Source organism: Lactuca virosa, chromosome 1 (genome assembly GCF_052849685.1).
Source record: "Lactuca virosa cultivar CGN04683 chromosome 1, Lactuca_virosa_CGN04683_v6, whole genome shotgun sequence".
NCBI classification, from domain to species: Eukaryota; Viridiplantae; Streptophyta; class Magnoliopsida; order Asterales; family Asteraceae; genus Lactuca; species Lactuca virosa.
Window position 1 is genome coordinate 157,155,216 of NC_136426.1, and position 72,089 is coordinate 157,227,304.

The following is a 72,089-nucleotide window of genomic DNA, read 5'->3' on the forward strand; positions in this document are numbered from 1 at the left end:
AAATAACATAAAAATCCATCAACTTATATTTTTATACTATCTAATATAGTTCATACCTTCTAAACTTTACTTTTACTTTTATAATATCCAATATATATTATAAGTTTTTGTATAACATTAATATAATGTACTTTTCTTATGTCCGATAATACTTTTTTGATAAAATAAGAAATAAGTTAGTTTGAATGAACTATTAATAAACAATATTGAACTAATAAACTTTGTATTACACTATTTATATTACACCAAAACATCCAAGGTTTCATATATGAACTTTAAAATATTAAACATTGAAATTAAGAATGAAGTCATACAAAATATATCATTATACATAAATGTCATCAAGAGTTTTAAAATAAGTAGATTAGTAAATATGATATTTAATTTTAATTACATATTTTGAAAGGCGTACGTTTGACTTTATGTTCGTGCGTCGAGAATCCTATTCCTTAATTTGTACCTACAAAATTAAGGTGAATAGGAATATAAAATAGATATTACTAAGCATTAATATAAATAATTAAAAAGGGTATGTGGATCTCCTACCACCGGTTAAAGACAACATACCTCTCTAGTGGTATCAATTTCTATGTGAAGTTGAAGTAGTCATTCTATGTACACCTTGTTTTCTAATTGCATAAACAAATATGAATAACCAAACATAAAAATGTTATATTTATGTAAGAAAAATATTTTAGTTAACTAACAAATTAAATAATATAAGTTTAAGAGTTAGGAGTTTCAAAACATTAATATTTGTATTAATCAATCAATTAAGTAACACATGTTGAAATTTTTTACAATCTTTATTAAAAATCATTTGAAATATTAGATTTTAAATGAATTTTGGTTGAAGTGTGTTTTGACCTCTTTTATTATATATATATATATATATATATATATATATATATATATATATATATATATATATAGAGAGAGAGAGAGAGAAAGAGAGAGAGAGAGAGATGGAAAGTATAACATATGTATGAATTTTAATTAATTATCTTTTTGAAACAGTACAATTACAAAACAAAAAAAATATTTAAAATATTTAATTAAATATTTTCGACATCACCCTATATAACATATGATCAATATATTAACGATTAAAGCACAATATACAACGACTGTATTACAATAATCCAAAAACGAAGAAAATATAAAAACGAATTAGTACAAAATTACTTTCATAATGGATTTATGAGTATCAAATAATAGATCACATACTATTTTATTTAAAATCATATCATCTCAATGGCCGCTACCCTTGAAAATAAAAATAAACTCAATTTAGATACACATACTTTATGTGATATTATTTCAATAAAATATATCTATAGGTTGTGTGAATTTGGAATTACGATGTAGGTTTTATATTTAACATTTTATTTATACCTTTATTATTTTTAATTAATTTTAAAACTATCTTTTAATACATGTTTTATATTCAATATTATATTTAAATTTTTAATATTTTTAATGTATTTTAAACTATCTATTTTGAGAAAAAAAATTATTATTATAAAGAGTAAAGTTTAATCAACTTTTTTTGTTAGTTTTACATTTTTATTTAGATCTTATATTTAAACTTTTTAACTATTTAAAAAAATCTCTTAAAAAAACTATTTAGAAAAAAATAGGTTTTGAATATATTATAAAAATTATGTTTTAAATTTAACATCATATGTGGATTAACAAACTAATATATTATAGTGAGAATAAAGAATTAATATTGAAATTACAATAATATTGAATTTAATGTATTAATTTAAAAAGAAGTTGAAAAGTTGAGGGTTTCAAATAAATGTGGTTGAAGAAAAAATGTCTCTATTATAAATATACTAAGCGAATTCTCGGGCGTTGCGCAGAAGTATCTATATAGCTGAAATCTTTACAAATATATGTTTTTTTTAAATATAACAATAATGTTGTTATTAAATTTGATATAATAATTCATATACTAAGTTGATATAATATTTTGATTATTCTGAATTATATGATAATATATACATCTATTAAAATTGCATAATTTCAATCTTTTAAACGACCCCTACCCGAGGGTTACTCATGAATAAAATAAAATATAATATATGGTTTAATATTATTTATAGTTGTTGTTATTGTTAATTAATTTTTTAAAATTTATTTGCTTAACATTTTAATTTCTATCATTGTAATTATTTAAACATAAAACAACTTTTTTTTTATTTTAAAGGTAACAATATAATCATTTATATAGAATTATTTTTAATTAATGTTATTGTAAGTTATTTTAAGCTACTTATTTGAAAACTTTAACGATTATAAAAATATCTTTATGAAATATTTTAGTTAAAATGATATTACAATTTAGTTTTTGCATTTAACACTATATTTTATCACTTTTAACTATTCACAAAATATTCTTTCGGTTTTTTTAGGCGGAACTGAAATTTATATTGAAGTTGACCATGTAATCTTATATTTAAATTAACAATTTCTTCTAATAATTAATGTTATTAACCAACTTATTATCTGTATTAGAAAGACACTACAATTTACCACTTTTAACTATTTACAAAATATTTTTTCGGTTGTTTAAGTTGAACTAAAATTTATATTTAAGTTGATCCTGTAAGGTGATATTTAAATTAACAATTTAAGTATTTTATACAAATTGTTCAAAAGTTGTGGCTTTAAAATGATAATGGTTTACATACAACAACATATTAGGCCTAATAAATTAAGTATAATATGTTCAAAGTTAAAAACATAACTTTATAAGTAAAAGAAAATATATTGTTTTAATATTGAAAGTTAGTTTATATATGATTACACTTTAGGTTTGTTATTTATTTAACCTTATTAACCAACTTATAATCTTTATTAGAAAGACAATACAATTTATTACTTTTAACTATTTATAAAATATTCTTTGGGTTGTTTAAGTTGAACTAAAATTTATATTTAAGTTCATCCTGTAAGTTGATATTTAAATTAAAATTTTAATATTTTATACAAATTGTTCAAAAATTGTACCTTTAAAATGATAATGGTTTACATACAACAACATATTAGACCTAATAAATCAAGTATAATATGTTAAAAGTCAAAAACATAACTTTATAAGTAGAAGAAAATGTATATTCTTTTAATATTGAAAGTTAGTTTATATATGATTACACTTTAGGTTTTCTTTTTATTTAACCTTATTAACCAACTTATAATCATTATTAGAAGAAACTGAAAAGTCATGGGAGTTTCAAATGAATGTGGTGAAAGAAAAATGAATGGGAGTTTCAAATGAATGTGGTGAAAGAAAAATGAATGGGAGTTTCAAATGAATGTGGTGAAAGGAAAAAATGCTTCCTTTATAAGTATACTAGGCGAATACCCATGCGTTGCGCAGAATATTAGTATATAGTTGAAATATTTATAAATATATATGTTTTTGTTAATCATAACAATGAGGTTGTTGTTAACTTTGATATAATAATTCTTATACTAAGTTGTTATTAAACATTGATTATTTTGAATGATATTACAATGTATACATCTATTAAAACTATATAATATCTATCGTCTCAATGAGTTCTACTCGCGGGTTACTCATAAAAAAAATTAATTAAAATATATGGTTTAATGTTATTTATAATTGTTGTCATTGTTAATTAATTTTAATTTTTTTTTTGCTTAAAATTTTAATTTCTATCATTGTAGTTATCTGAAAACATCAAACATTGTTTTTCTTTTTAAAGGTAGCAATATAAATTTTTACATAATGTTACTTTTGACTATTGTTGTTGTAATTTATTTTTAAACTACTTATTTAGAAACTATTAATGATTATAAAAATAGTTATGGACTTTTTATAGTTATTTTGGGATTACAATTTAGGTTTTGCATTTAACCCTTTAACGTTATATTTAAATTAATAATTGAAATATTTTATACTATTCAAAGTTGTGACTTTAAAATAAAAATAATTCAGATTCAACAACATATCTAAACTAATAAGTTGAGTATAATATGTTAAAAGTTAAAGACATAATTTTATAAGTAGAAGTAAAAGATGTTAGTTTAATATTCAAATTTAGTTAATTTAGGATTAAAATTTAGTTTTTGCACTTATTTAAGATTATTAACCAATTTATAATCATTATTAGAAGGAAATTGAAAAGTCATGGAAGTTTCAAATTAATGTTGTGCTTTGAAATATGCCTCTTTTAAAATTATTGTTCATTAAAATTATTATTCAAATATTATTATCCATTTAAAATTATTGTTCACTAATTTTAAACCACTTATTATTAATAATAAGTTAAAGAAGACTTTTAAGAAACACTTAATATTATTATTCAAATATGAAACATATACTAAATAATAAAGTGATAAAATTGACAATTTGCATTTCAAAAGAGATTTGCATTGATAATATGACATATCCATGATTTTTATAATTTGATTTTATTATTTATAACTATTGTTCGTTAATTTTAAAATCACTTATTATTATTAATAAGTGAAAGAAAACTTTTAAAAAGCACTTATTATTATACTTAAAATGTTAAACATATATTAAAATATAAATTGATAAGATAGACAATTTACAATCTAAAAGAGACTTGCATGGATAATATGGATAATATGACATAACCATGTTTTTTAATTAATTATGTCTTTGAAGCAACACAAACATACAAACATATATATAATATTTAATTAAATATTATCTATATCACATTCCATAACATATGATCGATAACATTAATCTAATCTAATTTAAATTAAAATTTCAACCACAACATACAATGATTGTCTTAAAAGAATACTTAAACCAAGAAAAATAAAAAAAATAAAAAAGAATTAGTATATAACAAACTTACAAATCAAAAACTTTAACATAATAACATGGCTTGAAAAATGGTCAAAAGCCCTTAAACCAACACAAAAACCTTTAGACTTGTTTTCTTTGTGAATTTTGTATGTGATTAGTATTTGTGTGTCTACTCAAAGAGATTGGTCTATTATAGTAGACTATCCATTAATTGATTATTAAAGATATTATATAAGTTATAAAAAATTTGAATGGTTAATAATTATTAAGAGAATTTTGAGTGATATTCATTCAAATAAGATGTTTCAAATGAATATGGTTTGAATAAAATGCATCATGAGAGTTTCAAATGAATGTGGTGAAAGGAAAAATGCTTCCTTTATAAGTATATATAAAGACTAGGCGTAACCTCGCGCGTTGCGTAAGAATGCATTTAAGTGGTTAAAATAATTATGGGAAAAAATAGAAATATGTTGAAATTTACGTTTTAGTCATGTTTCGGGCATTAACCGAATTATCAAATAACATAAAAATTCATCAACTTATATTTTGATACTATCTAATATAGTCCATACCTTATAAACTTTACTTTTACTTTTATAATATCCAATATATATTATAAGTTTTTGTATAATATTAATATAATCTACTTTTCTTATGTCCGATAATATTTTTTGGATAAAATAAGAAATAAGTTGTTTTGAATGAGCTATTAATAAACAATATTAAACTAATAAACTTTGTATTACACTATTTATATTACACCAAAACATCCAACGTTTCATATATGAACTTTAAAATATTAAACATTGAAATTAAGAATGAAGTCATACAAAATATATCATTATACATAAATGTCATCAAGAGTTTTAAAATAAGTTGATTAGTAAATATGATATTTAATTTTAATTACATATTTTGCAAGGCGTACTTTTGACATTATGTTGGTGCACCGAGAATCCTCTTCCTTAATTTGTACCTAAAAAATTAAGGTCAATAGGAATATAAAATAGATATTAGTAAGCATTAGTGTATATATATATATATATATATATATATATATATATATATAGCACATTGGAGTTAGGAATAGTAATTTTTTGGTATTATGATTTTTGCCACAATTTTTTGTTATTTTGACATTTTTGGCCCTTTTAATCAAAACTTTTATACTTTGGTAAAAAAAAAACTCTAGATTTTGCCGCAATTTTTTAGCCACTTTGACACTTTTAGTCCTTATACACAAAAAAAAAACTTTAGATTTTGCCACAATTTTTAGTCACTTTGACACTTTTAGTCCTTATTGTAAAAAAACTTTTGGCCCTTGCAATCAAAACTGTTATATTTTGGTAAAAAAAGCACAAAAAAACTTTTGATTTTGCCACAATTTTTTAGCCACTTTGACACTTTTAGTCTTTATTGTAAAAAATTATACATTTTGGCACGAAATACACAAAAAACATTTAGGTTTTCGCCACAATTCTTTATCCACTTTGAAACTCTTGGTCCTTACAGTCAAAACTTTTACATTTTGGCATAAAAAACACAAAAAAACATCCCGGCGCGAAGCCTGGGCTTTCTTCCTAGTTAATAAAAATAATTAAAAATGGTATGTGGATCTCCTACCACCGGTTAAAGACAACATACCTCTCTAGTGGTATCGATTCCTATGTGATATTGAAGTAGTCATTCTATGTACACCTTGTTTTCTAATTACATAAACAAATATGAGTAACCAAACATAAAAATGCTATCTTTATGTAGGAAAAATATTTTAGTTAACTAACAAATTAAATAATATAAGTTTAAGAGTTAAGAGTTTCAAAACATTAATATTTTTATTAATCAATCAATTAAGTAACACATGTTGAAATTTTTACAATCATTATTAAAAAACATTTGAAATATTAGATTTTAAATGAATTTTGGTTGAAGTGTTTTGACCTCTTTTATTATATATATATATATATATATATATATATATATATATATATATATATATATATATATATATATATAGAGAGAGAGAGAGAGAGAGAAAGAGAGAGAGAGAGAGATGGAAAGTATAACATATGTATGAATTTTAATTAATTATCTTTTTGAAACAGTACAATTACAAAACAAAAAAAAATATTTAAAATATTTAATTAAATATTTTCGACATCACCCTATATAACATATGATCAATATATTAACGATTAAAGCACAATATACAACGACTGTATTACAATAATCCAAAAACGAAGAAAATATAAAAACGAATTAGTATAACAAACTTACAAATTAAAAGCTCTAATATAATAGCATATCTCCAAAAGTGGTCATAAGACCTCAATCTAACACAAAAACCTTTAAGTTTGTTTTCTTTTTGAAATTTGTATATGATTTGTATGCATTTCTTCCCAAAAGATTGGTCTTTTTATAGTAAACTTTTCACTAAATGCTAATTAAACATAATATAAGTTATAAAACTTTTGAATGTTAAATCATAATTAAGAAAACTTTTGAGTTGCATTAGTTAAAAAAGGAGGTTTCAAATGAATGTGGTTTGAGGAAGTTAAAAAAGGGTGGTTTCAAATGCATTAGATTCAATAAAAAATGCTAGCTTTATAAGTATGTATGACTAGGCGAATGCCCACACGTTGTGCGGAAGCTTCTATTTAGCTGAAATCTTTACAAATATATGTTTTTTTAAATATAACAATAATGTTTTTAAATTTGATATAATAATTTGTATACTAAGTTGATATAATATATTGATCATTATTAATTATATGATAGTGTATACATCTATTAAAACTGTATAATCTCAATTTTTTAAATGACATTTACCAGCGGGTTACTCATGGATAAAATTAAATATAATATATGGATTAATGTTATTTATAGTTGTTATTGTTAATTAATTTTTTAAAAATTTATTTGCTTAACGTTTTAATTTCTATCATTGTAATTATAAAAAAACATCAATCAGTTTTTTTATTTTTGTTTTAAAGTTAACAATATAATCATTTATAGAGTTATTTTTAACTATTATTATTGTAAATTATTTTAAGCTACTTATTTGAAAACTTTTAATGATTATAAAAATATATTTAGGAAATATTTTAGTTAAATTGATATTACAATTTAGTTTTTGCATTTTGCACTACAATTTATCACTTTTAACTATTCACAAAGTATTATATTGAAGATGTCCCTGTAATGTTATATTTAAATTAACAATTTAAGTATTTTGTCCAAACTGTTCAAAAGTTGTAGCTTTAAACTGATAATAGTTTACATACAACAGCATATTAAATCTAATAAATTAAGTATAATATGTTAAAAGTTAAAGACATAACTTTATAAGTAGAAGTAAAAATATTATTTTAATATTGAAATGTAGTTTATTTATGATTACACTTTAGGTTTGATACTTATTTAGCCTTATTAACCAACTTATAGTAATTATTAGAAAAACACTATAATTTATCACTTTTAACTATTTACAAAATATTCTTTATGTTGTTTAAGTTGAACTAAAATTTATATTTAAGTTAATCATGTAAGGTTATATTTAAATTAACAATTTAAGTATTTTTATACAAATTGTTCAAAAGTTGTAGCTTTAAAATGATAATGGTTTACATGCAACAACATATTAGGCCTAATAAATTAAGTATAATATGTTAAAGGGTTATTTCCATAAAAGACCCTACATTTTGATTTTTTTTCTTTTTAGACCTAAAAGTTTTTTCTTTTCCGAAAAAGACCAAACTTTTACCTTTTACTTGTTACTTTAGACCCTAATAGGTAAATTAAGTATTTTTATTTCATAAAAGACCCAACATTTTGTACTTTTTTCCAGTTTAGACCTAAAATATAAAAAACGTGATTATATCCTTTAGTTTAAAAATATACATCGATTTAAACAATATAGTTATTATGCCTACATTTATTTATGATTGTAAAATTCTTTGTCCATGTATATTTATAAAAAAAAGACCCTATATTTTGTAGTTTTTTCCGTTTTAGACCTAAAATATTTTTTTTTTTCAAAATAAACTCAACTTTAAAATTGGTTATAATCTTCAAGACCAAATATATAAGGTACTTTTTTATTACGCCGAAAAAGAAAGTACACATGTATACACTAAAAAATATTATCTGATCTATTATCTTTTGAACGAATATAACCTAGAAGAATTGCAAAATTTTATTTTTGTCTAAAAGATATATCTTGGATATATATTATATCATTAAACTTGATATATTATTTATAAAAAATGTTATTATTACTGCTAATAAAAAGTTCGATGTTAATTTGATATTTTTTTGTAACATGGATAATACATGGCTAGGAAGAATCTTTTAGCATAATAACATTTTTTTTTATTTGTAGGAAATAAACATACCAGGTAATTTAACAAAACTGTATACAAAATATTTTTTTTTAGTTTGTCTATTATACTTATTTCGTGAGTTTGGACATATTTCCCTCTCTCACTTTTCTATATTATTTTTTTGGTTGAATTTTTTAATCAATTTTTTTGGAACAGTTAACAAACGAACTAACTATCATACTCCTAAACCAAAGCCATAGAATATTTTATAGCATTAGCCCGTTATTGAATAATATGGTATAACTATATCAAATACATACATAAAAATATTAATCCTAAACATTCATAATAGTTTTGTTTAGATATATCAAATTCAAGTTTTGTTTAAAATTGCAAAATCTTATTTTGTATACAGTTTATTAAATTACATGGTATATTGTTTTTTTCTATAAATAAAAAAGTTGTTATTATGCTAAAAGATTCATCTTAGCCATGTATTGTCTATGTTACCAAAAAACATCAAATTAACATCGAACTTTTTATTAGCGGTAATAATAACATTTTTTATAAACAATATATCAAGTTTAATGATATAATATATATATATATATATATATATATATATATATATATATATATATATATATCCAAGATAAAGTTTAATTATATCTTTTAGAAAAAAATAAAATTTTGTAATTCTTCTAGGTTATATTCGCTCAAAAGATAATAGATCAGATAACATTTTTTTGTGTATACATGTATACTTTCTTTTTCAGTATAGTCAAGAAGTACCTTATATATTTGGTCTTGAAGATTATAACCAATTTTAAAGTTGAGTTTATTTTGAAAAAAAAAACATTTTAGGTCTAAAATGGAAAAAAGTAACAAAATATAGGGTCTTTTTTTTATAAATATACGTGGAAAAAGAATTTTCCAATCATAAATAAATGTAGGCATAATAATTACATTGTTTAAATCGATGTCTATTTTTAAACTAAAAGGATATAATCATGTTTTTATACAATTAGTCTTGAAATAAAAAACATTTTAGGTCTAGATTGGAAAAAAGTATAAAATATAGGGTCTTTTATGAAATAAAAATACTTAATTTACTTGTTAGGGTCTAAAATATTTTTTTGTGTATACATGTATACTTTCTTTTTCAGTATAGTCAAGAAGTACCTTATATATTTGGTCTTGAAGATTATAACCAATTTTAAAGTTGAGTTTATTTTGAAAAAAAAACATTTTAGGTCTAAAATGGAAAAAAGTAACAAAATATAGGGTCTTTTTTTTATAAATATACGTGGAAAAAGAATTTTTCAATCATAAATAAATGTAGGCATAATAATTACATTGTTTAAATCGATGTCTATTTTTAAACTAAAAGGATATAATCATGTTTTTATACAATTAGTCTTGAAATAAAAAACATTTTAGGTCTAGATTGGAAAAAAGTATAAAATATAGGGTCTTTTATGAAATAAAAATACTTAATTTACTTGTTAGGGTCTAAAATATTTTTTTGTGTATACATGTATACTTTCTTTTTCAGTATAGTCAAGAAGTACCTTATATATTTGGTCTTGAAGATTATAACCAATTTTAAAGTTGAGTTTATTTTGAAAAAAAAAACATTTTAGGTCTAAAATGGAAAAAAGTAACAAAATATAGGGTCTTTTTTTTATAAATATACGTGGAAAAAGAATTTTCCAATCATAAATAAATGTAGGCATAATAATTACATTGTTTAAATCGATGTCTATTTTTAAACTAAAAGGATATAATCATGTTTTTATACAATTAGTCTTGAAATAAAAAACATTTTAGGTCTAGATTGGAAAAAAGTATAAAATATAGGGTCTTTTATGAAATAAAAATACTTAATTTACTTGTTAGGGTCTAAAATATTTTTTTGTGTATACATGTATACTTTCTTTTTCAGTATAGTCAAGAAGTACCTTATATATTTGGTCTTGAAGATTATAACCAATTTTAAAGTTGAGTTTATTTTGAAAAAAAAAACATTTTAGGTCTAAAATGGAAAAAAGTAACAAAATATAGGGTCTTTTTTTTATAAATATACGTGGAAAAAGAATTTTCCAATCATAAATAAATGTAGGCATAATAATTACATTGTTTAAATCGATGTCTATTTTTAAACTAAAAGGATATAATCATGTTTTTATACAATTAGTCTTGAAATAAAAAACATTTTAGGTCTAGATTGGAAAAAAGTATAAAATATAGGGTCTTTTATGAAATAAAAATACTTAATTTACTTGTTAGGGTCTAAAATAACAAGTCAAAGCTAAAAGTTAGGTCTTTTTCGGAAAAGAAAAAAGTTTTAGGTCTAAAAAGAAAAAAAATCAAAATATAGGGTCTTTTATGAAAATAACCCTATGTTAAAAGTTAAAAACATAACTTTATAAGTAGAAGAAAATATATTCTTTTAATATTGAAATTTAGTTTATATATGATTACACTTTAGGTTTTATATTTATTTAACCTTATTAACCAACTTATAATCATTATTAGAAAAAATTGAAAAGTAATGAGAGTTTCAAATGAATGTAATGAACGGAAAAATGATTGGGAGTTTTAAATGAATGTGATAAAAGGAAAAATGTTTCCTTTATAAATATATAATGATTTGCCGTTTCAAAAAAAAATGTAAAGTGGTTGATTAGACTGTTTTTTTTTTTCTAAAAAAATTAATACACTTGTTTCTTATTTTATTATTTAAAATGTTAATTGTGATATTAAAAAAAAAAAAACAAAAACGGTGACTCGACACACTGTACTTACCACATCCTTCCACTTACTTCCCGTTCTTGTTCTCCGACTCCTCTCCATTGCTTAACAAAATCCAAATCTTTCATCATCAACAATCTCAAATCCAACAAGCTTCTCAACTATCAGACTCCTACCATTACTAACTCCATCTTTCCTCCTTCAGTCTAATCTCCACCATTAGCAGTACAGAAATTTCCAAGTTCTTCGCGAATTACTCCCACGGTTTTTCTCAATCGTTTCAAATCGGTCAGACGATTGCATTCTGCTACCAGTGTTAGCAATGTCGTCTATCAGGCTTGTATTATCTTCATCATCGTAATTTGTAGAAAGGTTTTGCAACTTTTTGTGCTTCGTTTGTTTGAATTCTGTTTATTCTGATCTAATTGGTCCGCGTTATGTGAGTTTTATCTGGTGCGACTTTTTACTCCCAATCGCAACTTTTAATTCACGATATATTGATAAAAAGTTGTATGCAATCGAACCTCAAATTCAATATTATCACCTCAGTGTAAGAGTCATGAGCAATAGGTAGTTTTCATTTGTGAGTCATGAGCAATAGGTAGTTTTCATTTGCTTAATTTGCTCTGATTGATTCTATGTTACATATTTTCTTCCTCAACTTCATCGGGATTAGGTTAAAAAGAGGTATAAATTCCATTTTTGAACTAGTTTTTACCACATTTTTATCAACTACCTTTCAGCTTGTCTACCAAACATAGTATAATATCGTTTAAATAAAGATTATCTTTTGTTTTTTAGACCGAAGGACTCGAATCTTCTAAATACAAGTAAATGATCATTTTATCCATTATGAGACTAGAAAGTTTAATTACTTTGCATCAACAGTAGCATAACATACGATTTTATTGAATACAAAAATCTTAGCAAGTAAATGCATTTTTTTTCTTCATGATTATCCAAATTGATTTTTAGTTTTTTAACAGTTTTTTTTTTTTTTTTTTTTTGTACTTCAGAACACAAATCCCACATGCAATTGGTGCTGCATATTCTTTAAAGATGGAAAAACAAGATTCATGTGTGATGACTTATTTTGGTGATGGAGGCATCTTGCACTTTGAAAATCTTTAAGGGTTAAAATAATGGAAGAAAGAGCAACATATTTTATGATCAAATGTATTACATTTTAACTTTGTTTCAATGTATCTACCACGCATTACATCGAACTTACAAGTTACAAAATACATAAATCACATCTACAACATCCAAAATTCTCTAATTGAAACATCAAGCAAAAAATTATCAAAGTATGGAATGAAAAATAAAATCCTCACCAATCAACAAAAACATGGAACATGTTATTTCTAATTTCAAATAGCTAAAAATAATACCAAGTTCAGAATTTCGAATAATGAAACAAAAAAGATTAACAACCAACATTACTTCTAACATAACTACAACATCTTATTAAAAAGGCATCATCAGAAAGAAATAAAGACATTGATTACCTCAATTTCCTGCTGAATTCATAGCCTCAAAAACTACTGCTGCTTGCTCTTTAATCAAATCCATTCTCTGAACATAAAGCTGAAGCTCCTGCATCTTCAACTTATTCCATTTCTCCTTCAACTCCTCCCTTTTAGACCCTTCAACTAACTCCAATCCAGCTTTCATAATCTCCTCTTCCATTACAGGACTATAACTCATTCTACCATATTGAACAAACCTAGAAACATCCATGTTCTTCTCAACCTCCATGGTCAAACCTTCCTTCTCATCAACACCATTTGTTTTCTCCAAAGCAACAGCAGAGCTAGTACTAGCATTAGCATTAGCATTACCTTTAGCACCACCATTCTTTTGAGGTTGAGTCTTCTTACTCTCTGTTCCAGTGTTGGGACTGTTACTACTACCCCATATCAATTTTGATAACTCGTATCCCTTCTGTTCATGGTTCTTGGAGAAGCTTCTGTCTTTTCCATCCTTCTCTCTACTTGCGTTATTCACATACTTCTTCTTCAACCTCCTAACTTTATCCACCAACTGAGCTCTACTAACGTCAACATGCAATGACTTTTTGATGAACTCATGAAACGCACCCATATCAGCAACGGGATTCTCACCGTTTTTCTCAGTTTTGTAATCGATCATACCTTTCAGTATAACAATCTCATCATCCTCACTCCACAACCTCTGAAACAGCTGCTTCTTCGAGTCGTCATCGGTTGTCGTCGTGCTCTTCTTAGCTTTCTTAGCATCTTTCTCAATCGCCGGAGGAGGTGGTGGTCGCTTAGCCTTCGCCGGAGACGGAACTGAGCTAGCTTTCGATCCGGATTTTTTGGCTGATTTCGATTCGACGTTCGCTACGTCCTCTCGCTCCATAGGTTTCGAGGAGATAGGTTTGATGTTGGGATCAGCGACCATGGATTTTTTGGGTTGCGAATCGGAATCGGTATCAGAACCTGATTCCTCCGTTTCAGATGAAGATAGATCTGGTGGTTGTGGTTTGGTGGCGGGTTGACGAGGTGGAATTAATGGTTTCTTTGGCTCCTCTTTCTGTTTCGGTTCGGAATCTGAATCGGAGGCTTCTTCTGATCCTGAGTCGGATGTTTGTTCATCTTCTGAACCAGAGGCTTCTTCCTCCTCCTCCTCTTCTTCTTCTTCTTCGTCTGATGAAGATGGATGATTAGGTTTAAGGTCAGGTTGACGATTGTGCGCCATTATTTTGAGAGATTACTGGTTTCCAATTTAGGGTTTGTAAAGCGACAGGAGGAAGAAAAGGGGTGCCAGCTGCTCTATCGATGTGTAGTCCCTCACGCTTCTATAGTTCTATGTACGGCAAGAGGGGATACGAATTAACTTCTTATTTTGATAAAAAGAAGTTTGTTAGATGAGATACACATTCTCACCTATAGTATCATAGAAGTTTTAGGTTTTTAGGACACAAAAATATAATTTAATTTAATAAATATTTTTAAAAAAGAAAAAACATGTAACTTTTTAAAATTTGTTTTAGAAGATTTTGAAAAACTATATCTAAAAATACTACGGATTCAGGATGATAATAAACTTTTGATTTTGTTCACGTTTAGTTCTTTTTTTTACATTATATATCATCTAACTTGTTGAAGTTGTTCATATTTTATCCTTGCAATCGGCTGCCGTAGGTTATAAGGATAATTTGTATATAGTTTCAACAAGTTAGATGATATATAATGTACAACAAAAAAAGATGACCAAATGTAAACAAAATCAAAAATTCTTTTGATAACCAATATTTATGTGAGAATTTGAGAAAAAAAATTCGGCTAAGATATTTCAAAACTTACACCATGACACCACCCTTAGCCTCTGGTAGTAAACTACTAAGAGAGGGGAGGAGGGTCATTTTCTTACTTTTAGACTATGTTTATTGGTTTATTTAGTTTTGTTTAATTAGTTTTTTACTTCGAAAATAGAGAAAACTACTCGGATGGTCCATGTGGTTTCGGGTTACTTTCACGTTTGGTCTCTAACATAATTTTTTAACTCGGGACATCCAAACGATTGACATTTGTTACCCACGTGGTCCCTAACTTAACATTCCGTCCATTCCTCAGTTAGAATGCCACACGTTTCATCCATTCATTAAGACAATTCTTAGCGTCATTTAGAATGAAAAACGTCTACATGATCACAAGTTATTCGCACAGATAAGAAAACCCAAAAATCACCATCCCAACAAAAACCCTAATTGACGTTAAAACCCTACTGCGATATTGACGAACAAGCATGGCAAGTTGGAGGATACGTGCAAACATGGAAGAAACTGATGTTCATTCTAGATATGGTATGTTTTAAAACCAAGATTTTGGAATTTCTAATCTTTCAATCTTTTCACATAAAAGGTTAATGTCAATCTTCTCATTTTAAAACAGCTGGGCATCCGACTGTATTTTCCATAAGGTTACACAATGGTGGAAAACTTACTGATTTTCCAGGAAGAAAGTATATCAGGGGAAAACGACATTATGTTGACTTACTTGATATTGACACATTTTCGGTGCATGACATCGACGATATAATGGAAAAACTAGGGTATGTTGAACCCCACCTGGTGACGGAGAAGATGTATTATCATTTTCAAAGACCTTTATATGATATAATTTTGGTCTTTTTGATTTGGGTTTTGATGATGATGTTTCGCCATTTGGCTCGATATATTGGTTAACATAAGCTGATAGATGTGTACACAGAGCATGGTGAAACCAAACTGCATACATACTCAATGTGCCCCAATCCATATAAGGTGCGTATAATTGAAATTGATCAACATCCTACTTTCTCTAAACGATTGTTTTTGAATTGGCATGATACTATTGAACCCCAAGTTGAACACCAAATTGACCCCCAAGTTGAACCCCAAGTTATACTTGGGCAAGATAGTGTCACAAACCAAACCAATGAATTTGATCATGACAGTTTTACAGCTAATGTGGACATGGAAAATGTAAGTGATCATGATAGTTTTGGAGCCAATATGGACATGGAAAGTGAACATGATACCAACAATGATGATGAGTATTATCTTGTGGACAAAGATACTATGATACATGATGTAGATATTGATATGCATGATTTCCACATGAACATTAACCACAATGTTGAATGGGATGGAGGTGTAACTACAAGAAGATGAAGAACTTCAAGTGCTTGAAGATTACCTTCAACATTCTGGTCAAGGTGAAAGCATATTCCCTTCTTCTAGCAATGGTGGAAATGGAGGTCATACTTCTTCAACTCTTCCTCCTACTCCTTCTCCAGTGACTCTCCCCAAGTCATGTTTCCTTTAAGTTGAGAAATACGAAGTCACTCAAGCCCTATTGGCATGTAGACATCAAGATGGAAAGTCTGTGTGTACGCATGTTCTGAAAATGAAATCGCACATTCACAGATTGGGAATGTTGGGTGACGTTTTCCCAAGGGAGCTAGCCATTGAAATGGTTCTACTTTCGCTTCCTGAGTCATATAGTCAGTTCATTAAAGACTATTATATGAGGGACCACTACGTTACCCTAATTGATCTGACACATATGTTAATTGTTGCTGAAGCAGAAATGCTTAAGAGCAGAAATGAAACAAAAGTGTCTGAAGGATCTGTCTCCCAAATTTCCATGGACATTGACAATGGCAATGGTAGTCGAGAACAAATTTCTCTTCCCAATGGAAAGGGATCGGCCAAGGTCAAACCATTTGACCATATGGTAAAGAGAAAGGCTAGTTCTGAAATAGTTCTATGTGTTATTCTTGAAAGGTCCATATGTTTCTATTGCCAATTGAAGGGGAATTGGATGCGAAGCTGCCCAGAGTACCTAAAAGATCTTGAAGATAGTAAAGTCAAGTCATGTGACTCTATTTCAGGTACATCCACTATCTAACTCCATTATTAAGTTCCTATTCCTAGATTCTTAATACATGATGTGATAGTCACATTTTGATGTTTTTCAGGATCTAAGAGAAAGAAGGAAGCTTAAGAAGAGTAAGTTGAATATGATCGTGAGAGATGGATTTTGGAAGCTACTACTTAGGAGTTATGATAATAGATTGCTTAGGAAATATCTAGAAACATAGTTTTCATATATTTGCATTTTAAGGACAAAATTTTTCTGCTTATTATTAATAAAAGTGAAATTTTGATCTATTTACTTTATATTTCCTTGCAATGGAATTTATGAAAGTTGGTGGTTATATTTCTATTATCAGCAATGTTGAATATGGATTTGATTCTTAATTATTTCGTTTGTGGAAATGTCATAATCAACCAAGTGAATAGGAATTCTCATCACCCAAATTTCAATTGGACAGAAACTTGGAGTCATACAATTCGAATTGTGTGATGTATGAGAATCTTGATCATTAGAAGATCATGACTAATTCGTTGATCACATATTTATGTGAGTCAAGTGAAAGACTAAAGGATCTAGTACACATTGATGTGGACTATTCAGATCCGCCACAAAGGATGATAACTTTATTCATCATGATTTGCTGATGCTTTCAGTAAATATGGTTGTGTTTATAAGATTAAGCATAATTCTGAATCTTTGAAAAGTTTCAAAGAGTAGTGGAACGAATAAGAAGAATCTATTAAGCAGAAAGATAAAGGTTTCTTCAAACTGAAAGGAAAGGAGAGTACTCTAGTATTATGTTTTGTGATCATCTTAATGATTATGGAACAATGTCACAATTGATCCTCGAATAACATCTTAGTGAAATTATTTCGACTAAGAAAAGGAATCATATATTGGTGAAATGGTAACTATAAATCGTATCTTAAAGCTTATTTCGTACTAAGTAGGTTTATAACACCTCATGAAATGTGGAGTAGTAATGATTTCTTACCCTGGCACATTTAGAATTGGTAGTTGTGATGTTTTTTGGTTAAAAACAAAGGATGAACTAAGACCAATTAAATGAAGTGTTTCTTGACAAGAATCCACACTAACTTTTGAATATTTGTTTTTGCTTGTCAAGGATTGTTCCTTGAGAGAAAAACTTATATGTCAAGAAGTCAGTGGAGTCTTATTGATCTTGTTCAGGAGTCAATCAAGAATAAACCTTTTAGTTATCACTAGCTCACGACCTGAGGTTGATAACCTATTGTGTTAAGTTGACACAATCTTGTTTTTGTGCATCTTCTAGTTGAGTTGGCAATGCTTATGAGTTCTATGGTTCTCATTTGACTGCAAAAGGCAGAGCACGTTCGTCAGTGAAAGTGTATTAATCAATATGGGTGAACTGGTTAACAACTTGGAAGCATTGGTAGGCCCTTGTGCTACCAGAAGGCAAGAAATTAAGAATGAGCAAAGTTCAATCAATGAAAGGAAATCTAAAATTGATTTTGATTTTGTCCTCAACCTTATCTTATGATTGTGGGTTGGTAATGATAGATTCACATGGATGGGAACACATACACCATAAAATCTAGGTGGCAAAAGGTTTCGCTCTAATTCATGAAAATGATTATGAGGAAACACTATCGCTGGTAGATTTTAAATCTGATTAATATCATTATAGTTAGCAGTTGTGATAATTGTGTTCTCAAATTCGCATATGATTATGGCATCCCTTTTTATAGTTCGAATTGTGATAAATGGCAAGAAATAGTTTGAACGTTCAGGACTTATAGCTATAAGTTTTGAAAGGGTTTAAACACACACATATGCTATATGATAAAGGTGTATAAGCTTGAGAAGTCTGACTAAAGACTTATCGAAGCGTCACTTACCAGATATCTATACTTTAGTAAGGAAGTCAATAATGTTGATTTCTAGAAGTCCAATTGATTTCTGCGTATATGTCAAAGCTAAGGGGAGCATACTTGTTATGCAAATGGGAGCATAATGGTTGTGCTATTGGGAGCATAATTGTTATGCTAAAGTGTTGCAAGTTGGAAATACTATTCATAAGAAACAAAGTTTTCAAATTTGCAAGTTGCAAAGTTTGGAATTGTTTCACTGTGATAAGCTTAGGGGAGAGGGCACTCATACTTCATTTCAAATCTAAAAGTTTAGATTGAAGTTTTGGACATATATGAATATCGTGTTGAAATGATTCAACATAGGAAATTCAATATATGGAAATATTATAGCAAGAGGTTGATTTGATATCAGGATTTACATAAGACATTATGTATCGAATCTCATATGCTTCAGATATAAGATTGATTACATATGCTATAATATTCACTTGTTCTGATTTTTCCAAATGCCTAGGGCATTGAGAGGAAAAAGGACTAGAACTTGATGTGACTAAAGTTGTTAAACAACTGTCAAGAACATTCTGAGGTTATACCAAAGAATTGGTTACTTGTGGACAGTTGGAAGTATATTATTAATTTGGACGAACCATATTGACATAATTCTGAGTGGAGGTAACTTCTGTTCAGAATTGATGGTCATATGGGAATATGGAAATGTTTCCATAATGGGAGTTGATGATTAGAATATACTTGTGAGTTAGAAACTTTAATGAAAGGAAGGTGTTCAAGGAACATGCCTTGAATTTGAATCTTCTTTACTTTGGAATTGTTTTTGTAACAAAGTTCCAAATGGAACATTCTGTAATATCGTTGGCTCAGTCTCTGTGACTTTGAAGCTTCGACATCACAAAATGACAATGCATTTAAAGTTGGAACTCTAACACATTAAGTGGTAACGATAATTTAAAATTGTGAAATGAGAATCATTGGAATAATGTCCAATCGATCTTCTCACAAAGGAAGGACCATAGAGAAACATAGTGTGACATCCCCATCTTCACGGCCAGAAAAGACCGATTTTGTTTATGCTTTGTTTAAAAATCAGAGTAACATTTTAAATAAAAGTGTTGCGGAATTTGTTCCCAAAATAAAATTATGATAAAGACTTATCAAAGCATTTCCGTAGAAATGTATTTCATTAAAAACATCGGGATGTCATGTTCGATACAGATCAAAAGCATAAACAGTACAATATAGCCTTACTACATTTATTCATAATCTCTCATCCCAAACATCATATCTATGCTTGTGCGCCACTACCTGTAATACAAGAAACTGAGTGGGTCAGGCTTGGGAGCCTGGTGAGCACATAGGGTTTTCAACCCACAATAAATAAGTTTATTAATTTCATCAATCAACAATAACCCGATTACCCGTTCCCGTTATCCTCACATTACGTCCCTAAAACACCTATCATAAGGGACCTAGACTAAGGATCAATATCGGGATGGACACTACTGCCGAGGGATTTCCTCAGCAATAAATGTCCTAAAGGCAACCATGAGGGGGATGGAGTACACCGGTGAACACATCGTTCACAAACACCTACAGGTTGCGAGCCTGCTAGCGTTCCACTGGACTGTCTAGAAGAGTCTGTGGTCGTCATCCATACTCCGCTAGATGACAGAATCAACAACAACAACATCGAGGCCTCTCATCATTTTATCACACATCGTCTTATTACATCTACCCATGTTTTACCCCAACATTTTTTTGTAGATATAAAATACATATATACAGTTTAAATTATTTAAAACATGTATAAAAATCTTTCATCAGTATAGGCAGCAAGTATTCAGATAATATGCACACATAGCACGTAATTAATATAAAATGCTTCATATCTACGTGTAAGATGAAAGTAACTATGCACTCACCTGATTAGGTGGTGACTCGGTACTCGAACAGCACTCCGTTATCTCAAAACAATTTTTCCTTGATCAAAACCTAGTATTAATACCACTAGCGTTTAGTTTTAATGTTAACCGCGACTAATTAATAGTCTGGCTATTATTATTATTATACAAGCGTTAAATAACACTCAATATATAAATAATAATAGCCCAAATAATTATTTTAAGGACCTAATAACATTATTATAATTATTTAAAAGTTATATTAAAATTTCGTAGGCGTACCTTACTTACAGCGGGTTTTTTTTTTCTCAAAACCGGGCTTCGCTGGAGCAGCGTTTCCGAGCCGAAAGGTTCTTTTCTCGAGACTCCGGGAGCCTCGGGACTTCCTTCGGGTGCTAGGGGGTTTACCTAGACTTTAGGGGCTCAAGGGATCTTAGAGAGAGAGTTTAGAGAGAGAAAGTGGAAGAGGAAAGGTGTAAGAAATGAGAGAACCCAGCACTTCTATTTATAGTGAGTTGGGGCATGTGGTGGCCTTCTGGTGGTGCCACTTGTCCAAATTCTGGTGGTGTCACATGTCCAATTTCTGGTGGTGCCATGTGTCCAATTTCTGGTGGTGTCACATGTCCAATTTCTGGTGGTGCCATGTGTCCAATTTCTGGTGGTGCCACATGTCCAATTTCTGGTGGTGCCATGTCACCCAATATCGCGTATCGGCCTCCCGTCTTAGAAAAATCATAACTCTCGCATACGAGCTCCGTTTTTGACGTTATTTATATCCACGCGAAGGTGGGAACGTAATCTACAACTTTCGTTTAGACTCCGTTGGCTAATTTTGAATTTATTTTAAAAGTTATATTTTTAACAGGCCGGGACAGGATTGGTCCGTTAAAAATTCATAACTTCTTCATCCGACGTCCGTTTTCGTCTGTCTTTTTATTGTTACGCCACAATTAAAGAGCTCTTCGATTCTCGTTTAGGTCGTGTCGGCTAAAAACTCGTTTTATCATAAATTCACTATTCACGCTTCCCGGTATCGTGCCGGTTCCGTCGTGAAACTTCGTCGGGTCATAACTTCTTCGTTATAACTCGGATTTCGGCGTTCTTTATATCTCCGGAATCCTTGTTTTGACCACTACAACTTTATGTAAAGATATCGGGCTTATCTCATACTTTAATTTTGACGCTTATTTTTATTTTTTATTAATTATACATTTATAATTAAATAATAAGCACATAAATTCACAAAATACTCAAATATTTCATTTTTTATTACATCAAAAGAGTTACAATAGTTGATCTAGACTATTACATCGTCTAAAAATGCTTAGCCCCGAAACCCGGGCGTTACACATAGTATGCATGTTTAGAACATGGCATGACTAATGTTTAATTCAAGTGTTTAGTTGATTACTCGAAACATTATACAATAAATAAAGTCTAGTTAATATGGTGATTAAATAATAAGAGTTTTATTTGTATTCAATAGTTTTGAGACCATAGTTAATTAGGTTATTATTGTGTTTCATTTTGCATGTTTTACTTCCCGAATAATTGGATTATTCAAACATCCACAATCGATCATACTTTTTGTAAGGGTCGAATTGTTGTAATTAGTCGAAATGTATTTTGAACTCTTCGAATATTTTGTAATGTATTTTACTAGGGCGCTTTTATTCGAAACTTAAATGTCTATGCCTTAGTATATTTTTTGTACGCTTCCGGTTCCCGATAAATAGGGTTATTTACTAGAGTTAGATAAGAGTTTTTACAGACTTGTCTATTGTACTCTGTAAACATTCGAAAGCGTAATAGAGCTGAAACAAGATCATATTTACATCCGGTGTTCAATCTCGCATTCTTACTTGAATTCATACTCTGATTAATTCAATACTCGATTCTTTGATTCTTCAATTAGTATCAGAGCAGGAATCACATCTGTGATCTGATTTTCATCTATTCAAAAAGTTTTTGAATCAAACTTTTGGTTCGAAAGTTTCCGCACTTTTTGATCGTGAAAAATTTGTCTAGATCTTAGTCTGTGATTTGATTCTGCATTTGAATTGTTGAATCGAGTGTTCTTCTAGCAATTCCGATTTGATTCAACTAGTTTGTTTTCAAATTTCCAAATCTTCTTAAGAATTTTCAAAATCAACTTCCGTACAACAATGGCGAGTTTCAATCTCAATTCGATGACATCGTTTTCTCATCTGTTAGGATCATCAACCAAAATTCCAATGTTAATCCCTGAATATTATGATCAGTGGGCTGATCGTATGCAGGATTATCTGAATGGTCTTGATGAAGAATTATGGTCATGTATCACTGGAAATGTCAATGTTCCAGTGAATGTTCAACCAATTGGATCATCTTCTACAAGTTCTGATGTTGATAATCAATCTGATCGTCTGAAGAAACTGGAGAAGAGGTGTATGATGGAACTGAGAGGAGCTTTACCTCCAGTTGTGTACAACTATATAAGGAGTTGTACAACTGCAAAGGAGATCTGGAACAGTCTGAAAGATAAGTTTCAAGGAAGTGAGAAGACGAAAATCAATCCAGTCAAACAGTGCTTGGTTGAGCTGAAAGATTTCAGACAAAAAGAAGGTGAAACAATCGAAGTCTACTATGATCGACTGAATGAGTTAATCTATCGTTGTAATCGCTATGGAATTACCAGGACCTCAATGGAATTCAATCTCATCTTTATGATGGGTCTTCGAAAAGAATGGAGAAGCGTTAGTATGATGGTGAAGAATCAGCAAAGTTTTGATACGTAAACTCTCAATGATTTGTACAATCAGTTGAAAACACACGAAACTGAGGTAAATGAAATTGCTGAAGAGACGAAGCTAAATTTGGGAGGTCCATTGGCACTTGTGTCAAAGATATCTGAGAAAGATGCAGAAAATGGTGATCCTGAGGAAGAAGAAGGATTCATCATGAATTCGGATGATGAGGCAATAGCTTTTTACTCGAATAATCGTGTTAAGAAGTTTTTCAAAAAGCCGTTCAATCCGAAAACTAAGCTTGCTGAGGTAAAAGGACGTGTTGTGAGTAAAACTGCTGATGAGGAGAAAAAGAAAGTTGAGAAGAAAGATTCGAAAATGTCTGAAGGAAAGATTGAGAAAAAGCTGAAAGGTGATGCTGGAAGAGATTGTCATTATTGCAACAATGCTAATCATCTTGCGAATGATTGTATGCTTCGGAAGAAGGATGAGAGGAAGAATAAAGTCAAGGATGAGGCGTATTATGCAGAGAGGCTTGAGGAGGTTCGTGCCAAAGCCAAGAATTTGTCATTGGTTGCAAAGGGTGAACATGAGGATGAAGATGGAACTTATCAAATCTGGTCATCCGGATCAGACGATGAAGAAATGAGAAATCCAACACATGGAGTGATGTATGCGAAAATGGAGGAGGACTCAGATGATGAGAAATTCGAAGTGAAAGGACGATGCTTCGTATCCAAAACGGCAGACAAATCTCCAATGACAACAAAGGTACGTAAAATTCTCGAATCTTTTAATATTCCTACACATGCTTATGATTCTGAACTAATATCTTTTGATGAGACGGTTACTTATTTTGATTCAATTGTTGTGTCTGCTAGCAATGAGGCCAACAAATTGTCCATGGAGTTATTAGAGACCAAAAAGAGATTAGACTTGAAAATATGCAAAATTGAATGTTTGGAATTACAAATAACAAATAGTATGTGTGATAGGGATACTTTAACGAGTGAAGTCAAACTTTTGTTAGCACAAAGAAACATTTATTGTAATTCTGCTAAAAGACTTTATGGCAAATTAACTGATTTACATCATTCATGTGACATAAGTAAAGAGCAACATAGAAAATTACTACCTTTTCTATCATTCGAAAGAGCTAAGGTAGATAATATTTCGTATGATTGTGAGAAAATAATAGCTGATTTTGACAAAGTTCCTGATGATAAATATAAATATGGAATTGTCAAAATTGATGAATGTCTTGATGCGAATGAATTAGTTAACATCGTGAATGATACTTTGACTAAATCTGAACAAATTCAAATTTTGAAAAAGACTGAGAATTCAACATCTGATTCGCAATCTAATTTTGCTGATATTGAAGATAATTATGACAATATTAGTGAAATTAGTGAACTTGAAGATGTTGATTGTTCTCAGTTGTCTGTTGTTAATGTTGCATCAACATCTAAAGGGAAAGAAAAAGTTAAGGATTTGATGGTTGAAAATGAAACTGATATACCTTCAACTTCGAAAGTTTGTGATATGAACTTCGTGGATCTCAAAGACGGTCAAACTGATGATAGTGATGATGAAGATGAAGAGAAAATTTCGAAGGAAAAGAAATCTTCAAAGGAAGAAGAAACTCCTCGAATAGTGGTTGATCAAGTATATGGTGATACACAAAAGTTCGAAAAAGTAATGAATGAAAAAGATGAACACTATCTTGAAACGAATACAGTGGTTTATCCAAATTTCAAATGTACAGATGATGTCATTTTTCCAAATCAAGTTTTCGTAACTACTGGAAATGTTGAGAATATCAAACCAGAATTAAAGAAGTTAGTTGAGGAGGATAATTCAAAAACAACTGATGAAGGTTTTTTCTCAAATCAAAGCACAGTTGAAAACAACTTAACAAAGAATTCGTATGTGTTCCAACGTCAAAAACCACAAAGAAAATGGGTTGAAAAATCAAAAATTGAAAAAGAGAATTCAAAACAAGTTGAAAAGGAAAGTGAAAAAGTTGTCAAACTAAACTCTAAGGAATTTAAAGATCAAATTGACAAATTTTCGAAGGAAAACAACATTTCAAAAAGACAAGCAAGAAATAAAATATTTTGGCAAAATGTTGAGTCTCAAAAGATGTCTGAATCACAATCACCCAAAAATGTTTTCAAAGCTAAAAATTCCTCTTTTTCAACAAAACCTCAACGTTCATCACAATCAAATCATTCAAGGTCTGGAGTGAATAAACAATCAAGATTTTCGAAAGTTTCAGAAACTAACAATTCAAGAACATTTTCAAATAAATCAAATCCAAATCAAAAATTCTTTCAAAGTCAACATTTTAAATCAACAGTTGATACATCATATGCTCAATCTTTTCTAACAAATCCAAAAGTTGATTTTGTTCCTCAAAAGCCAAATTTTCCTAATCATACGAAGAAAGAAACTATGAAAACTTCACGTGAAAAAGGAATGACTTCAAGGAAGAACATTGATCATTGGCTTGAAGGTAAAGGAAAGATGTATCAGTCGAATACATTTTCAAAGGAGCAAATTCACGAAGCATATGAGAAGTATGTGAATACTTCATCAAATGGCAGTTCATCTTCTAAGGATTCGAACATTTCAGTCAAAGCTTGGAAACCAGTAATAAAAGCAAACAATGTTCATTCACAAACTCAGAATTCGAAGGGTAATGTCAGTGAACATTCGAAACCATCAAAAATTTATGTTTCGGTTCCTTTAAATGAAGATGTAAACTTAATTGATAGTCTCAAAACCAAAGTTTGTGATTGGGTTAAAAGTTCTTCATTTCATTCGAAATTGAAATCTAATTTCCAAGGACCCAAAAAGCCTTGGGTACCTAAATTTTTCCATTGATTGTAGGTACTATGTCACGAGCAATATGATAACAAGTGGTACATTGATAGTGGTTGCTCTCGTCACATGACTGGGAAAAAGGAGAATTTACGTGATTTTCGAAGCCTCAAAAATGCTGGAGTAGTGAAGTTTGGGAACAATAAAAAATGTCAAGTCAAAGGATATGGGAAGATCACGAATGGACAATTCACAGTGAATCGTGTTGCATATGTTGAAGGTCTTCAACATAACTTGATAAGTGTTTCTCAACTTGTTGTTGGCACTGGCAATCAAGTTCTTTTTAATGAAGAAGGCAGTGTTATTTCGAATGTCAACACAAAAGAAGTGTTACTGAAATCCAAAAGGAAAGGTGACATGTTCACTTTAGATATCAATCCGATAGTAGGGAAACCTGCTATATGTCTTCTTTCGAAAGCAACAGCAGACTTAAGTTGGCTATGGCATCGAAGACTTTCTCATCTCAATTTTCGAAACATCAATAAACTTGTGGTACAAGATCTGGTAAGAGGTTTACCTGTACTTAAATTTGACAATGATTCTTTATGTGCAGCTTGTGAAGTTGGCAAGCAACATAAACAAGGTCATCCAATTACGATTTATTCGAAAATCGTCGCACCTTTGGAGCTCTTACATATTGATTTGTGTGGTCCTTCAACTGTTTCAACTCTCAACAAGAAAAGGTACATTCTGGTTATTGTTGATGACTTTTCCAGATTTACGTGGGTTTATTTTCTCAGGCTTAAATCCGAAGTTGCACAAATCATGATTGACTTTATCAAAAAGATGGAAACAACATTGAAGAAGATTGTTCGAAAAATTAAGAGTGATCATGGAACTGAATTTAAGAACAATATCCTTGATTCATTTTTGGTGGACAAAGGAATTTCGCATAACTTTTCATCTCCATACACACCACAACAAAATGGTGTTGTTGAACGAAGAAATAGGTCTCTATGCGAAGTGGCAAGGACTATGTTGGCATATGCGAATCTTCCACAATACCTTTGGGCTGAAGCAGTATCCACCGCATGTTTCACTCAAAACAAATATTTCATTCATCGTCGTTTTAACATTACTCCATATGAAATTCTCAACAATCGAAAACCTAACATAAATTTTTTTCATGTTTTCGGATGCAGGTGCTTCATTATGAATCTCAAGGATAATCTTACGAAATTTCAAGCTAAAGCAGATGAAAGGATTTTCTTGGGATATTCGCATAATTCAGTCGCATATCGTGTGTTGAACAAAAGAACACGAAAAGTTGAAGAAACTTTTAATCTTACATTTGATGATTACTACATTAAACAAACTACATTGCAGTTTGAAAATAATCCTATTCTTAAAAACATACAAGATGAATCTGAATCTTCACAAACCTTAGATATTGATTATGATTTAATTTTTGGAATTTCAGATCATGTTGTTAATGCTGAAATAAATGCAAATGGTAATCATATTTCTGAACTAACGAAGCTTACTCACGATTCAACATCAACTTCTCCAGAGAAAGGCGAAAGTATGCAAAACAATCCAGTGGAGGGGGAGCACTTGGATTCGAATACTATAGTTGAGGGAGAGCATTCTTTCGAGGGGGAGAATGAAAGAATGAATGTTGATGTTGAGGGGGAGCATTTAGAAAATATTGAGAATAATAATGATTTTGATGATGCTTGTTCGATTGCAGGTTCAGAGAATGATGATATGTACGAAGATGCACCTTTGGAATTTGATCCTGCATATCCGCCAATGGAAAAGTGGACAAGAGATCATCCGAAGGATCAAGTAATTGGGAATCCACAAGAGGAAGTTTTAACAAGAGCTCAAATTCGTGCAAAGAATGAGGTATTGAATACTCATCAAGAATTTTGCATGTTCAATGTTTTCATCTCTAAAATTGAACCAAAAATAGTTAAGAATGCAATGGAACACTCAGATTGGGTTGTTGCAATGCAATCTGAATTGTCTGAATTTGAACGAAACAAGGTTTGGAGATTAATTCCTAAACCTGAAAATGTTTCGATTGTCGGGTTAAAATGGATTTTCAAAAATAAAACCGACAAAGATGGAAACATTGTTCGAAACAAAGCCAGACTTATTGTTAAAGGATATTCACAACAAGAAGGAATCGACTATGAAGAAACTTTTGCCCCTGTCGCAAGACTCGAGGTTGTTCGTATATTTCTGGCTTATGCAGCTCACAAAGATTTTGATGTTTATCAAATGGACGTGAAGTGTGCATTTTTAAATGGAGAACTTAAAGAAACAGTTTACGTGGAACAACCCCCAGGTTTTATTAACGAAGAATTTCCTGATCATGTTTATATTTTAGATAAGGCACTTTATGGCTTAAAACAAGCTCCACGAGCATGGTATGCAACTCTTACCTCATTTTTAAAACAATCTAAATTTAAACAAGGATCGGTTGACCCCACATTGTTTCGAAAGAAAGTTGGGAATCATCTAATGCTTGTTCAAATTTATGTTGATGATATTATTTTTGGCTCAACTGACCCTGCCTTGTCTAAAGAATTCGAAGATCTGAGGAAAAGCAAGTTTGAAATGAGCATGATGGGAAAAATCAATAACTTTCTTGGACTGAATATTCGTCAAAACAGAGAAGGGATTTTTATTAATCAGGAAAAATACACGAAAAATCTGCTAGAGAAGTTTGGATTGACGAATAGTACAAAGTTACGAGTTCCTATGGCAACTGGCATAAAGTTGACACCTTCGTTAGATAAACCTGCAGTTGACCTAACTCTTTACAGGAGCATGATTGGTTCATTACTTTATCTTACAACAAGTAGACCTGATATCATTTTTTATGTGTGTAATTGTGCTAGGTATCAGTCAAATCCACGAGAACCACATCTCACTGCTGTGAAGAATATATTTCGTTATCTTAATGGAACAATTTCGTTAGGATTGTGGTATCCTTCGAACACTGGGTTCTTTGTACAAGCATATTCGGATGCAGACTTGGGTGGTTGTAATCTTGATAGGAAAAGCACAAGTGGTGGATGTCAATTTCTCGATGGCAAATTGGTGAGCTGGCAGTCGAAAAAGCAAACATGTGTCTCAATCTCAACAGCTGAAGCAGAATATGTGGCTGCTGCTGCTTGCACTTCACAAATTATATGGATTCAAAGTCAATTGCGTGATTATGCAATCAATATGAAAAAGATTCCATTATATTGTGATTCTCAAAGTGCAATAAGAATCTGTCATAATCCTGTGCAGCATTCGAAGACTAAACATATAGCACTTCGTTATCATTTCATCAAAGATCACGTGGAGGACGGAAATATTGAAGTGCATTTCGTGAAAACAACTGATCAGTTAGCTGATATTTTCACGAAACCTTTAGATGAAAAATCTCTTGTGAAAATTATAGAAGGGCTTGGAATGATTGATGGAAATTCTGTTCCATGCGAAAAAGGAGAATGATGGTTGACAAGGAATGAATCAGAAGCGCTGAATAAAAGACAATGCAAAGTCATTCAGCATTCAGAGGTTACCGTTCATAGTCAACGCTTCGACCCCTTCGAATTTGTAAATTTGTCACTTATTTTAAGGGTTGATTCAGAGGTTACTGTTCATAGTCAACGCTTCGACCCCTTCGAATTCGTACATTTGTTACTTTTCAGGGGATGATAAAATTTCGTGTTTTTGCAACAAGTACAATATATTTTCATTTTCGAAAAATTAAAAATCCAAAAAGTTTTTCTTTTGTTTTGTCATTTCATTTTCGAAAATTCAAAAATCCAAAAAGATTTTCTTTTGTTTTGTTATTTCATTTTCGAAAATTCAAAAATCCAAAAAGATTTTCTTTTGTTTTGTAATTTCATTTTCGAAAATTCAAAAATCCAAAAAGATTTTATTTTGTTTTGTCATTTCATTTTCAAAAATTCAAAAATCCAAAAAGATTTTATTTTGTTTTGTCATTTCGTTTTCGAAAATTCAAAAATCCAAAAAGATTTTCGTTTGTTTTGTCATTTAATTTTCGAAAATTCAAAAATCCAAAAAGATTTTCGTTTGTTTTGTCTTTACTTTCGAAAAATTAAAACAACAAAAATATTTTGATTCTTATTTCTTTTTAGTATTTTGTTGCAGATAATCTTGACGATACAGAGTGGATTATGCTAACAGTTCTAAGGTCAGGTACATTTTTCGTATGAATCGATAAATTTTTCATCATTTGAACTAGTTAAGTTGTCCCTAGAAGCATGCTGCTGCATGTTGTCCAAAGCCTCCAATGACTCAATGTGTGTGTACGAAAGCCTTAATGAAATTTTTCATACGAAAATTTCTTCCCAATCAGGCTTATATTCACATTAGTCTCTGAGCTACCTGACTCTTCTCAAAATGAGTTAAGAGTTTACTGTTTGGTCAAAACATAACAGAGGTACTTTTCGTGTCTTATATCAATCTTTTTCACCTATAAAGTTCTTACACGATCACACACGAAGACATATGTCCGAGAGGTCTCTGATAAAACCCATCGAGACTTAGACATATCAAAAATCTGTGTTTATGATCTGACATCATGAGACCGTGATGCAAGTGAAACCCAATTTTCAATATACTTTTAAGGAAATGACGGGGAACAATGTTCCAGATTTTCACGAAACTTTTGTTTCAGTACCAAAATTCGAAACTCCAAATCATATTCATTTCGAATGAGTGGTCTTGATCAAACATTCGAAACCCATGATGTTTGTTACCCAACAAGATCCAGCACAAATTTTTTTTTCTTGAATATGATTTCAGTGTGAGTTTCATTCGAATGTCAAAGTCATTTCAAATTTATCAATGCAAACTTGTCACTGACTACACTGGTCAAACAAGTAATTTCGGTTACAATTTATCACCTTATGTTTAGGTTGACATGTAACGAAAATTTTGAACTACCCACGAAGCTTAATAAAAGAAGCCATTCGATACTTATCAACATGTATTCGATTGTAATTCACGGGAACCTACACAAGCTATTGATCATTTCTCTTAATGATTAATGAAGTAATCTTTGCCCGGGATTTCATCTGCTTTTGTGTCAATTGTTTGACATCACAATATCCCAAATTTTTATTATCTTTGTTTCTTGTCTACATTCTTTGGAACACTGCACTCACGAAATCCTTGAGGCTCTGAGTAATACCAACTCAGGCTGATGATTTCAAACTTCTGGCATATGACTTCGCTTTTCATCCCAAAAGTGAAAGAGCCTTGCTTCCATTCGAAGGGTTCTGACGGTTACAATATTCTTGGGGATAACAAGACATGCTGTTTATAAATGACGTATGGTATTCTGTCCGTTTTTCAAGGCGACGTGACAGCTACTTTTTGACGCATGGCTACTTTTACGCAGTAATTGTCCGATTTTCAAGGTGCCACGTCGGATATCATTAATTACCTATCCCGCTTCAAATTCAAACTTCAGGGTTACATATAAAAGGGGATTCAAGGGTTCATTATCAGTTTACGCGATCAAAAAGAAAAATTCCCAAATTCTCTGATCATCCAAATCTTCAAACCGTAACAATGGCGACTTCTGCTCATGTTGATTCTCATACCACTGAAGATGCCTCTTCATTACCAATAATGAAGATTCAAGCAACAAACTATCACTTGGAGGGTGATGTTTCTCAATACCCGGAAGAATTGAAGATGCTAATTGTGGCCTTGAAGAACTCTGTTTTGTCTACGGCGATGTTCAATTCATTCTCTGTTCCAATGTCCTGACTTTCTCAAGCAGGATCTACTGCTACTTACAACAAAGCTTCTGATACGATTACTTTTCATCTGGTGAATGAAAAAAAGGTCAGGTTATCCAAGAAACTCTTTTGTCAAATTCTTGAAATTCCGAATTCACCTCCATATGTTGCTTTCACATTCCCTCAAATCGTTAACATGTTTAATGAGATGGGATATCAGCCTCCATTGTCTAAGATCAGTGATTTTAAGAAATCTGGTCTTCCACGACTATGGAAATTCTTATTTGGAATCTTTCTACGATGTTTAACTGGGCGAACAGTTGGTCTTGATAAGGGAAGAATGGAGGTTTATGCAATGGTTGCTGGAATCTATTATGATCTTCAAGTTGATTATTCTACACAATTATGGAAGGAATTTCAAAAGGGTGTAGAACATACGAATGCTATTCATGGTATTTCGTGTGCAAGATAATGGAGTCTGATTTTGCAATACTTTTACAACAAGGAAGGGATTTTGGTACCCAGTGATGAAGAAAACGCCGTTTTTCAATCGTACCACCATCCGAAGGATGTCTCAGATAATGCTGAAGTTTTTCCATCAGTTGCTCGTATTCCTGATGCAATGCTTAAAAGAGTTGATCCTTCGAATTTTGTTTTGGTGGCATATTTGAAGACCATTGATTCTACAATCGAAATTGGCATACTATTTGAAAGAGATGATAAGAAATCCAAGAAGACGAAGAAGAATGAAACTGAGTCAAAATCTTTGAAATCTCCAAAGAAGAAGCCTGAACCAGTTGAAGTGTCTGTTGATGAGACTCAAGTGATTGAGCCTATTATTGAAGAAACACAAGAGCATGTAGTCATTCCTTCGAAGACTGGTATGTTTCGAAGAATCAAAATGAAGTCAACCCATAAAAGCAAGTCTCTTACACATAAAGTGGTTCGAAAACCTCAAATCACTCATCAAGGTGTGTTAATTAGAGAAGTGCCAGCACCTGTTTCTCCGGTGTCCAAGAAACGAAGGGCTGAGGATATGGCAAAACATTTGTCAAAGAAGAAGAAGAAGAAGACCCGAAAACTCGTGATTTCTACTGAGTCAACAGAAGATGATGATGAAAGAATTCCAGAAATCCCAGAGTTAACTCCTCACGCAGGAAGTTCAACTCCTGAGCAGACAGTTATCATACCACCCGGAGATTCGGTTGCCAAATCATTTTCTGAGGCGGTACGAACTTCAGGCATCCCTGCAAACGTATCTGATACGGATGCACATGTCCATATGGGTGATGGAGGTTCGAAAAATGATGATCAAGGTCAATCTACTTCTGCTCCTTTCGAAAGTATTGTTTCTTTATCACAATCCACTATTCCCATTACATCAACCACTGATTCCCCTACATTCGAACACATTATCAATCAACCATTCACTTCTATTTTTTCTTCTCAATCCACTGACACACCCAAACCGACTTCGAATGTTCAAGAAACCATTTTTATGGAGACAAAAACTGATACTGAGGGGTTTGGAGGCACGTTTGAAGAATTGGAATTTCATGAAGAAGAAGAGCAGTTTCCAGATCATATGTTGATGACCATGAAGCAATTTAAAATTTTGAATCAGAAGCTGAATTCGATAATTCAATCTCAAGCTGATCTGGGGGGTGGTTCATCTGTTTCAAGTTTGGAGGTTGATTCATTGTTGAAAATGCTCGAAGCCAGAATTGTCAGTAAAGTATCGGGGATGATTAAAGACTCTGAATCTCAAATTTTGGAGAAGGTTGATTATAATGATAAAAATAATGAACTTCAGATCAAATCTCAAAATTCAATGTTTACCAGTGATGTGAAAGAATTGAAGAATGTCACAAAGGAGCGGCATGTTCTTTTTGTTCAAGAAGTGAAGAAAGTAAGGGAGGATGTTAATTTGCAAATTCGTGAACTCCGCGAAGATATGCAAAAAGAAATTGGAAATTTTCAAAAAGATTATGCTTCTCTGAATCAGAAGGTTGATATCATTTGTGACGCAGTCACACAATTTGTTAAATTGTATGAAAATTTGAGTCCACAACTAACTCAACTTTCAACATCTGAAAGTGCAAACTTTGAGGAAGTGATTACTTTGCTCAAGGAGTTAAAAGAAATTTCTGACATGCCGGTTTCTTCTTCCCTGATTACTCCTGAATTTTTATCACAAAAGTTTATTCAATTCGAAGCCATTCTCAACAAGCAACTTGCTCCTCTCTTTCGCATATCAAGCCTTCTTCCTACAACAAATGCCCCACCTGTTTACACAGGGGTGCAAGGGAGAGAAAGAAAAACTAGTGAGTCGAAGGCTAGTGGTGAAGATGCGAAAGTTGTAGGAAAGGTTTTTTCTTCGAAGATCACAACAACAAAGCCAGTTATAGTTTCTGCTGGGATGGTTATTTCAACAGTTGTCACAACGTTACCTATTACAAGACCTATTTCGAAAGGAATTGTAATTGGTAAATCTACAGAGACTGGTGAGAGTGGTTCGAAACCAAAAGAGGCAATTGACAATCCAGTTTTGAAAGATAAAGGGAAATCGATTGTTGTGGAAAAGTCGAAAGAAGAAAAGAAGGCTGATGCAGAAGCTGAAATTGAAAAACTAAGGTTAATTCAAAGCATTATGGCTCAGCGTGCTGGTGATCCAAAGGGAATGGACAAAGGTGATCCATCCAAACACTACAATTACGAAACAATAGAGGCCAAGGTAGCATATAATCATATGTATTCGTTTGAAAAGAAACCAAAACAAAGTTATTTGGTTACGAATACTGATGCAAGCCAGCTGGATTTTCCGATAAACGAAATGATGTTCATCATGCCTCAGTTCAAAGCTGAAGGAAATTTTAAAGAAAAGGATGAAGGTACTCATATGAAAATTCGTTTTCATGCTGTTCTTGCAAAAGCCCCTGAGGAAGTGTGGTCATTGGTTAAAATCAAGAAAGTGATCAGTATGAAAAAGGATGTGGTATTCGAAAACACAGTCTAGAACATTAAGTATGTGGTTGCCAGGGCAAATGGAAATATTTGCGAATTTACGATTGCTGATTTTCCATTAATGAACTTGTATGATCTTATACAAGTTGCATTGCTTTTGAAAGATAAATCATTTTCGTTCCTTCAAAACACTGAACCGGATGAATTCAAGCTTGGGGTTGCTCACATCAAGATTTTCATCGAAAACTATTATGAGTGCTTGGCACTAACAGATGTGGAATTAGCTACTGCCAAAGGAATGGAAATAAAAGCACCAATGGCACCGACGAAGACTCAAGCAGAATTGAAAAAGTATGCTGATGGTGAAATCTGCTTGAAGCCTTTTGGAATAGTATTCGCAGGAAAAGACAAAGCTGGAAAAGCTAAACGGTTCTTATTCCAGGCATGCGAAGTGGAGAGATATTCAACGTCTCAATATACGAACTTAATTGTTCGTATGAATCATTGCAAGAAAAACAATGAAGGAGATAAGAAAGAGCTGAAGAAGATTATCTCCTGGTACACGGAGATTCGAAGAGTGTTACTGTATTCCATCACACTTCTTACAAATTAAGGATTTCGACTATGATTACAAAGGGGGAGATTGTAAGGGTCGAATTGTTGTAATTAGTCGAAATGTATTTTGAACTCTTAGAATATTTTGTAATGTATTTTACTAGGGCGCTTTTATTCGAAGCTTAAATGTCTATGCCTTAGTATATTTTTTGTACGCTTTCGGTTCCCTATAAATAGGATTATTTACTAGAGTTAGATAAGAGTTTTTACAGACTTGTCTATTGTACTCTGTAAACATTCGAAAGCGTAATAGAGCTGAAACAAGATCATATTTACATCCGGTGTTCAATCTCGCATTCTTACTTGAATTCATACTCTGATTAATTCAATACTCGATTCTTTGATTCTTCACTTTTGGAAGTAAGTAGCGAATTAAGACTGTAATGAATTGAATTGTAGATTCTTCACCTTAGGGTAGAACTTCTTCTATGACTTCTTTCTAAGTGCCTTGGACAAAATTTTGGCTCATTCCCTCTCTCTATAGTTTTCCTTGGTTGTTAGGGTTTGTTTGTGAGCCATTAGAGGAGCGATACTTGTGGCGCTTGCTATCACAGGTTTTCAAGGAGGAATTCAAGATTGTTTACAATAGCAATCTTAAAGGTATGTTTACTATCTTATTTCATGAATTTCGAAAATAGTATATGCCTTTTAGGGTTTATCTTTTGATGTTCAGTACTTGTATGTTCAATTAGAGAAAACATATATCCAAAGCAAATTAGGGTTGCATGCACACATAGGATTGTTTGTTATGCTCAAAACCTATCATATATAAACATATTTATACGTATAAGACCGTGTTTATCCATTTAAAAATATATTTATACATAAAAATATATTTTTTTACATTTAAAACACACCCAATATTATACTCCTAAATCTGTATATTTCATTTCAAACAAGATTTAAGCCCTTAATCCTTGGTTACGGCTAACCAAATTGAAAAAAAAGATTTATTCCATATTCATTCTACGATTTTATTGTTGACTTGATCTTTATGTTTTTATGATATTGATTTTCAAATGTTTTATAAATATTCATTTTTTTTACGATGATGTTATCTATTGGTCAAAGATATAGTACAAATTATGATATATTTTTATACGGTAAAAAGATATGTTTTTGTTAAGTTTCTAAAAATTTGTTGTTTACTTAATTTTCATATTTTACACAATATAAAAATAACATTTATTTATATCTGATATAGTTGGTAGACCGATATTAATAGGTTAAAAAAATTAAAAATAGCTAACATGTTGGTTTTTTTTATTTAAATCATGTTTAGACATTACAACATCTTAAAAAATAAAAAAAATGATATGATTTTTACCATTCGATTAATAAAACTGATATAAATATAAAAAATTGTTCTTAAATAACAAAAATTGTAAATATTTTTTATTCAATTAATACATAATATTAATAATGATATAAATTAGCAGATTAATAATGAGGCGTGTGTCCTTTTTAGCAAAATCGTCAAAGAAATGGAAGTGGACTTCGACATAACTGTTAGACAGAAAACAGTTTTTGAGTGTCTTCGGGCACCTCATGCTCATGATTTTCTGCTAACTATCCTTATTGATGGCCTCGGCCAGCATCTGTCTCCTGTGGAGTACCGAACTAGCCTTCGTTACCGCCTCATTATTCCTTTATTCCCAATTGACGAGATATGCCCCGTTTGCCGCAAGGCATGTTTGGACACTTTTGGGGAACATGCGGTTAATTGTAGAGAGCTCCCTGGTTTCAAAGTACCGACATGATGTGGTTAGGGATGTTCTCATTGATGCTTGTCGGTGTGCTGGTATTTCTATGAAGAAAGAAGCGCCAATGAATTTTTTGACGGACCCGCAGGATGGAAGATCCATACTCATGCCGACTGACATTTTGGTCTTTGGATGGATATGGGGAAATCACGCTTGTGTGGATCTTACTGGCGTCTCTCCTCTCGTCGGTTTGAGGAGCGGTGGTTTCACAGCAGGGCATACTGCTTTGAAAGCCGATGCATGCAAAGTGGCAAAACACGAAAATGCATGTATGAAAATCAACATGTGTTTGTACATTTTGCATTTGATACATTTGGTTTTCTCGCGCTAGAGGCGGTGGAGCTCCTCAACAGAGTCCAACGGGTCATGCATTCTAATGTTATATCTCCTAGATCTACAAATGTTGTTTTCAAAAGAAATAGTTTTGTCATCTAGAAAGGGCTAGCGGCACAACTTGTTATATGTTTGCCTTCCACCGATATGTATTGAACTATATTTGATTTCAATCAAAAAATAAATATTCTAATAAGGAATGAATCTGAAAATATATAACTTATTTAAAGAAATATATAAAAAGATTATTATATTAGAAAAGGGAAATCTGAATATGGATCACTTGACGTGAAAGAATAGAAACATGGTTGTGTGTTTAAGTTTAAGTTTGTATATTTAGAAGGGAAATTTTATATGTACTTCACCAAAATATTTTGACTATCTCTTTGTGGTGGAATAATGTCTATATATCGACAATTTATATGAATGAGCGGTACGTATAGTAACATCTATTTAAAATTACAAATTCTTTTTTTATTATAAAACCATGGTGTCTTGTCATTAGTTAGTACAATTATTAAAATCAACAAACATGCACGATAATGTTTTTTTTTTAACCGGCAAATATAATATATAAACTACTCCTAAACTAACACCTAAATCCACCTACGTCCACAACGGGACTTGAACCCTCGACTTCAAGAATGGAGGATACTACCTGATACCGCTGGGCTAGAAGCCATTTGGTGCACGATATTGTTCGACTATATTAAACCATATTTTTCATAATCATATATTTTGTTGCACTTATGTTCGACATTCACTTGTGTGTTTTTATGTAGCATCAATGCTATTAGACGTTTGGGTGTCAAAATCCTTATTTGGATCGTAAAATCCTTCTTCTATATTGTCATTAATACAATCATTAAATTCAACAACCCACAAGATATTGTTTAATTAGATTGATTCAGTTTTTTTAATGACCACATTGTCTAAATTAATTTAAAATTAATTAAGTAAAAAGAGTTATATATATATATATATATATATATATATATATATATATATATATAAAAGGGTGAAGGATAGTTTTTATTAAAAGTCTAACAGGTAGGACAAAGCTCAAAATCATAAGATTAAATTAAAGGAGAAATGAAAAAGGTACTGAAGTTTTCAAGATGTTTAAAAAAAATATTATTTTTGTTTTTTTAATATAAAAATACCATTAAAGTATATTTTTTGTACACATGATACCAACGAAGTACACATGTGTTTAAGTAAAACATTATAGTGATCGGTTATCTCAGGTAAATGAAAAAATGACTTAAAATTGTAACGAAGCTTTCACAATGTTTAAAAAGTACCATTGTCATTTTTTTAGTACAAATATCATTGAAGTATACCATTTATACACAGAATACCAACGAAAGTATATATTTAGTATAAAAAATACCATTGAAGTTTCCAAAATGTTAAAAAAATACCATTATTGTTTTCTCACAACACATTTTGTCAACTTCTTTGTTTATCAAATTATGTAAAACAAAGCCATGGAAATCATGCACCATCATATAAGCTCACAACAGTTGTGCACTCTCTTTCATTTTTTCATTCGGTCGTTCTTGTAGTAACACGAGAAATAAATCGGTAATAATCTCACTTGATGAAACTCACTTTGGTCGTCATGAAATAGCCATAATAGAACAACATGTATGTGTCACTCATGACACACCCTAATACGGGTTTTGGGCACATCCCTGGCTATAAGCCTTCATTTCGTTACAAAAAATTCCTGTCAACAAAAGAAGTTTGTTTTTAATCGAACCCAGTTGTTCCACCAATGTATATATCTCAATCAATCTACACAGAAAGGTTCTTGAAATGTCTCCTGGCCAAATCCATTAAGTTTTTGGTGGTTGTTGGCACTAAAAAGCCCATATTTAATTACGGAGTAAGACTATGAAAATGTATAATTGTTAGTTTGCGTACTTTAGTTTTAAACATACTTATAACTTATTTATTTAAGAGTAAAATCATATGATGTTTGTCTTTCGTTATAATTTGATTTTTATGAGGTTATAAAGTTGGAGAATTCTCACCATCCAATTCATCTTCAACGGTAATAGAACAAAAGATTAAGGGTAAATGGCACAAAAAACACTCTTTTTACATAGAAATTCGATTTTGACACCGTGTTTTTTTTTTGTGTCAATTTTGACACTGTGTTTTCCAATTTGTTACAATTCTAATCACTTGACCGGTTAACCAGGTTACATGCTGACGTGGCATGCTGACATGATATGCTGACGTGTCAAAATTGATTTTTTTTCCACAAAAAACACTAAGTTTTCACTTTTTTTTTGATTTTGACACTAAGTTTAATTTTTTATTTCAATTTTGACACTATGTTTTTTTGTTCCAATCAAACATCATTTATCAAATTTTGTTCAATTTTGTCTATTTTCCATTTGAAACCGTATAAATATATTTTTTTATTACATTTTAAACCGTATAAACATATTGTTTTCGTTTAAAAACCACATTTTAAAGTTGCATATTTAATATAAAATACAATTTTTATATAACTAATACATATTTATACATAAAAATATGGTTTGAGTGTAAAAAAAAATGTATTTATACAAAACTATGGTTTTTAAATGAAAAAAAAACATATTTATACGGTTTAAATGTATTAAAAAAATATTTATACGGTTTCAAATAAAAAATTGTCAACATTGAACAAAATTGGAAAAAAATGATGTTCGATTTGGAACAAAAAAACATAGTGTCAAAGTTGAAAGAAAAAATTAAACTTAGTGTCAAAATCGAAAAAAAAAAAAATGAAAACTTAGTGTTTTTTGTGAGAAAAAAATTCAATGTTGACACGTCAGCATACCATGTCAGCATGCCATGTCATCAAAACTGACACGTCAGCATGCAACTTAATTAACCGGTCAAGTGGTCAGAATTGTAACAAATTGGAAAACACAGTGTCAAAATTGACACAAAAGAAAACACGGTGTCAAAATCAAATTTCTGTGTAAAAAGAGTGTTTTTTGTGCCATTTACCCAAAGATTAACAAAAGAAAAGTTATGGTGGCATTTATTTTCTAGGTAGTTTCACACCAATTTTTTAAATAATATAAGATGTTTAAAAAATCGTGTTTAACAAGAAAAACCAAAAAATTGTTATTACAGTCGAATATTTTTTTAATGTTAAACGACTTTAGTAAAAATTAGAAAGAATGTTAACGTGATAATAACCCCAAACCACAGGGACCACCCGAGTAATTTTCTGTAATGATTTTTTTTTATGAGATAGATTTAATAAAAATAAAATAAGATACACATGAAGCGCAACAATTTATCAAATTCAAAAAGTAAAATCACAAAAAAAAAAAAAAAAAAAAGTATGTTACACAATATAAAGATAATTTTCACCCAAAATAAAATTTATCCTGACTAACATCCTAAAAAACCAGCATTACTTTGCACTTTACAACACAAAATTTATACATCATTCACCACAACATCAAAATATACAAAAAAAAAAAAAAAAAAAGAAAACAACAAAATTCTAAGTTTTGGATCCAACAAATCAAATAACAAATCTAAACCCACATATCCACCGGAAACGACGACGCTTCATTCTTCATTCCAACGTTTCCTCATCACCGGAAACCACCGTCAAAAGAGAAAACTTCACACGCAGCGATATCTTACTCTTTTCAACCACCAGCCGTCCCCCCGACACCACCCAATATCCCGGCATATCCTGCGGCCCTCTCGTCAACTCCGTCGTATCAACAAACTTCAAAAGCTTCTTTCCATGAGCCGACACCGGTGGTCCACCAGGTAACGCCGAGTTCATGTTCACCACTCTCGGATCCGGCGGTGGTCTCTGACCGGTCGAAAACCTACCAGAAATCAACGTCGAAACGATCCCGGATTTCTGAGATAAAACCGGTGACCCGTCCCACTCCGGTTGCCTCACCACCGTCGCCCCCACCACTTTTGCGAACCGGAGGCGTAAGAAGAGAACTCGTTTTAAACCTGAGTCGCTGACTTCGAACTCGGCGCCGGTGACGATGGAGAGTTCATCGTCGGATTCAACCGGAGCACTGTAAATATGTGAGAAGCTTTTCCATTGGACTTTCTCGTAGTACCTTTTGTCTTTAGGGTTTGTGGATGAGTTAGGGTTTGGTTCGGATTTGAGTTTGAAGCTTTTGGGCATGGAGGAAAGATGCTGTAAATGGATCGCTAAGCAGTCGTTTCGTTTTCCTTCTAGGTAAAGACGAAGGCCTGTTACTGGATTATCTCCGACATCCACCTGCGGATTTTATCGCCGGAAAATTTGAATCAGTATACTGTAAGCAGAGTTTCATATGCCTAGACCGGATTGGACCGGTACTAAATCGGAAATTCTTTGGACCGGATTTTTTTCGTAATTTCTGTCAAGGTTGTAAATAGCCTAACCTTTATGCTTTAGGAGCCTTACAATAAAATGATGTTTTTTAGGCATTGTTTATTAGAAGGAGACAACTTTGTATGTAATCAATTATTAATTAATTATTATATACAGATATATATGGTTTCCAGTGTTATACAATTTTTTATATAACTTATTAATTTATAAGAATTATTTATTAAAATGATCATATTTGAAAGTTTGTATATCAAGATAATTGTTTGTAACAAAATGACCACAAACTTCATGAAAAAAATATCGACAATTCGCGACATTACTTTTTAAATATTCCGTCAAAAAAATCGTGAATTTTAGCCGCAAAACTACTTAAGATCGGAATTTTTTGATTATATTCATGAGTTCAAATGTATTTTTGATTATATTCGTGAGTTCAAATGTATTTTTCAAAAGTCTTGAAATCTACTAAGAAATGTTTTTCCTAAAAATCTAAATAAAATAAGATGTAACAAAAATGGTTTAAGTGTATAGTTGGAGGGATAGGTCTTGGATTCAAATCCCAAAGACTTTTTTACATATTGAAGTTGAAGTGTATATAAAGAATTGGTGAATTTTGGCCAAAGTTTCACGAGGTTTTATGTCGGAAAAAGTAATCTTGTAAATTCGTGGACACGTTTTCAAAGGGTTAGGTGTTTTTGATAGAGGCTAAAAATATGATTATCTTGATATACTAAGTTTTAAAATATGGTTATTTTATTGAATAACTCAACTTATAATTATAAAAGTACATATATGTACTGAGGCCACTTTTTTAAGACGTGGCGACGCGTCTTGCAGATATGATGTATTTTATTTTTCTATCCTCATTGTTATTTTTATAGATGTAATTTTGTTTAATTCTTATCGTCTTTTTTGTATCTTTTCATCGTTCATAGTAATTTTGTTTAATTTTTATGGATATTCAAGTAATTTTTTGTAAGATTTTAGTAATTAATAAAAACATGCCTGATTCGTGTTAACATAGAGCTTCGGACCCAAAAATCTGAACTGCAAAGCTGCGTTGTGCTGTTTACCCTCGGGACCCACTGCAAGCTCACCAAACTCTGGTGCCCATCTTGTCGGAAGTTGAAACTCTAAAAACTGCTGAAGCTCTTCAATTGGTGGCTTATCTGCATAACACATGTAGCCATAACACATGTAGCCATTAGAAGATAGAAGCACTAAACTAAACATATGCCTTTGTACTGTGTTTGGTATGCATTGTCCTGTTGTCACACGACCGATGTCACTAAAACAAAAAATTTTAATTTTTTATCCTACCCGAAACGGTTTAGAAAGGAGGACATGACTCACTCTTGGTCTCTCGTCTGCTCAAAAGACTAAAATGCCCTTTCGCATCATGTCCCTAGCATAAAGGGTATTTTAGGCATTTGACTTTGTGTTTGTCAAGCGTTTATACATCAATTGATCGGATCAAATAAATGGAAAGATATGGATGTTTTTGCTTACAACGTATATAAAGATTGATGGCGTGAGTTAAAAATCCGTTTCCATCTATTCCACTTAATAATGATGTGATTGGAATAAACGACATTGAGATGACTTCAGGTTCGAGTTGAACCGTTTGACACCATGTGCGATGGTCGAGGTTTTTTCCATAGCTTCCCCCTTTTCTCCTCCAAAAAAGAGTTATATCCTGCAAAATCACAACCAAAAGCGACGCAGTGTAGAATCTCAGTATAATCACTATTTATTTACCAAGGTTGTGCGAGACTGGCAGTCCACGCTAATTTTTGTCTCATTAACATCGGTCCAAGTCCAATACACGTCAATACACGTCATGACAACTGTCTGGTGTAACAAACGGAGTCCAAAGGCAAATAGCGGATATTTGTTTATAGAATATGACTATTGCAAAATTTAATGAGACAATACCGAATTCTAACCTCAATTGGTGGATTCAAGTTTATCAAGCCGTAGTCGTTTCTTTCAAGCTGAAACATAAAAGAGTATTACATAAGAATATGAGATTAGAGATTTCACAAACTTTTATAATATATCTTGTTCTTTTACCATAGTGAATGTTATTAGTAGACAACTTGGATCAAACTTTGATTCTTTATCTTTCCCACTTATTTTTTTTACTCTTTTATCAATGTAGTTAAGGGTTATTCAATGTAAGTTGTCAAATGAGATAAATTTTAGAAACGGATAGTTTTGCTATAAACGGGAAGAAAGTGAAATGTATTGTGTTAATAAAAGTATAGAAAAGATGTTACAACCAGCTCCGAATCATGCGTCTCTCTAGGGTTATCATTATGTTGTCCACTAAATCTCTTTTCCGCTACACCTTTTAGCTTATTTCGCACCTCATCCAACGAGAGAGTTGATGAATGTTGTTGTTTCATATACACAACGTCTTTTCCTCCCATTTTTACACCCGAAATTACATGGGTGCCAAACCTTTCGATAAACCTACAAACATCATACAAAATTCAAACTAAAAATCAAGTTTGTGATGTTTAAAATAGATAACAAAAAATATAGTACATAACATGAAAAGACATGACATGACATAACATAACATAACATAATACTTTTTTGACATGGACAGAGATTGATGTCAACTAGACAAAAACCGGATTGTTTTGTCCTAAAAGGTGGGACTATGAATCAGTGTCTAATTGTTCTCTGTACAAAAAGACGTAAATGCCCTTGTCATGATACCAATGAAAATATCCCAAAATTTGTCATAAGAGTCATAATTTTTTGTCATAAGAGTCACAATTTTTTGCTTACTTGGCCAATGCTGCAGGTTCCCATGAGGAAGGAACTGCGTTTTTGACATGATCACGTAAAGCAATTTGGGATTTTTCAAGCTTGATATTGTAAAGTGTGATGAAGACGCCATCTAAAGCGAGAGATTTTGTATTTGCAGCATCTTTCTGCCATGATCCCGTGAATTCAAATGCAGCGTTCAGTTGGCCGGTCGGAATTCTGCCGGAAAGTGATACATCCTGGTTAAATTGCTCCGACATCTACAAGAACAAGAAAAACGATACCTTTGATATATCAAAGATTCGAACCCATAACATAAAATCATTATAAGAAGGAAAGTTTAACTATCATCGAACAAATCAGTGAATCAAGACGAAATTTTGTGGATATACCTTCTGAAAAGAGAGGGTATCTGAGCTGAATCGCATCCTTTCACCTTTATCACAATTAATCGATTTTGATACATTTTGAATCAAAATCCCACCTGGAATCAGTATATCCCTCACCTGTTCATCATCTATACCGATTAATCTCGATTCCGGCGACTTCCCTTTACAGTATTTCAACCTCAAATCCTCAGTCAGGTCATACCCTAACCCAATTGATCCGATCGCCGTCTCCGCCGCTGTCTTCAGCCGTAACGCCACCTCCTTACTACTACTACCCATCAAATTAGTTGTGTAAACCACAAATAAACCGCAAAATTAGGTGAATCCGTGGAATTTTTCCTTCGATTATGGTTTTCTTTCACCTGCTACGGTTTGAATCGGAAGTAGTCAACTCGATTTCTTGGTGTTTTGTTGACTGCGAATTTAAATAATGTTCAGGTGGAAGATGATGAAATGGGTCGTCAGATTTTACATCGTGGATGTATTTTATATGATTAATTGTCGCGTATATTGTTGGTACAAAGCGCGGAATCATTTGGGGTTTGGAGATAAAGTCAAAATAGAAATGCTGTAATTGGTTTTCAAGAGAAGTGCAAAAGGTCAAAGAAAGTTGGTTGTTTTTGATGCCGCCCGTCACCGGCGTAAAGACACTTTTTATTGGTGGTCGGAGATTCAATGTTATTCTTTTACTTTCCATTTTCCATAAAAAAGGTTAATTCTTGGTTTCTATATTCATTTTGGTTCTTATATTTTAAACAAAATATTCACCAATTATAGACTTTGAAAACACAACACAATGATAAATATGCAAATGAGAATAAAGAATACAAAGGTTAGATTTTGATTATACTAATCAAACTACATCTCCCAAACAAACTATAGAGATATTTTGATTATACTGATACTTTTGAATGCATACTTTTTGTATTAGGGCTACAAATTAATGTCTTAAGTCACAACTTACAAACGATGTGGCTCGCCACGATTCGTAAAAGCTTGAAGTGTCTCGCCACGATTCGTAAAAGCTTGAAGTGGCTCGCCACGGCTCGTAAAAGCTTGATGCTTGACATTGTCGCCAAGTCACGTCTAACGTTATTTAGAACATTGGTTACAATTACAGTGAGAGATCAATTGATAATAAACTTTGGACCTAATTTCTTCTGGACTAGGCTCATGATATAACAGAAATAAGTTGACCCATGATGACAGACGTGGTCCCAAAGTTACTAGGTCAGCATCGAAGTTTAAAGTCTAGGACTACTTCCGAAGGCTAAGCGTGATGTACACCAAAGGCGAAGCTTGGATGTACAACAAAGGAGAAGATGATGAGCTCGTTCTTCACAACTGCGCTTTAGAGTTTAACTTTGCTGCCAAGTCTTTAGACTTTGCTTTTTAACTTAATTTGAAGCTCTACTTCCTGGATCTGAATTCGTCCATGGTTTGCAGCTTCGCTCATAAACAATATTCAACAACTTTGCCAAGTGGCTTCGCCCCAAGGCTTCCATGTGTGGTCAAAACCTTGCACCATCAACTTTGCTAAGCCTTTGATTTTGAAATACAATTTCTCCAATAAATTTCTTCATGGGGATTGACCCCTGCAAATAATAGAACCCCATGCTTGGTCTCCATATTGACAATGAAGTCAAAAGAAGAATTAAATTCCAACTTAACAATAACAATCTCATAATTAAAAATGAAAAGACTACACTCACATTTTTGGAAATTTTTTCAAATAATTATTATTTTCGGAAATACTAAATTTTCAAACGTAGTAATTAGTTTTTTTCTAAAAAAAACGATTCAAGAATTTTGAGGTTTCAAAAAGCCATTATTTTCGAAGTAAGGTTATTTTTGTTTTTAAGATAACACCATATTTACAAATTAGTTCATAAAAGTTACTTGTTTTCGAAAAAGTAGATTTATCTTCGAAGTAGTGATATTTTGTGATTTTATAGTTAAATTAAGATGAAAATTAGTTTCATTGGAATGTAACAATGTGCAATTTGTACATAGCACAAATACATAAAGACACTGACTGACATTTTTTTTTATCCAAAATGGTGTGTATTTGTACGAAAAATTTGTTTTTTTTTTCGGTCGACCCAAGCTTGTTTCTTTAGAATATATTTTTGAATACCAAGGATAATAGACGTTTAAAGATTAGCTTTCCAGGTGAATTTGGTTATCATTTTTTTTCTTGATCAATTAATTAAAGTCTTTAACTTCTTGAAGAAGATCGTCTCTTTCTTTGATTGCATTGTAGACATCCTCACAAAGCATTTCGACATCTGTCTCTCGAGAATGCACAACAATCTTCATCTCTTCAGACATCATCTAGTACATTTGGGATAGATTGGGGAATGAGCTTGAACCTCACCTCCTATATTTATGTAGGATTTTTTTAGTAGACATTTTTGAGTAAGTTAAGATTTGGTGTTGGAAATGTAATCTTTAACAAATTTATAGAACTGTGGGAAATAGTGATAGGTCTAAGTTATATGGAGAGTTAGGTTGGATATATAAACTTAGTTAAAGTTATTTTGTCTTAAGTTTGACCATTTAACTCCTCCTAACTATTGTATTTTACTTATTGATTATGTAATGTTTACCTTTTTATATCTAAGTACCTTCATACATCAACAAACATACAACACATCATACCATAAGTTAAATATTGCAAATGGGGAAGTCCATTCAAGTCAAAGATTTTAACTATAAAGCATAAAACCACACTAAATTGAACAAAGACCTAGTTTTCAAAGAATTGTATAATGTACTTCATAATTCCATGAAATTAATACAATGGAGTAAAAAGTAGTGGAGGAATCATAACTAAAGTGCAGATTAAATAAGAAAAACAAAGATATTCGAAGTTGGGATGATGAACTATTAATGACGTAGATGTGATGTGAGAAGTTGTAAAAAGTGAAAAAAGGGTTAAAGAAGATAAAACCTGTTAAGCTCAAATACACGTTGTGCATAGTCATCAGGCTCGTCGTGTTTGTGACAAAGGGTCCTTCAGCTCGAGATCTATCGTTGTATGTATCACATTTTTCTTCAAGGCGCGTCGCGTAATGTCTACAATTCTTCAAACTCAAAAACTTCACCAATTTTCATAACAAGAAATCTCACATCAATGAAAACCCAAGTACATCATATAATCTTGACCATCTTTTGTAGGGTGAAATGCAATCAAAATAACTCAAAAACCCATAAAATAAGAAGTACAGAGGAATCATACATGGAGTGCAAATTAAACAACAAAAATGAAGAAATTCGAAGTTGGGATGATGAGCTCTTGATGACATAGATGTGATGTGAGAAGTGGTAAAAAGTTTTAAAAAAAGGATTAAAGAAGATAAAACCTGTTAAACTCAAGTACACATCGTGCATACCATCAGACGCATCGCATTTTACGACAAAAGGCTCTCCGGATCGAAATCGATCATTTTACACATTACGTTTTTCTTCAAGACGCGTCACATGATTCCTATTATTTTCAAACTCAATGTAACATCCGGAATTCCAGGTATTATATTTTATCATCTATTTTTGAGAAAAGAGAGGTACTCGACGAGTTGAGTCGTAGACTCGTCGAGTAGGACCGCGACTGCTGACTGGATTAATGAACGGACTCGACGAGTCGGAAAGGATGGACTCGACGAGTCCGCGCTGTGGATTGAAACCCTAATTCTCGGGGTCTGTGCCCTATTTAAAGGCCTTTATGGCCTCCATTTGCGGCTACCAGTCCAGAGAGAGATACCCTAGCGATTGTGAGCGAGTTGTGAGAGAGTTTGAGCCTTTTTGATCATTTTTGGTGTGATTTTGCAAAGGAGAAAGTGTTTCCAGCAAGGGGAGGTCAAGAGGATTGCATTTCAGTGGGTTTTCGGCTTGGATCTTCAAGTTTGAGGTAGCTATTTGATCCTATCCTTCTGTTTTGCTTAAGGGCATTGAATTTAGGGTTTTCTATACCCTTTTATGGCTTGTTTAGTTGTGTATAGTGTCCCATTGAGTGCTAAACTCTAGATCTGGACCTTTTGAGGTCCAGAGAGCCTGAACCATGCTGCTTTTTGTGGTTCTATGGAGGAAATGGACATAGGTTGCCATGTTAGAAGGGATTTCACCAAAATAAGCCTTGGGAGCATTGCATGTGTAGCAAGATTCGACCTTTACGTGTTTATTGGTCATGGGGAAGTCAGATCTATAGATTAGAGAAGCAGATCTGACCTCAAGAGGTCAGATGAGTGCTTTCATGGGAGGAACTCGCCGAGCCCATAAGGGACTCGGCGAGTCGAGTCGGGTTGCCCCGCGATTCGCGACCTGTGATAACCCGTTGAGTGTGGGGTTGACTCAGCGAGTCGAATAAGGACCAGGGGCGAAGAGGACACGCATGTACTCGTCGAGTCACACGAGTGCACTCGACGAGTCGGGTCAAAGTTTGACCGTTGACTTTTGTTGACTTTTAGCGTTTAGTCAGTGTTTGGACTTATGAGCCATTAGAGGGGTAGAATGGTCTTTTACCCTTCTTAGAGAACTTATAGAGAGGGGTTAGCTTAGCCTTTAGAAGTTGTATTAATTAGAGTAATTATTTATGTGATTAGGCGGAGGCTAGTGCAGTATTTCAGAGTTCGAGGTTTACCGAGTTACCCGAGGTGAGTCTTCTCACTATACCTTACCTAGAGTGGTAATTAGAGTTATGTGACAGAGTATATTGTATGCTATGTGTTATCTATGTGATTCTGTGCTATATGTGATTCAGAGTTTATAGAGTTAGGACCGAATGGTCCACAGAGTTAGGACCAGAGGGTCCACAGAGTTATGGGATTGGAGGGTCCCACTGAGACACTTTGACCAGAGGGTCATACAGAGTTATAGCCTCGAGTGGCTAATATGTGTTGCATGTGGTATTTTGGGGAACTCACTAAGCATTTATGGTTACAGTGTTTGGTGTTATGTGTTTCAGGTACCAGTGAGGATCGCGGGAAGGCGCCGGCATGATCAGTACACACATGAGGAGTTTTTATACATTATGATCTTGGGTTGTGTTATATGGATTGATATGTGAAACGATGAGATTTTACAATGTTTATGAATGAAAATATGTTTTTAAAATGTGAAAAATTGTTTGGAAAATTACGGTGTTACAAGTTGGTATCAGAGCCTTGGTTTGAGGGATTCGGATGCACCTTCGAGCGCATTTGAACTCAAACTGAGGATTTGAGGAATTTTTTGACATAAAACAAAATTTTTCTAAAAGAGTAAAAAGGTTTTGAAAAGAACAGAGCAGAGCAGTGTGTACGATCAGCCAGCGCCCGAACGGTGATTTCCCAAAATACCCTTATATTATGTGTTATGAGATATGAGATAATATATTATGCATGTTAGAGTAGGCTAGGTATTCTTATTAGGACTAGAGTGGCCTGATATTTGATGCCTTAGCCTAGGGGTTTTGCTGCTAGGAGATGCTTGAGAGTGAGTAGATAGCAGCGAGGAGCTTATGAGAGACCTGCTAGAGAGTAGACTATGCATAGTGAGAGTAGAGTACTTGGGATTTGGGATCCTAGGAGGAGGACTTGGGGTGAATACTGATGCGGTGTGGACGGTAGTATTGGGCCCGTACTACTGAAGACATCGGAGCAGTGCGCAGCCCAAGTAAGAATCTTTAGGGTACCAGGGATCGAGTAGGAATGGGATATCGAGTGTGTGCATACTCGAGCGAGTCTCTGATATTTTGTGTTGTATTTCAGAGACATCATGGTTGGGACACGCCACAGACCAGAGCCCAGCGGAGTGAGTGATGAGGAGCTCTGCCAGATGATCCATGAGGAGGTGGCTGCGGCGATCAGCGCAGAGATACCAGAGATGTTTGGGTCTATTAAGACCACCCTGATTGAGACTTTCGACGAGAGATATGCAACGGTTACTGAGGCTGCGGCTGCTGCGGCCACTGCGGCTGTTGCTGCTGCTAGACCTCAGGGAGGCGATTCGTTGCTGTTCCGGGAGTTTAGCAACACGAAGCCACCAGAGTTTGACCGGACGCAGGATCTGATCGCTGCGATGAGATGGATTTTTGATATTGAGGGATGCTTCTATACATGTTCTTGTCCGGAGCATCTGAGAGTTCGGTTCGCGCTGAACCAGCTTCGCTTGGGAGCGAAGGACTGGTGGAAGTTTGTGACAGCGCACTATTCTTCTGCAGAGCTTGCCGCGGTGACATGGGAAAGGTTCACCGCTATGTTTCGTGATGAGTACGTTCCCCCGGTGGAAAGGGAACGTTTGGCCCAGGAGTTCTTGACCCTCAAGCAGGGTACCGAGTCTGTTACTGTGATCACCAGGATGTTCCATGAGAGGGCGATGTTCTGCCCTGAGCACGTGTCTTCCGAGCAGGCACGCATGAGTCGGTATTTGAGTATTTTGAGGAGAGACATCCGCGAGTTCGTGGCGAACTCGTCGTACCAGACATTTGCCGAGCTTCAGGCAAATGCTCGGAAGAGGGATATAGAGCTTGAGACTCAGGCTAGGGAGAAGGCGGAGTCTCAGACGAGGGATCGGCGACCGGCACAGTCCCAGCCGGCAGCCAAGCGGACCAAGCCCGCCGATTCGAGATCAGGGAACCAGAAGAGCCGCACTTGTGGCAAGTGCGGCAAGAGTCATGAGGGGGTTTGCAGAGCAGGGTCTTGCTACAAGTATGGCAAGGAGGGGCACATGGCCAAGGATTGCCCCAAGGGGTTTGCAGTTTGTTTTCACTGCAACCAGACAGGACATCGGAAGGCTGAGTGTCCGCAGTTGCAGGGATCTGCCCCTGCTGCCGTTCGAGCTGCAGAGAGTCGGCCAGTGAAGGCCGAGGCGCTGAAGGCACGAGGGAGAGCCTTCCAGTTGACAGCGGAGGAGGTCCGCGCAACGCCAAATGTTGTGGCTGGTATGTATTCTTTCATATATTTATTTTGAGTTTGTGGTGTTATGCTTATATTATGATATACGTAGGTACATTTCTTGTGAGTTCTGTACCTGCTTTGGTGTTATTTGACTCGGGTGCGAGTCGGTCTTTTGTGTCGTTAGCCTTTAGTTAGCACATCAGTATCTGTTGAGAGGCGTTGAGTCGACCTTTGCGAGTTTCCATAACTGACGAGAGAGCGGTGTATGCCACTGATGTGATTCGAGGATGTGTACTCGAGATCTTCGGCGTTGAGTTTCCGATTGATTTGGTCCCGATTGCGATGGGAGATGTCTGTGTCATCGTGGGCATGGACTGGTTGAGCAGGTTTGGTGCGGTTATCGACTGCGAGCGGCAGCTGGTGACCATACGAGACCCTAGTGGGGGAGTTCTTACGATTTATGGCGAGGGTACCCGTTCTGGGTCAGCATTTTGTTCGGCCGCTAGAGCGAGGCAGAGCCTACAGCAGGGCTGTAGCGGGTTTGTGGCTTATGTGGTGGATACGAGAGTAGAGGCAGAGAGGCCGAGGTCGGTCGATGAGGTCCCGATAGTGCGTGAGTTCCCGAACGTTTTCCCCGAGGAGTTGCCGGGAGTGCCTCCCGAGAGGCAGGTAGAGTTCCGTATCGATTTGGTTCCGGGGGCAGCGCCTATCGCCAAGGCGCCCTATCGCCTTGCGCCGCCAGAGATGCAGGAGTTATCCTCACAGCTGCAGGAGCTGCTGGGGAAGGGGTTTATTCGGCCGAGTAGCTCGTTGTGGGGAGCGCCGATCCTTTTTGTCAAGAAAAAGGATGGTTCACACCGGATGTGCATTGATTACCGGGAGTTGAACAAGTTGACGGTCAAGAACCGTTACCCCTTACCGAGGATCGAAGATTTGTTCGATCAGTTGCAGGGACGGTCTTGGTTCTCCAAGATTGATCTGAGGTCTGGATATCATCAGATGAGAGTGCGTGAGGCGGATATCCAGAAGACAGCGTTCAGGACTCGTTATGGGCATTACGAGTTCGTGGTGATGCCTTTCGGGCTCACCAATGCACCGGCGGCGTTCATGGATCTCATGAACAGAGTGTGCAGGCCGATGTTGGATCGTTCAGTGATCGTGTTTATCGATGACATATTGGTGTATTCGAGATCCAGAGAGCAACATGAGGAGCATTTGAGGGAGATCCTCGGAGTTCTGAGATCGGAGAGACTTTACGCCAAATTCTCCAAGTGTGATTTCTGGTTACGAGAGGTCCAGTTCTTAGGACACCTCGTCAACCAGAATGGGATATTGGTCGATCCGGCCAAGATTGAGGCGGTGATGAGTTGGGAGGTGCCGAGATCCCCCTCAGAGATCAGGAGTTTTCTGGGGTTGGCCGGCTATTATCAGAGATTTATCAGAGATTTCTCCAAGATTGGTGTTCCTCTCACCAGGTTGACCCGGAAGGGCGTAGCATTCAGTTGGGGCCCAGAGCAGCAGGCTTCATTCGAGACACTTCGCCAGAGATTATGCGAAGCCCCAGTATTAGCCCTTCCGGAGGGGATGGTGGATTTTGTGGTGTATTGTGACGCGTCGATATCAGGATTGGGTGCGGTGCTGATGCAGAGAGGTCATGTGATAGCATACGCATCGAGGCAGTTGAAGCCTCATGAGATGAGATATCCCACTCACGATCTGGAGTTGGGGGCTGTGGTGTTCGCCCTCAAGATCTGGCGTCACTATTTGTATGGAGTCTGGTGTAACATATACACAGATCACAAGAGCTTGAAGTATCTGATGGACCAGCCCAACCTGAATATGCGCCAGAGGAGATGGCTGGATGTGGTAAATGATTATGAGTGTGAGATCCTGTACCACCCGGGCAAGGCTAATGTGGTAGCCGATACCCTGAGTCGCAGGGCGGAGAGTGCCCCGTTACGAGATGTTTGTTTGAGATTGACAGTGATGACTTCGGTGTTGGACACCATTCGGGAGGCCCAGGTAGAGGCCATGATACCGGAGAACCGCAAAAGAGAGCGGGTGATCGGACAGATATCTGAGTTCGTTGCCGATAGCCGTGGGCTCATGACCTTTCAGGTTCGGATTTGGGTGCCGTATGAAGGCGGGGCATGTACCATTCTGATGGAGGAGGCGCATAGATCGAGGTTCTCGATCCATCCCGGGGCCACTAAGATGTATTTGGACCTGAAGCGGGAGTATTGGTGGCCCTGTATGAAGAGGGATGTCGCGTGGTTCGTAGAGAGGTGCTTGACCTGTCGCAGGGTGAAGGCCGAGCACCAGCGTCCGCATGGCAAGTTGCAGCCACTTGAGGTTCCCGAGTGGAAGTGGGAACAAATTTCCATGAATTTTTATCACCAAATTGCCGAGGACTGCGAGGGGAGTCGATGCAATTTGGGTGATTGTTGATCGGCTGACGAAGAGCGTAATGGGTTTAGGCCATAAGAACATCCTATGTGCTCATACAAACCCTAATGCTTGGATCTAGGTTTCTCTATTGTACATGCAATTCATCCAAGACTTTAAACCCTAGATCTAGCATGTGATAATCAATATTAACATATGAATTAGGGTTTAGATCATACCTTGATTGTTATGTAGCAATAACAATCTCAAATCCTCCTTGTAATGGCTTTAGAAAGCTTAGAGTCACAAGTGTCACTCCTCTAATGGCTCACAAACACCAAGAGCAAGAGGATGAAGAATGAAGAGAGAGGAGGCTGCCCAAAACGTCCAGAAACCTTAGTGAAACTCTTCCCCACGTTTTTGGGGCTTAAGGGTACTATATATACATGTAGGCTATTAGGGTTTTCAACTAGGAAACCCTAATCTGACTGCTTAAGCCCTAAGCAGCCCATGAACCCTTTTAGAATATCCCTTGGACGATTTCTAATGGGTTTCCCCATAGAATTCGTCCAACCTATTATTCCAAGGTGATCCATAGCCCAAATGCAATTATCTTATAATTACAGTTCCAGTCCCTTAAGTTTAATTAATCTCTTTTAGCCACAAAATTAATTATCAATTAATTCTTGACTAATATTAATTAAACAATATGATTTCTCCTTTAATATATTATTCTCATAATATATTAATAAATCATAATTAATCCTTTCTCTCCATAGTTCATCCTATCAAGTTGCTTTGGTGAAGGCAACCCAAAAGGACCATGCACCATCGGGTCAAGTACATACCAAAATAGTTATGGACTTAGACACTAATCCAACAGAGCGCTCACTTTCTTTCTATCAGTGAGAGCTTTTCTGCTGAGAGGCTGGTAGAGTTATATGTGAGAGAGGTGGTATCGCAGCATGAAGTGCCGATCTCGATCATGTCAGATCGAGATGTGCGTTTCATTTCCAGATTCTGGAAGAAATTCCATGAGGAGTTGGGTACAAGGCTGCATTTTAGTACCGCATACCACCCACAGACGGACGGTCAGAGTGAGCGGACTATTCAGACGCTCGAAGACATGCTGCGAGCATGTGTGATGGACTTCGGAGGAAGTTGGGACACGTATTTGCCGTTGGCTGAGTTTTCTTATAACAACAACCACCATTCGAGTATCGACATGCCTCCCTTTGAGTTGTTGTACGGGAGGAGGTGTCGGACTCCCATATGCTGGGGAGAGGTCGGGCAACGAGTGATGGGCAACACTGAGTTAGTGCTTCAGACGACTGAGCAGATACAGCAGGTCAGACAGAGGTTGTTGGCAGCTCAGAGTCGCCAGAAGAGTTATGCGGATAGGCGACGATCCGAGCTTGAGTTCCAGGTGGGGGATTTCGTACTCCTGAAGGTATCTCCTTGGAAAGGAGTGATCTGATTCAGGAAGAGGGGAAAGTTGGGGCCCCGGTACATCGGTTCGTTTAGGGTGACTGCGAGGGTAGGCAGGGTAGCATATCGTCTGGAGCTACCTGCGGAGTTGAGTCAGATCCATGATACCTTCCATGTGTCTCAGTTGAGGAAGTGTATAGCCGACGAGACGGTGGTGGTACCGTTGGAGGATACTCAGGTGGATGCCAGCCTGAATTATGTTGAGAGGCCAGTTGCGATTGTGGATCGGAAGATCTAGGTTCTGAGGAACAATGAGGTGCCCCTGGTCCAGGTCCAGTGGCAACATCGGAGAGGGTCCGAGCTGACTTGGGAGTCGGAGTTAGAGATGCGTGAGCAACATCCAGAGTTGTTTGTGGAGTAAGACTTCGGGGGCGAAATCTGATTCTAGTGGGGGAGAATTGTAACATCCGGAATTCCAGGTATTATATTTTATCATTTATTTTTGAGAAAAGAAAGGGACTCGACGAGTTGAGTCGTAGACTCGTCGAGTAGGACCGCGACTGCTGACTGGATTAATGGACGGACTCGACGAGTCGGAAAGGATGGACTTGACAAGTCCGCGCTGTGGATTGAAACCCTAATTCTCGGGGTCTGTGCCCTATTTACAGGCCTTTATGGCCTCCATTTGCGGCTACCAGTCCAGAGAGAGATACCCTAGCGATTGTGAGCGAGTTGTGAGAGAGTTTGAGCCTTTTTGATCATTTTGGTGTGATTTTGCAAAGGAGAAAGTGTTTCCAGCAAGGGGAGGTCAAGAGGATTGCATTTCAGTGGGTTTTCGGCTTGGATCTTCAAGTTTGAGGTAGCTATTTGATCCTATCCTTCTGTTTTGCTTAAGGGCATTGAATTTAGGGTTTTCTATACCCTTTTATGGCTTGTTTAGTTGTGTATAGTGTCCCATTGAGTGCTAAACTCTAGATCTGGACCTTTTGAGGTCCAGAGAGCCTGAACCATGCTGCTTTTTGTGGTTCTATGGAGGAAATGGACATAGGTTGCCATGTTAGAAGGGATTTCACCAAAATAAGCCTTGGGAGCATTGCATGTATAGCAAGATTCGACCTTTACGTGTTTATTGGTCATGGGGAAGTCAGATCTATAGATTAGAGAAGCAGATCTGACCTCAAGAGGTCAGATGAGTGCTTTCATGGGAGGAACTCGCCGAGCCCATAAGGGACTCGGCGAGTCGAGTCGGGTTGCCCCGCGATTCGCGACCTGTGATAACCCGTTGAGTGTGGGGTTGACTCAGCGAGTCGAATAAGGACCAGGGGCGAAGAGGACACGCATGTACTCGCCGAGTCACACGAGTGCACTCGACGAGTCGGGTCAAAGTTTGACCGTTGACTTTTGTTGACTTTTAGCGTTTAGTCAGTGTTTGGACTTATGAGCCATTAGAGGGGTAGAATGGTCTTTTACCCTTCTTAGAGAACTTATAGAGAGGGGTTAGCTTAGCCTTTAGAAGTTGTATTAATTAGAGTAATTATTTATGTGATTAGGCGGAGGCTAGTGCAGTATTTCAGAGTTCGAGGTTTACCGAGTTACCCGAGGTGAGTCTTCTCACTATACCTTACCTAGAGTGGTAATTAGAGTTATGTGACAGAGTATATTGTATGCTATGTGTTATCTATGTGATTCTGTGCTATATGTGATTCTGTGCTATATGTGATTCAGAGTTTATAGAGTTAGGACCGAATGGTCCACAGAGTTAGGACCAGAGGGTCCACAGAGTTATGGGACTGGAGGGTCCCACTGAGACACTTTGACCAGAGGGTCATACAGAGTTATAGCCTCGAGTGGCTAATATGTGTTGCATGTGGTATTTTGGGGAACTCACTAAGCATTTATGCTTACAGTGTTTGGTGTTATGTGTTTCAGGTACCAGTGAGGATCGCGGGAAGGCGCCGGCATGATCAGTACACACATGAGGAGTTTTTATACATTATGATCTTGGGTTGTGTTATATGGATTGATATGTGAAACGATGAGATTTTATAATGTTTATGAATGAAAATATGTTTTTAACATGTGAAAAATTGTTTGAAAAATTACGGTGTTACACTCAAACTCCACCAACTATTCATAACAAGAAAAACCACATCAATTATAGCATAAATACATCATAGAATCATGACCTAAAATCTTTTGAAGGGTGTAATGCAATCAAAATAATTCAAAAACCCGTAAGTCTAAAAAATTAAAAGAACAAACTAGAAAACTGAAAACCGAACATCGGGTTGCCTCTTAGAAGCGCTTATTTTACGAGTCTTTAGCTGGATTTCATTCTCTGACTCAAACCGTCTTGAAAATTGTCTCCATGTAGCTGTGACATCACCATTTTCACGGCCAGAAAAGTACGATTTTGTTTATGCTTTATAAAATTCAGAGTACTTCTTTTAATAAAAATGTTGCGGAATTTGTTCCCAGAAAAACATGATAAATACATTATCAAAGCATTTCCAAAGAAATGTATTTTTATTCCTTTTAAAACCTTGGGATGTCATTGTCAATACAAAAACATAAGCATAAACAGAACTTACATTCATTTACACTAGTGATCCACATCTCTTTTAAATCTCTCAGTGTAAAGTGGCTTCGTATCGACACCTGTGATACAAATAAGCTTGAGTGGGTCAGGTGGGGAAACCTGGTGAGTACATAGGGTTTTCAACCCACAATAATATAATCATTATGTTTAATCATCAAACAATCAATCAACCCAATTACCCATCCCCATTATCTTATTTACTCTTAAGGATCTACCCTAAGAATCAGCTATTCCTCGTTCATTCATTCCTAAGGATTATCCTAAGGAATAGGCACGAAATCCATCGTTGCTAATGACACATCTGTCAAGCACAGCTGCTAATATTATCACTTAGGTGCAACTGCCAAAATTGTGACATTCTTTATGGGGCGCATCTGTCGGTATAGTCCTTTAGGTGCATCTGTCGAGGTTATGACGTTCTCTATTAGGCGCTTCTGCCGGTAGAGTCCTTTAGGCTCATCTGCCAGGGTTATGACATTCTCTATGAGGCGCAGCTGCTGGTACTATCCTTAGAGCGCAGCTGCTAGGATGTTTAGAGTACCTCGTAGATCAAAAACATCTACAGGTTGTGGCGCATCTGCCAATGCTCATCTATAGGGTACTAGGTCCATTGCTGTCAATGTTCACCTATAGGGCACTATGTCCATACTACTAATGTTCCTCTATATCAGCTTTCATCCCTCATCATTCATCTACCCATGTTTTACCCAACATATTTTGTAGATATAAATACATATACAATTTAAATCATTTAAAACATGTATAAAATTATTCATCCAGCATAGACAACAAGTATTCAAATAATATGCACACATAACACGTAATTTATATTAAAATACTTCATATCTATGTGTAAGATGAAAGTAACTATGCACTCACTTGTTAAAGTGACGACTCGATATTCGAGCAGCTTCTTAACAATATGATTTCCTTCGACAAAACCTAGTATCATTACCACTAGATTTTAGTCTAATATTCACCGTGACTAATTATTAGTCTTATTATTATTATTATTATTATTATTATTATTATTATTATTATTATTATTATTATTATTATTATATAAGCGTTTAAACAATATTTTCCAACCACTATATACAGACAGGAGCCAGACATAAAACAACGGAGGGCAGGACCATTTTGGCATATAGCACTTCTGAAATCCAACAACCCTATGCGGCCCTTTAAACCATATTCCCCGTACCACGAGTGGTTAAAAAGATATTATAACGACACTTATATAACCCATAATAATAGCCCAAATATTTATTATAAGGTCCTAATAACATTACTATATTGAAACATAAGCTATACTAAAGTTAGGTTAGACGTAGCTTACTTGCATCGGGTTTTTCTCAAAACCGGGCTTCGCTAGAGCAGTGTTCCCGAGCCGAAAGGTTCTTCTTCTCGAAGCCGTCGGGCGCTCCGGGGCTTCCTCCTCGTGCTAGGGAGGTTCCCTAGGCTTTTCGGGGGTTTAGGGGCTAGAGAGAAGTTCTACAGAGAGAGGGAAGTGACGGGAGGTGTGAGGAATGAAGAGGGATTCACCTCTTATTTATAGGGGGCTGGAGGAAGATTCACGTCGTGAATTTCTTGATGTTCACGTCGTGAGTGAGCTTGGGCTCCAAGTCTGAGCCAGGTGCTGACACGTGGCATCGCACACAGGGTGGAAATCAGCCGATTTTCAAAAATTCATAACTTTCGCATACGAGCTCCGTTTTCGACGTTCTTTATATCCACGAGTAGGTAAAAATAAGATCTACAACTTTCATTTTGACTCCATCGGCTAATTCTTGACCGATATTAAATTTAACAGTACGAGGAGATTATACTGTTAAATGTCCGCGTAAAATTCATAACTTCTACATACGGACTCCGTTTTCGTCTGTATTTTTACCGTTGAGTTCCTATTAATGAGATCTTCAATTCTCATTTAGGTCGCGTAAGCCAAAAACCGCTCGATCTAAAATTCGAGTTTCGGGTCGTGCACTGCTATGCCAAATCTTAGAAAATTCATAACTTCCTCATACAAAGTCAGATTTGGGCGTTCTTCTTCTTTTTTTTTGTATGTTCTTGGTTTAACGTATACTACAACTTTTGTTTAGATTTCTAATGCTAAAAAGTCCTCCATCGTAAATTCACTATTTACGTCTCCCGGTGTCGTGTCGGTTTTGCCGAAAAACTTCGACGGACCATAACTTCTTCGTTATAACTCGGATTTCGGCGTTCTTTATATGTACGGAATCCTTGTATCATATGCTACAACTTTTATTAAGACTATTCCTTCTAAATAATCTTCCATCAAAAACTCATTTTTGATGCTCATTGTCTCTAAATTGACTAGCCCGGATCTGCGGGCATTACAATTATCTCCCCCTCAGGATGATTAGGTCCCGAAATCGTCAACAAAACAGGGCTTGTATAATGACTCCATACGTTCTCTTCATCCTAGTTAATAACCGTAACTTCTATATTCCTTCGAATGCGTATCTAACTCTTTGACTTCTTGACTGCAGGCAGCGCTCGATCTCGCTCCCGCTCTCTGTCTCATGTTAGACCTTTAATCATGACCTTCATGTCACAACATCGCTCTTTATCAGAGACTCCTTCTTCTTCCTAACAAACTTAAGATAAGTTTATTTGATTACTACAATGGACCGATGGGTCAAGTTCTAATAACCTCTCATCGTAGGTTGCAATGCTTAGACTCAGGTCTCTTAGAGTCAAATTCCGGAATGAAATATACTTTCCTTCATGTTCTAATGTGATATAATCACATTTCAACATGTAACATTTCTAGCTTCCAACTTCTATAACTATAAGCGTGGTACTTCTATTGATCGCTTCGATTATCTTTTACTTCAATCTTCTGGCTTAAGTCATATGTGACATTGAACTTGGTTCTCTGAAGCACGTAACATAGTCGTCTTAGTCGGACTCGATTTGATATGACCACTAGGGTCGAAACAACAATCATATTCTTAGTCATTACCGAAACAATGGTAACGACATACTTGAATAAAACGAAATCAATTACTAGCTTCTTGGTAACCTTGTGACTTTCCCTGATCCAAGTGCGAGTCCTGTGCTTCCGGTAGTATAGGCCTCTACGACCATTCACACCTACTCATATTCGTCCCAAGTATTGTCTCGCAGTTTTCCAAATCATTATCACAAAAATAAAAAAACAATTTGAACACATATAAATGTGTCCAAACAATCATAAAATTTTCCCTAGACTCTACTAGGACTTCTTCCATGCGTATCTTCAATCATCAATTATGTTTCAACTCGGTTGGTGGTGGAAACGCCATACGATGGGACAACTTCAAGAATTACACCAATCGTTCCATCATCCCGCCAATCGAAGGTGTTCGTTAAACGTACTACTCCTCTAAACGTACTGTTATTTTAACTGACGTATTCTAAAGGCAAGATATCACTCTTACGCTATCTTCTGATAGGTGTCATTCACTATCATAAGCCTTTTCATTTCCTCCATTTACTCAATTCTCTATGAGTCTTCACCCGCATGCGTTTAGTGCATCGAGACGAGAATATAGATAGAGAAGGTTTAGACGCATAATCCTCCTTATTACTCCGAAAAGTTACATGCCAGTTCTAATACTGTATTTAAACGTTTAGAAATCTGAACACATAAAATTTCCAGATCCGGTCGGCAACAGACCATAGATCTGATCAAACGATAGCATAAAACATCACAAATCATTTAGCACATAAAAGCATTTTAGGCATCTTCCCTAATTAAGCTGGTGCTTATGTCTATTCAGATGAACTACCTAATATATATTAGACACACTCCTCACGATCATCGCATAGCATTCTAAGTTTAAGTCTAGAAATCCTACAAATTCCTAGTTCGCTTAAACTAATGCTCTGATACCAACTGTGACATCCCCATTTTCACGGCCAGAAAAGACCGATTTTGTTTATGCTTTATAAAAATCAGAGTACTTCTTTTAATAAAAATGTTGCGGAATTTGTTCCCAGAAAAACATGATAAATACATTATCAAAGCATTTCCGAAGAAATGTATTTTTATTTTTTTTTAAAACCTTGGGATGTCATTGTCAATACAGAAACATAAGCATAAACAGAACTTACATTCATTTACACTAGTGATCTACATCTCTTTTAAATCTCTCAGTGTAAAGTGGCTTCGTATCGACACCTGTGATACAAATAAGCTTGAGTGGGTCAGGTTGGGAAACCTGGTGAGTACATAGGGTTTTCAACCCACATTAATATAATCATTATGTTTAATCATCAAACAATCAATCAACCCAATTACCCATCCCCATTATCTTATTTACTCTTAAGGATCTACCCTAAGAATCAGCTATTCCTCGTTCATTCATTCCTAAGGATTATCCTAAGGAATAGGCACGGAATCCATCGTTGCTAATGACACATCTGTCAACCACAACTGCTAATATTATCACTTAGGCGCAACTGCCAAAATTGTGACATTCTTTATGGGGCGCATCTGCCGGTATAGTCCTTTAGGTGCATCTGTTGGTTATGAGGTTCTCTATTAGGCGCTTCTGTCGGTAGAGTCCTTTAGGCGCATCTGCCAGGGTTATGACATTCTCTATGAGGCGCAACTACTGGTACTATCCTTAGAGCGCAGCTGCTAGGATGTTTAGAGTACCTCGTAGATCAAAAACATCTACAGGTTGTGGCGCAGCTGCCAATGCTCATCTATAGGTTACTAGGTCCATTGTTGTCAATGTTCACCTATAGGGCACTATGTCCATACTACTAATGTTCCTCTATATCAGCTTTCATCCCTCATCATTCATCTACCCATGTTTTACCCAACATATTTTGTAGATATAAATACATATATACAGTTTAAATCATTTAAAACATGTATACAATTATTCATCCAGCATAGACAACAAGTATTCAAATAATATGCACACATAGCACATAATTTATATTAAAATACTTCATATCTATGTGTAAGATGAAAGTAACTATGCACTCACTTGTTAAAGTGACGACTCGATATTCGAGCAGCTTCTTAACAATATGATTTCGTTCGACAAAACCTAGTATCATTACCACTAGATTTTAGTCTAATATTCACCGTGACTAATTATTAGTCTTATTATTATTATTATTATTATTATTATTATTATTATTATTATTATTATTATTATTATTATTATTATTATTATTATATAAGCGTTTAAACAATATTTTCCAAGCACTATGTACAGACAGGGGCCAGACATAAAACACCGGAGGGCAGGACCATTTTGGCATATAGCACTTCTGAAATCCAAGAACCCTATGCAGCCCTTTAAACCATATTCCCCGTACCACGAGTGGTTAAAAAGATATTATAAAGAAACTTATATAACCCATAATAATAGCCCAAATATTTATTATAAGGTCCTAATAACATTACTATATTGAAATATAAGGTATACTAAGGTTAGGTTAGGCGTAGCTTACCTACAACAGGGTTTTCTCAAAACTGGGCTTCGCTGGAGCAGCGTTCCCAAGCCGAAAGGCTCTTCTTCTCGGAGCCGTCGGGCGCTCCGGGGGTTCCTCCTCGTGCTAGGGAGGTTCCCTAGGCTTTTCGGGGGTTTAGGGGCTAGAGAGAAGTTCTACAGAGAGAGGGAAGTGATGGGAGGTGTGAGGAATGAAGAGGGCTTCACTTCTTATTTATAGGGGGCTGGAGGAAGATTCACGTCATGAATTTCTTGATGTTCACGTCGTGAGTGAGCTTGGGCTCCAAGTCTGAGCCAGGTGCTGACACGTAGCATCGCACACAGGGTGGAAATCAGCCGATTTTCAAAAATTCACAACTTTCGCATACGAGCTCTGTTTTCGACGTTCTTTATATCCACGCGTAGGTAAAAATAAGATCTACAAATTTTATTTTGACTCCATCGGCTAATTGTCGACCGATATTAAATTTAACAGTACGAGGAGATTATACTGTTAAATATCCGCGTAAAATTCATAACTTCTACATACAGACTCCGTTTTCGTCTGTCTTTTTACCGTTGAGTTCCTATTAATGAGATATTCAATTCTCATTTTGGTCGCGTAAGTCAAAAACTGCTTGATCTAAAATTCGAGTTTCGGGTCGTGCACTGCTATGCCAAATCTTAGAAAATTCATAACTTCCTCATACAAAGTCAGATTTGGGCGTTCTTCTTCTTCTTTTTTTGTATGTTCTTGGTTTAACGTGTACTACAACTTTTGTTTAGATTTATAATGCTAAAAAGTCCTCCATCGTAAATTCACTATTTACGTCTCCCGGTGCTGTGCCGGTTTTGCCGAAAAACTTCGACGGGCCATAACTTCTTTGTTATAACTCGGATTTCGGCGTTCTTTATATGTATGGAATCCTTGTGTCATATGCTACAACATTTATTAAGACTATTCCTTCTAAATATTCTTCCATCAAAAACTCATTTTTGATGCTCATTGTCTCTAAATTGACTAGCCCGGATCTGCGGGCGTTACAGTAGCTCGAAAGAGTACCTAGGAAACGGAATTGCAACACCTTTGAAATTCGCCCAACCTGATTTCTAGTGTTCAAGATAGATGCTTGTTGGTTCCTCACTGTAATTTTTGTACTTGCTCCAATTCTTTTCACTAGTTGCTTATTTTCCCTATGTATTTTGTCAAACACCTCTGTAGATTTTGCTAGCATAGATTCAAAACCCTACTTCTTTTCTTGTTTGTAGGTAGCTCCAAAGACTCTTTTTTGTAGAACCCTTGCCCACTTTACGTGTTGTAACACTACCGAAAAACACAACAAATTTAAACTTTTCAAAATACACAGAAGTTATAAAAAGGTTAACAAATCAATGTTTCCAAAATATTTATCCAATATCAGAGTATCCCAGTATCATAAAAACCAATAACAAGGAGATGTGTACGGTCATGCCTTCGCCTTTCGAAGATCGTTCGAAGTACCTGAAATAATAAAATTAAACCGTAAGCCAAAGCTTAGTGTGTAACACCCGAGTCCTGGTATGCTTTTAATTCAAGTGTTTTTGTATTTTTCTCTGGGACTCGACGAGTTGGAGGCCCAACTCGTCGAGTAGGGACGAGATCCGCGGGCAGTTTAAGTGACCTACTCAACGAGTCGGGAGACTGACTCGGCGAGTAGGTGCTGTTTGAGTGAAACCCTAAATTTGAGGGTTTGCACCCTATTTAAACATCTTATCTCAGCCTCCATCATCCCTATCACTCTCTCAAGACTGTATATCGAAACCCTAGCCGTTTTTGTGTGATCTAAGGCCATTTTGGTGCAATTAGTGGTTTGTGAAGCTTGTGAAGAAGAAAGAAGCCTGAGAGTTCAAGTTGGGGCTTGGAGATCTAGAGATCTTATTCCATCTTCAGCTCAATCAAGGTAAATGCCCCCTGTTTTGGTCTTCCTTTTGGTTGTTCATCTTTAGGGCTTAGATTTTGGGTGCATTTAGGGCTTTCTAAGCCATTTTCGGATTTGTGAAGTGATTCATGGGGTTCTACTTTCAGATCTGAGTCATTGGAGGGGTCTCATGGCATAAAGGTGCCAACTTTATGGCCATGAGAGCCCCATACACATTGTAGAGCACCTTTTATGGAATTTTGAGCCAAAAACCCCATGCATGTGCACCAAGTTTGGAACTTTACATATAAAATGGACATTAGGAGGTCAGATCTATTGTTTTGACGTGTTAAGACCCATTTAAATCGACTGTATAGTAAGGATAAAGAAGGGACTTGACGAGTTGTTCTTGAAACTCGGCGAGTCGGTGTGTAATGACCATTAAATCCTTTCTGTGGTTCGACCAGTGGTTCGTGAAGGAAGTCCCGTAAATGTTTAGACTCGTAAAGGGACCTGGGAATCATGGGACTCGACGAGTGTATGAACAGACTCGGCGAGTCCAAGGCAATCTCCCAACCTTTGAAGATGGACTCGACGAGTTGTTCATACAACTCGGCGAGTCATAGACTGGACACGTTCTTATGAGGGAGATGAACTCGCCGAGTTGAAGGAAGAACTCGGCGAGTCGGATGAAGATGGTCCCGATGGTTTGAATGAAGGAGAACTCGACGAGTTCTCGCAAGACTCGACGAGTGGTGTTGGGGTTGGATTGGGTTAGTGGAATATGGACTCGACGAGTTGCTAGGCAAACTCGGCGAGTCAGGTCAACTAGGTGTTGACTCTGACCAATGTTGACTTTGCCTGGCTTTGGTACTGACCCTGGTTAGGGTTGTATGTTCTGTTTGATGACTTGAGGGTTGTCGTGTAGGGATTGAGGAGTCGAGGAGATCCAACCTTCACACCGAGGATAGTTCAGACATTACACGACATCGAGGTAAGTTACCTTCCAGTAGCGGTAGGTGTACGGCCACAATGCCGGACCAACAGTAGGAGTTGTATGTTAGATGATTGTCTTTGTGATATTCATCTAGGTTTGCTACTACCTGTTATGTTTATGTGCTAGCATGATATGATGTTACGTGATGATGGTAATAGTAGGGGGAGATAGTCCCCAAGTTACCGGCCGATAGGGACGAAGGGGTAGTTTAGTACCCAGCTATGTTAGATTATGATTATGTGACTGTATGTGATAGACCGGTCGAGAGGACCGAATGGGTAGGCCAGCACGCAGATATGCTAGGCAAGGTCACCGGTCGAGAGGACCGAAGGGGTAGGCCAGCACCCATATATGTTAGGCAAGGTCACCGGTCGAGAGGACTGAAGGGGTAGGTTGGGCACCCAGATATGCCTGGCAGTATGTATTTCATATGTTTGTATGGTATGTGGTATGATGGGGGGACTCACTAAGCTTCGTGCTTACAGTTTTCAGTTTTGTTTTAGGTACCTCTTCAGCGAAGGGAAAGGAGCCGGCGCGGTAGCGAAACATCACACTCATGCATAATTTTTCCGCATTGAGTTTTCTGGGATTGTACTCTGATTATTACTATTATCCGGTGATATGTTTTTGAGATAGGACGTAATGGTTTATGAATTAATATAATATTAGCAATGTTTGATAAATGATTTCACATGATTACTTAATTAAAAATGAAATTTTTAGCCTTGAAAATTGGGATGTTACAAGTTGGTATCAGAGCCTTGGTTTGAGGGATTCGGGTACACTCTCGGGTGTGTCTGAACTCAAACTGAGGACTTGGTAAGAAAATTTTCAAAAAGAAAATCACTTTATAAAAAGAAGTTTGAAGAGAGAAAAAGGAACTTTGAAAAAAAGAACAAGATGTGTTATGTGCGCGACCGGCCGAGCTGAAGTAAGTTTTCCCCAAGATACCCATACATGTTATGTTATGATATGATATGACTAAGAGAATTACATGCTAGATTAGGGCTAGAGGATCTAGGGAGGATGCCTTGTATGCCTACTGTATATGTATGAGAAATGTATGCTAGATTAGGGCTAAGGATCTAGGAAGATGCCTGATATGCCTGCTATATGTGCTTTTGAGCTAAGAGATGTTACTGATTAGTCTGTTATATGATAGCTTGGATAGAGTATGATTGGATTGGGTACTCAATGCCTGAATGCTGTTGCTTTGTGCTTCGGGAGCCCTAGTTATCTTTAGCTAATTATTAAATGAATACGTTAAGTTACATATTGCAAGGACGAAATAATTCTAGAAGGTTAGGTCTAGCCTTACTGTGCAGCTCTTGTTTGAGTCCAACAATTATGGGGTAGGACCTTTCATTCGAAGAATTATCTGGTCTTAGTAATATGTAATGGTATTCGCGAGCTAGTTAGGTAAAGGTAGCAGGGGTTCCTTATGCAGCTGATGGCGGAGAGTAGGTCGGAGAGTTACCCTAGGGTAAGCCTAGGACGAGATTGGAAAAGAGTGCAACAGTAGTAGAAGGGACTTGGTGAAGTCGAAGCAATCCTTGAGGAAAGTACGGAAGATGTTGAAGGTAGTATGGGCCCGTACTACTAAAAGCAGAGGATCCGTACTCGAATCGAGGAGGGCCGAGATGGAACCAGGAAACTTGTAGAGTGTATGAAACCTCTCGAGGTTTATGAATGATTCTGACAGTTATGTGTTATGTTTCAGAATGGTGATGATCACACGTCATGGAGGAGGAGGTTCAGGATCAGGATCCGGTTCAGGATCAGGTTCGGGAGCAGGTACCGAGCCAGTTGATGAGGGACTACGTGAGTTCATTGCTTCTGAGATTACGAGAGGTATCCTTGAGTCGACCCCGATGATTTTCGGGTCGATCAAGGAAGGGATCATTGAGTTGATGGAGGATCGCCTCAGGGCGTTCATGAGTGACATGGCACACAGCCAGTCAGGGTCACGCACACTGTCCTTCAAGGACTTTAGGGGCAGTGGTGTGTCGGATTTCCATGGGGCCAAGGACCCCATCGCAGCCAGAAGATGGATTACAGACATTGAGTCTGCACAGTTGACGAGCTTCTGCCCTGAAGGGTCGAAGGTGCGATATGCTGCAGGTTGTTTGGGAGACAGGGCCAGAGATTGGTGGGAGTCGGTTGGTGACTCGTTGGGAGCCTCGGCTATTGAGGCTATGACTTGGTCGGACTTTGTGACCAGGTTCAGGGCTGAGTTTGCGCCAGCTGTGGAGCTTCAGCAGTTCAGGGATTTCCTTGATATGAGGCAGACGACAGAGACGGTGGCGGAGACTACCGCCAAGTTCCGGGAGAGGGCATTGTTGGTACCCCAGTATGCGGGAGATGAGGATATGCGGAGGACCCGCTATCACGACATGTTGAGAGGGGATATTCGGGAGCATGTTAGCTTCTCAGCATGTCCGGCCCTGGATTCCATGATTGCCAGGGCAAGGGAGAGAGAGATAGTCTTGGAGCACATCAGGAAGAGGAAGGAGGAGGAGGGACAAGTTATTGGGGCTTCGGGGAAGAAGCCCAAGGGATCCGAATCTAGGTCGAAGGGCCAGCAGGGCCGGGGCCGCTGCGGAAAGTGCGGCAAGACTCATGAGGGGATTTGTAGGATGGGATCATCAGGCTGCTACAAGTGCGGCAAGACGGGACACTTCAGCAGGGATTGTACTGCCCCTGCGCCCACTTTCCAGACATCAGAGTTGCTATGTTTCCACTACAACTAGCGAGGCCATAAAAAGGCCAATTGCCCTCAGTTGACAGCAGCAGCGCCAGTGAAGGCGCCAACTCCAGCGACCCTGTGGATTACTGATGGCCGGCAGGGCAAGACAGAGGCTCCAGTGGTAAGGAGCCGGGCCTTCCAGTTGAATACCAAGGAGGCACGTGCCGCACCCGATGTGGTGACGGGTATGATTTCTTCCCTCTAGCTTTTATTTTATATTTCTTATGATATTGATGTGCCATATGATATGTCTTGTTTAGGATCGTTCCATGTGAACGGTATTCCTGTTCAGGTGTTGTTCGATTCGGGTGCTACCCGGTCGTTTATCTCTCTTGCGCTTAGCATGAAGTTTCCTGAGTCTTCGGGCATGTTGGATTGCCCTCTAGAGGTTGAGATTGCGGACGACCGGTCAGTGCGAGCATCAGAGGTCTACCGAGATTGAGTTTTGCGGCTGTTCGAGGAGCGTTATTTGGTAGATCTGGTCCCCATACCTTTGTGGGGGAACAAGGTTATTATTGGTATGGATTGGCTAAGCCCCAATGGGGCAGCGATTGACTGTGCGCAGCAGTTGGTGCGGATCAAGACCCAAAGTGGGGGAGAGCTGGTGGTTCATGGCGAGAGGCCACAGCTGTTGGATTAGTGTCTAAGTCCATAACTATTTTGGTATGTACTTGACCCGATGGTGCATGGTCCTTTTGGGTTGCCTTCACCAAAGCAACTTGATAGGATGAATTATGGAGAGAAAGGATTAAATATGATTTATTAATATATTATGAGAATAATATATTAAAGGAGAAATCATATTGTTTAATTAATATTAGTCAAGAATTAATTAGTAATTAGTTTTGTGACTAAAAGAGATTAATTAAACTTAAGGGACTGGAATTATAATTATAAGATAATTGCAATTTGGGCTATGGATTGCCTTATATTAAGGAGTGGACGAATTCTATGGGGAAACCCATTAGAAATCGTCCAAGGCCCTTAAGGAAAGGAGTCTATGGGTTGCTTAGGGCTTAAGCATCCAAATTAGGGTTTCCTTGTTAGATAACCCTAATAGCCTCACTATATATAGAGCCCTTATGCCTCAAAAACGTGGACAAGCTTCCTTCTAGGGTTTCCATACGTTTTTGAGAGCCTCCTTCTCTTCTCTTCTTCGTCCTCTTGCTCTTGGTGTTTGTGAACCATTAGAGGAGTGACATTTGTGACTCTAAGCTTTCTAAAGTCATTACAAGAAGGATTTGAGATTGTTATTGCTACATAACAATCAAGGTATGATCTGAACCCTAATTCATATGTTAATATTGATTATCACATGCTAGATCTAGGATTTAAAGTCTTGGATGAATGCATGTACAATAGAGAAACCTAGATCCAAGCATTAGGGTTTGTATGAGCACATAGGATGTTCTTATGGCTAAAACCCATCAGTGGTATCAGAGCCTTGATTGGTTTCTATTGTATTGATGCCTAGCATATTCATTCTTGTTGCAAAATCGATTTTTTGGCTCCCTGACTGCTGAACTCGGCGAGTTCCAATGTGGACTCGGCGAGTTGGCTCCAACTCGGCGAGTCCATAGAGGAACTCGGCGAGTTCGAGCGTCAGAAGGAGGCAGTTTCGGGATTTCTTGCTGTTTTACTCATGGATACTTGCCTTAAATGTTTTGGGTCATTAAAATTCGATTTTAAACATATTTTGAGTATATCCTTGATTAAACAAAAGATAATTACCAATTAATTAGATAATAACTTCCTTATATGATAAATTTTGATTATTTGTATTAATTGGGTAACTTACTTTGCAAGAAATTGAAATTAGGTCAAATATAGATAATGATAAAATAAATTGTTTAATTTATATTGTTTGTTATTTGATCCCTGTGTTATGAAAAGTTTCAATTTTTCCCCTTTAGGTTTTATAGTTTAAATTTGAACTCAAAAGTTTTGTTTTGAAATTTAAATAGTTGAAACCCTAATGTTTTGAAATGTTTCAAAACTTGCCATCAAGTTTTGGAATTTAAAAGTTGATTAAAAGTTTAATTTAGGAATGTTAAATTCTAAAACCCTAGTATTGTTTTGAAAAGTTCAAATCACACCCTTATGATTTT

General features: G+C 35.1%; 2 protein-coding genes and 1 long non-coding RNA gene across 4 annotated transcripts; all 3 read right to left on the reverse strand.

Annotated features, from left to right (window-relative positions):
• Window positions 1–13,232: 13,232 nt before the first annotated feature.
• LOC145160395 (GLABROUS1 enhancer-binding protein-like) lies at window positions 13,233–14,774 on the reverse strand. Its single transcript, XM_079079566.1, has one exon. The coding sequence runs from the start codon at window positions 14,614–14,616 to the stop codon at window positions 13,405–13,407; it is 1,212 nt and encodes a 403-aa protein (XP_078935692.1). The 5' UTR covers window positions 14,617–14,774; the 3' UTR covers window positions 13,233–13,404.
• A 5,495-nt stretch (window positions 14,775–20,269) lies between these two features.
• On the reverse strand, window positions 20,270–21,631 carry LOC145107171 (uncharacterized). The gene is made up of 3 exons (XR_013707749.1): window positions 21,334–21,631; window positions 21,073–21,142; window positions 20,270–20,455 (listed from the first exon to the last, which is right to left on the reverse strand). It is a non-coding gene; the product is annotated as an uncharacterized LOC145107171 (long non-coding RNA).
• A 19,785-nt stretch (window positions 21,632–41,416) lies between these two features.
• On the reverse strand, window positions 41,417–46,124 carry LOC145160404 (MACPF domain-containing protein At4g24290-like). 2 transcript variants are annotated; one of them, XM_079079577.1, is made up of 7 exons: window positions 45,598–46,124; window positions 45,227–45,465; window positions 44,710–44,902; window positions 44,374–44,421; window positions 43,937–44,123; window positions 43,433–43,596; window positions 41,417–42,331 (listed from the first exon to the last, which is right to left on the reverse strand). In XM_079079577.1, the coding sequence occupies exons 1-7, from the start codon at window positions 45,871–45,873 to the stop codon at window positions 41,654–41,656; spliced, it is 1,785 nt and encodes a 594-aa protein (XP_078935703.1). In that variant the 5' UTR covers window positions 45,874–46,124; the 3' UTR covers window positions 41,417–41,653. The 2 variants fall into 2 exon arrangements, with proteins under 2 accessions (XP_078935703.1, XP_078935711.1); XM_079079585.1 differs by having other exon boundaries at window positions 45,227–45,489; window positions 45,598–45,717.
• Window positions 46,125–72,089: the final 25,965 nt, after the last annotated feature.

Excerpts from the sequence above, each read along its gene's own strand:
- LOC145160395 (XM_079079566.1), bottom strand. The coding sequence starts at position 14,616 with ATGGCGCACAATCGTCAACCTGACCTTAAACCTAATCATCCATCTTCA.
- LOC145160404 (XM_079079577.1), bottom strand. The coding sequence starts at position 45,873 with ATGGGTAGTAGTAGTAAGGAGGTGGCGTTACGGCTGAAGACAGCGGCG. Across the intron at positions 45,466-45,597 it reads ATACCCTCTCTTTTCAGAAG|ATGTCGGAGCAATTTAACCA; the intron begins GTATATCCACAA and ends TTGTTCTTGTAG. Across the intron at positions 42,332-43,432 it reads TCTATGTTAACACGAATCAG|GTGGATGTCGGAGATAATCC; the intron begins GCATGTTTTTAT and ends TAAAATCCGCAG.